This window comes from Elgaria multicarinata, chromosome 9 (genome assembly GCF_023053635.1).
Source record: "Elgaria multicarinata webbii isolate HBS135686 ecotype San Diego chromosome 9, rElgMul1.1.pri, whole genome shotgun sequence".
Taxonomy (NCBI): domain Eukaryota; kingdom Metazoa; phylum Chordata; class Lepidosauria; order Squamata; family Anguidae; genus Elgaria; species Elgaria multicarinata.
In genome coordinates this window covers 47,689,157-47,761,245 of record NC_086179.1, presented here as the reverse complement: position 1 = coordinate 47,761,245, position 72,089 = coordinate 47,689,157, and the positions used below count along the sequence as shown (strand labels likewise).

General features: G+C 41.8%; 1 protein-coding gene and 3 non-coding genes across 4 annotated transcripts; 3 read left to right on the top strand and 1 right to left on the bottom strand.

Annotated features, from left to right (window-relative positions):
• Nucleotides 1-30,929: 30,929 nt before the first annotated feature.
• Nucleotides 30,930-31,001, top strand: TRNAW-CCA (transfer RNA tryptophan (anticodon CCA)). Its single transcript has one exon. It is a non-coding gene; the product is annotated as a tRNA-Trp (tRNA).
• A 705-nt stretch (nucleotides 31,002-31,706) lies between these two features.
• TRNAW-CCA (transfer RNA tryptophan (anticodon CCA)) lies at nucleotides 31,707-31,778 on the top strand. Its single transcript has one exon. It is a non-coding gene; the product is annotated as a tRNA-Trp (tRNA).
• A 3,338-nt stretch (nucleotides 31,779-35,116) lies between these two features.
• Nucleotides 35,117-35,188, top strand: TRNAW-CCA (transfer RNA tryptophan (anticodon CCA)). The gene has a single exon. It is a non-coding gene; the product is annotated as a tRNA-Trp (tRNA).
• Nucleotides 35,189-37,586: 2,398 nt separating this feature from the next.
• Nucleotides 37,587-67,749, bottom strand: SLC6A15 (solute carrier family 6 member 15). Its single transcript, XM_063133824.1, has 11 exons — nucleotides 67,269-67,749; nucleotides 62,083-62,240; nucleotides 59,729-59,855; nucleotides 53,637-53,818; nucleotides 50,254-50,364; nucleotides 44,227-44,468; nucleotides 43,929-44,118; nucleotides 41,477-41,669; nucleotides 41,006-41,165; nucleotides 40,570-40,732; nucleotides 37,587-39,029 (listed from the first exon to the last, which is right to left on the bottom strand). Exons 1-11 carry the CDS (start codon nucleotides 67,555-67,557, stop codon nucleotides 38,658-38,660), a joined length of 2,187 nt encoding a protein of 728 aa, XP_062989894.1. The 5' UTR covers nucleotides 67,558-67,749; the 3' UTR covers nucleotides 37,587-38,657.
• Between the last annotated feature and the right edge of the window lie 4,340 nt (nucleotides 67,750-72,089).

Genomic DNA, 72,089 nt, shown 5'->3' with positions numbered 1-72,089 from the left:
ACATTAGTGTGTGCCTGGGTACACCTGGCACACCCCTTACACACACCTATGATGACCTTTTGAAAACAGTTTGAAAACAGTATATGGAGTGTGTCCTGGGCCCCAACAGTTGTCATTACTGTTATAATCCATACTAAAGCAGTAGTGTAGATCCTGCCTGATTTTAGAATATTGCCACTGTAGTCAATAATACTAATCAAAAACTATTCCGGATTAGTTGTTGTGTTAACCTTTGTAAGCCACCCTTAACCGTTGAAAAAAGCCCAGAGAGCTTCGGCTATGGGGCAGTATATAAATGTAATAAATAAATAAATAAATAAATAAATAAATTGTGTGGCATGCAGTGTAACTAAACAATCACATTTACCAATGCCAGTTGATTGTTGTATTGTCTCATTATTTATCCTTTTTTTTTAAAAAAAAGGTAATAGTTCTTCTATTAATACTCATTTGGCTCAAGCAATATGCTAATTATTTTACCATTAACCTTTATCAGATTTTTTTAAAATCACTATGAAAGTAATGCTATGGTACCTAGACAGTGCCCCAGGACCATATTATTGGGTAAGAAAACACTCTTGAGGCAAACTGCCCCTCAGGGGGATATCCCCAGACATCAGATGCCTCATTTTGGTTCCACAACGTTCAAGCTCCAACCTCCTACTGGGGGGAAATGGGTATTTTGGAGACATTGTGGTGGAAGAAGAGGAAGTGACCAAGGATCTGAGGGAACCTAATTCTTCTCATAGGAATGTAGAAAGCTGCTGTAAACTGAGTCAGACCATTAGTGTATAGCCCAGTATAGTTGACATTGACTGGCAGTAGCTCTGCAGAGTTTTGGGCAGGGATTTTCATGCCCTACCTGCAGATATCAGGGATCAAACCTGGCACCTTCTATATGCAAAACATGTGCTCAACCACAGAGGGACCATAGAGCTATAGCTCCTGATCATGCTTCCATCATCCAGGAAACATTCAGATATACTCAAGAGTATATCTAGTTGTCTTCCCATTGCTGACAATAGGAGGGGATGATTTTTCTTTCATCCATCAGAGAAAGAAAAATACTGTAAATACTCCCGCTTGACTTCCACCCTGTCAGTAGGTAGGCATAGGAAGGCATGGCGTGCTCTCATTGCTCTCTCTATAGCATTGCTTTCTTCATCGCTCTCTACATTTCATTTCTAAAGAATGTATTACCAAGTTAATTTTGTGTGAGCTTTCCTTTTTGATAAAATTAACCATCTAGAGATTTTAATAAACAAGCATACATGACACCCAAAAGGCAGCAAACACCCATATCTAACATTCAAAATAATCGTGCATCCAAACTTCGGTTCACAATGAAGACATTTTGGTTTATTTTGTAAAAGGGGAGGGAGAAGACAAAATACCTCTCTAGAACAGATATTGAGTACAGTGTTTCAAACAATGGCCAGACTTAACAAGAATAACCTCTTTTTGAGGAATTATCAAGGATATGCAATTTTTCTCTGTAAAAGACCCATCAGGAAACTCAATTTCTCCATCTATTCTCTTCCTCTTTATTGCTTTCTCTCCCCCTTCCCCCATCACTCTCTCCAATGTTCAGCTACAAACAGAGACCTCTTGAGAAATCTTTCCCATACAAGGACTTCGCATCAATCCGTGGCATGAAAATAATCAGTTTGTTCAGTCATGCAATTCCATACTACAGAAATGTCTTGGATATGGCACAGAGTGTGCATGAATAATAAATAAAAGATTTATTTATTTTTTAGCCAACATAGCATACTTTCACCAGATCAACAACTGAGTTCTTAAAGAGGAATTTTAAAGGAATTTCCTATAGCTGAGCAAGTATTTTATCACAATAGAAGAGGTTTTAATTCTAAAAAAAAGAACATTTGCTGCTTTTGAAAATTAACTGTTCATAACATTTGGGATTTACTGTAGGGAAGCACATGCATCGTATATCTACACTGCAAACTTATTTTTTAAAAAGAGATTTTTTTGGTTTTCTTAAACTTGGAAACAAATATGAATAGAGATGAGATGGCCCACATAAATCACTCTGCCTACTTTTCCTTGCAATAGACCATATAGAAAGTTGTAGGCTATTTGAAGAAGCAGCCAAATATAATAAGAGATAAAGAAGATAAGACTGGGTATATAAGAACAATAAGACAAGTGGACAAGAGAGAGATGAAGGAAATGTGCAGTGGCAGAAAGATCAGCAGCTTTCTAATCACTTGTTTGCCCTGTGCAGTGGTAGAGATTGTGACAAAGGACAGAAGGCAAGTGGGTGATTGGAGGGGTCTACTGGCAACATTTCCCCTGATGTCCCCACTCCCAAATCCTGGAGCCTGCAATAAACCCAGAGAAGACCATGGGAGAAGTGTGTAACTTCCCAAATTATAGAATGATCCCTTTGTCCACCAAAACAGTTTTTGGAATCAAATCAGCCTCAGGTATAGCAGAGTCCATTATCCATCCCTTTGGGAGGAGTTCAAGGGGTGTCAATACGCTCTATTAACCTCATGGTGGCTGCGCATTGGCGCTACATGGTTTATATTACACAGTCGCCAACTTGCAGCCACATCAGGCTTTTATCCTTGAAAATGCTTTTGTGGGGGTTGTTGTGTCTTTTTACCACAATCATTTTAGTTGCTCTGGGGTGACCAGGTTGTTTCAGTCTGTCAGTGGTGGTCTCAGTTCGGGTTAAGCCAGAGGGTGTTGTGGTGGATGCAAGTCAAGAGTTTATAAGTCGGGGGGAGAGAAAGGATCTGATTCTAAAGGAAGGGAATAAGGAGCACAAGGTGCGGGGGGGGGACAAAGAGAGTATTGTGAGCTGGGCCCGATCTACACCAAGCAGGATATAACACTTTAAAAACGTTATGAAAATGGTGTATGTAATGTGTCCTGGGCCTGAACAGTTGTCATAACCATTATAAACCATTATAAGCAGTAGTGTAGATCCTGTCCTGGTATTTGCTCCTGTTTCATAGTTTAACCTTAGCTGCTACTTCCCTTCCCAGCTCTCCAATCCCATTGGCTCTTTCTTCTGCAGCCCGATCTTGCTACCTTCTTGCATCTCTCTCTCTCTCTCTCTCTCTCTCTCTCTCTCTCTCTCGTTGCCCATGCTCCCTCCTGCCATCTTTATTTATTTATTTATTTATTTATTTATTTATTACATCAGTCGAAGCTCTCTGGGCAGTGCACAATTAAAAAACATAAAACACAAGTATAACTTAAAACATGAAAAAGTTTAAAAGGCAATCTAAAACCAACTACATTAAAGACCAGGGAAAGCCTATGTAAAAAGGTATGTATTCATAAGACATTTAAAAGATATTACATTTTCTGCCTCCCGAACCGCACGAGGGAGGGTCCTCCAGAGGGTGGGTGCTGCTACAGAGAAAGCCCACTGCCAAGGTTCTTCGTGGCGGCATTCTGTTTGCTGCAGAATGGCCTGTAGGGGCCATTTATCATTCTCATTTCGCAGCATTGGCGTATAGACACCCTCCAAGTAGGCTCATAATGGCTCTTTTTCCAGAATGCGAACACTTTGTTTTTGAACACACCCATCATTACAGAAAATGTTCTATATGGGGTGTGGGGGGTGGGGGGGTGTTTGGCTGGGGAGCTGTGGGGGAGGAGGGTATGTAAGTCCAAGCTTTGCAACCTTGTCTCACTGCATGTAGACCAGATATATGGGCAGAGTGTGAATAGGTCCTGTGAATAATGGGTATTGAAAATGAGTCGAGTAATAGGTCTTGCAAAATAGTGCATGAAATGCTAGGACAAACAAGGGAAAAGGAAATATGCTTTCAGACACAGGGAGTGAGGAAAATTAATAGTTAATGGTTTAGTAATAACAGTTGAAGTTTGTGGACTGAAAATTACTTTTGGTAAATAAAATAAACATATGTCTGTATTTTGTAAGCAATTTTGAAACAGGTCATGCATACTTTTTTTCCTGCAACACTACCCAGCAAAACTAAATTTCCATACACTTTTGTTGGAGGAATTTTCATAATATGAGCCTTGATTCATATGAAAGGATGTTGTTGTTTTTTAATTAATGGACACTTTGAAGAAGATTTTTATTATTTAAAAATGAAGAGTATCAGGTTTACAGATGTGCCAGATTGAAGAAACCATTTATAGTAACACTTAAGCATTTTCCCCCATTTCATTCATTTATTTATTTATATTTATTTAAGGATTTTTATGCCGCCATTCAGCCAAAAAAGGCTCTCATGGCGGCTTACAAAAGTATTTCTTGACAGTCCCTGCCCACAGGCTTACAATCTAAAAGACATGACACAAAAGGAAAGGGGATTGGGAGGGAGGAGGAGGGGGAGGGGGAAAGCAAAGCAAATTCAGGCACTACAATCTTAGTTGCAAAGTTCAGCAGTTACAGTTGACAGCAGGAGGGAGGGGGCTCTCAGCTGGAGCTGGACCCAGGTACGGTGGAGAGGTGCCTGGCTGCTGCTTCCTCCCTCACTGGTGGCCTCTGCAGTGACAGTTGGTAGCAGGAGGGAGGGGGCTCTCAGCTGGAGCTGGACCCAGGCATGGTGGAGAGGTGCCTGGCTGCTGCTTCCTCCCTCACTGGTGGCCTCTGCAGAGACAAGAATAACATTAATAACATCAATAACATTTCATTGCATTCATACAGCTTTCTGTTCTCTATGCCCAGATTAATTCAGAATGGCTTATATACAAAAAATTAGAATAGCGTGATGTTTATCCCTAACAATGCAACGGCTTCCAAAAATAGGAATATATTAAATTATAATTGAAAGACAATCAGATTTTGGCAAGATACAGGGATTGGGGAGCTCTAATATTGTATTTTGCTATTACACAGACCTCACTGCATGTCCTAATTATTCACACTGCATACTGGTAATTTGATTATTTGTTTATAAAAATTCTGAATTTCAATGTATGTTTTGTGTAAAATATCTTTTGTAGCTTTAATCTGATTCTAAGGGAGCTACAATAGTTGCCTATTTGCTTCTGGCCCCAATTAAAAGTGCTGGTATTTTCCTATAAATCCCTAAATGGCTTGGGACACCAATACTTGAAGGAACACCTCTCCCTATACCAACCTGCCTGGGTCTTAAAAATCTACAGAGGGGAGGGGCTCTTCTTAAGATGGCTTTTTCTCATCATGGAACAACAAGGGAAGCCTCTTCTTTTTTGTAGAATCCTATTTGTTCCATATCCACCACCACCAGTAGAAGTGGTGATGGCCACCAATTTGGATGGCTTTTAAAAGAGGTTGGATAAATTCATGGAGAAGGTTATTGATAGCTACCAGTCCTGATGGCTAGGTGCTACCTCCAGTATCAGATGCAGTATGCCTGCATACACTAGTTACTGAGGAACATGGGTGGGAGGGTGATGTTGCACCATGTCCTGATTTGTTGGTCCCTGATCGAAAGCTGTTTGGCCACTGTGTGAACAGAGTGCTGGACTAGATGGACTCTTGGTCTGATCCAGCATGGCTCTCCTTATGTTCTTATGTTCACATGCAGGTGCAATTGCCACCATCCTTGAGCTCATTTCACTGCCAGTTCAATGTTTTTCTTTTTGCCCAGATGTTTTAAGCTGGTCAGTCTGTCTTATTGTATTTTTACTGTCTTTTATTTATGTTTTATGATGATATTTTTTGTTCATATATGTTTTATTTATTATTTATTTATATATTTATTACATTTATATCTCACCTTTCCCCCCCCCAAAGGAACCTAAGGCAGCATCCATAATCCTCCTCCTCTCCATGTTGTCCTCACAACAACAACCCTGTGAGGTAGGTTGGGCTGAGAGTCTGCGACTGGCCCAAAGTCACCCATGGCTGAGTGGGGACTAGAACCCGGATCTTCCAATTCCCAGTCCAGCACTCCAGCCACTGGTATTATCTGATGAAGGGTGGTTTATAAATATCCAAATAAAATACACACATACATAAATACATAATGTGTTGGTACTTCAGGGCCTTCAGTCATAAGGCACTGATTTCCCTGCATTTAAAAATAAAAGATTTCTTGATGGACTAGATATGATTAAATGCTGAAAAAAGACAGCCCAGATAATATGATAATACAACCTGGCTATGATTTTGTTTCTTTCTTTCTTAAGATCATTTTCCTTCCTAACATTATGATGAAAGAATGACAGAAAGGTTATTACACATGAAGATGTAAACACCCCTTTCCAGGAGATAGTCTTGGATTATACTGTTCTCTAAGTACTGATTCACCTTGTTAAGTTTTTTGCCAGTACAAGTAACTGTAACCTAATTTATTTACACCTTACAGTGTTTCATTTTGACAGTCACCTCACTGAGAAGCTTAAAATATTTTGGCGTAAGACCTTTAAGATCTCCCCCACCCCTCACCAAACAAGCCTTTACAGTGCTAGAGGAGGAGTAAGTTTGCCCTTCAATTCAATAAGTTGACAAGATGTATAACTTATCTGTCAAAGAAGTATACATTTGAGCTAACATAAGAGAGTTTTAAATGTTGGAAAAGGTTCTGAGGATTGTTTAAATGTTCAAATACTTCATGGAGACAAAGGGGAGCTAAACTTTGTTTTCTGCCTGACAGATAGGGCAATGGAAAATGTTTGGAACAGAACAACATCCAAATGTCAGGCTTCCAGGCTCTTTACATCACTTTTCAGTGAGAAAATATGTGATGAAAGCGTGACTTCTAGTTTCTTTATTTTTCTCCCTATTTGAAGTGTTTTGTCGGAAAGCTGTTCAAGATCCTTCGTAGCTTTTCAAATAAATTGAGCCAAATTGTGTTTAGCTCAGGACAATATCTAAATAGTTTAAAAGCATTCACTGCAGCAATTTAATCCAAGGACAAGCTCATGTGGTATTTTGCTTGTTTGTTTGTTTTGGTAGGGATACATCACCAAGGGCATCTACGCATGTTTACTAGAATAGAATGCAAGCGGAAGCCCGCCCCAGACCTCCCTATTCAACATGGGGAGGTTGGGAATTGAGGGGGCAGGACTGTTGTGTGCAGCCTTGTCACTCACAGAAACAGTAAGAATTGCCATACACTGAGTCAGACCATCAATCAAGCCCAGAATTGTTGATATAACTTCTTCTAGTGTGGGTTCTATGGGGCTTAATTAGAACAAACTTGCAAAGAAAATATATAACTTTAACAAAATTATGCCTTTTGTAAGCATTCAAACACAGAAATATGCAACAACACCTGGATTTCTTGCTTGCAGCTCAATCCTGCGTGGTGCACCGAGTACTCTGGGAGTCCCTTTGTGCAGACTTTTTCAACTTTTATGTCGCAGTGCAATCCCCAAAGAACAACAAAACAGTTCAGAGTATTAGCCCTATAATAATATAATTAGTACAAATATCGATACAAAAAAAAATGATTCCCCACCCCCTTGAAATGCTACTGACACAATTAACATTTCAATTTACCTTATACAAGGTGATAAGGGCTTATAATTAAACAGAATTCTCAAAGATTCAGCTTTCTGCCGAACTGCTTCTCTTTCTTTCTGCTGTTTCTTCTCTAGCCCTCCCTCTGATGGTTTAGCCCCACCCAAGGGACTAAACCATCTGCTCCATAGGGGTTACATTGACTCTGACTGGCAGCATCTCTCTAGGGTTTCAGGCAGGAGTTTTTCCTAACCCAATCCAGAGATGCCAAGAATCAAACCTGGGACCATCTGCATGCAAAGTATATGCTCAACCACTGAGGTATGGCTCCTTCCCACTCATACTGTTCAATGCCTAAAAGGGGCTTGAATCTAATTCCAGGGTGGGCTGATGGTTCTCAGAAGGTTCCAGAGGTTCAGCCTGTATCAGGAAGAAAGAAGCTTCTCCAGGAAGGCTGGGAAGCCCTATAGAGCTTGCTGACTGGCTTATAGGGCTCCTTTTAACCATTTGTAGGACTCAAGTGGGAAAGAAAGAAGGCTTTTAGATTATGATTAGGGATGTCTGGATTTTGTTAAATCAATTCCCTCTGTGTTTTGCAGATTGTCAGGTGTCTTTCATTCTGCTGTCTACCCATTGATGGAATCAGTGTTTTCTTTAAATCAGAATTTCATTCTACTTCTGCTAATTCACATTAGTGCAAGTATGCATCAGTGCTACTATGCATTAGTTAATGCAAATTAGCACAAATTCTGCCACACACACACACACACATGAAAAACTGGCCTGCAATTCCCACAATCTGCTTGACATGGAAAAAGCTGGTCCACTGTGGAATCTGCAGGTCAAATTTGTAAAAATCCAAACTATTTGAATCAGTTGCAGATTTCTCTGGCTTTCCTGATTATGACACCTTGCATTTAGATAGTGATCTGATGAATATCAAGGGAGAGTTCCAGTGTTGGGGCACTCCAAAAATCTTATGCTTTGCCAGCAGACACCCAACAGTGCAGGAGGAGCGATGGAGGTGATTGTTGCCTCTCTATTAGGCATGTGCTCCGCTCCGATTAGAAGCACAGAAGCAGGAGCGAATTGGCCTGCTCCGCCTTGCCCAGAGGCGGAGTAGAAGCAGACCGCGAACCCCTAGAAGCAAGGCAAAGAGAAGTGCCCATTTTCGGAGCGCTCTGGTTTCCGCGGTCCGATCCGATCGCCATCTTGAAACATTTCGCCCATAGGATTGCATTGCGGAAAAGAAAGGGGGATAACTGTGTTGTTTTTGAAGCTATCTTTCTGAAAATTCTTGTGCTTGGAGAGTCATGGATGGGGGTCATTTTGAGACTACTCTCAGCTCTCTGTGAGCTGCGGTTCGTGTGCTATAATTTTTTTAAAAACCAGCGGGAAAATACCTTTTCCGAAGGGCCGAGGGGCAGAGTCAACTCCCGGTCATGATCACATGATCCCAAAGTTGGAGGAGGGGATAGGCAAAATGGGTAACTTGGGATTCTGGGAACTTCTCTTTCTTAGTCTGAACGGACTTTTCCCAGTGTTTTTTTTAAAACAGTAGCCCCACCAAATGCACAAACACAACCTGAAATCATATACTAAGCCAAGAATAAGAGATAGAAACACAGCACTGCTACCCACCCTAACTTTGGGAAACAACTGAAAAGATGTGGTGCAAGGGGATGAGCTCCCCTAGGGCATCCCATGTGGACGTGCCCCCACTCTCTCCTGTACTTGGAGGGCAATCAGAGCCCTCCAAAGAGAGTAACCCGGTGGAGCAATGCCTATCATGAGTAGAAGTGACAGTTCTACTCCTCAGCTCTCGTGGTGAAACAATGATTTTCATGAGTTAAACTGGCAGCTGCTTCCCCCTCCCCTGGGCACGTCCCCCTATTGCTGGTAAAAGACAGATATAGCCTTTTAAAAAAAGTTCTTCTTGTTGTTTATTGAGCAACACTGCTGCTTTTAATTCCACCCCTCCTTTGTTTATTTATTTATTTATTCAATTTTATATGCATTACTGGCTTATCCTTGGCTCACTTCCTTATGCCCCCAGAAATGACTGCTGCCTGCCTGCCTTCCCTCTCTCCTCCTCTGCCCACCTCGCAGGGATGTTGTGTGTGTCTGGCTTTGACTCAGGGGAGAAGTCCTTCCTGAGCTCACTTGGAGTTTTGGAAGTTCCAAATCCATTTTTCAAGTGTGGAAGAAGATTCATATAGGTTTATCTCTACTCCCCAATTCATGGCATGTTGGGATTTCCTTTGAAATGGCCCCATTGAGATGTCTGCAGGTTTAAGCCCCGCCAAAAAACAGGGGATGATGGGACTGCCTTGAGTCTGGGCATGCATCTGTATCCCTGGATAAGCTATCATGGTGGTGAGTTTGAGGTTTTTAACGTGCAAATTGACGGAGCTATCGAAAGGGGTGTGAATGGGGTGTTGGATTTTCATAAATTCCCCCAAAATCAGGGGATGATGGGACTGCTTTGAGTCTGGGCATGCGTGTGTGTCCCTGGATAAGCTATAATGGTGGCGAGTTTGAGGTTTTTAACATGCAAATTGACGGAGCTATCGAAAGGGGTGTGAATGGGGTGTTGGATTTTCATAAATTCCCCAAAAATCAGGGGATGATGGGACTGCCTTGAGTCTGGGCATGCGTGTGTGTCCCTGGATAAGCTATCATGGTGGTGAGTTTGAGGTTTTTAACGTGCAAATTGACGGAAATATCGAAAGGGGTGTGAATGGGGTGCCCGATTTTCATAAATTCCCCAAAATTCAGGGGATGATGGGATTGCCTTGAGTCTTGGCATGCGTGTGTATACCTCCATGAGGTGTCATGGTGCCAAACGTGAGGTTTCTAACTTTCACAGAAAAAAAGTTGTATACTTTTTAAGCTTAATGCAAGCCTATGGGGGGGGAAACGGAGCTCCGATCCGGATCCGGAGCTCCGCAACGGAGCGGAGCGGGCATGGGCGGAGCGGGGGCGGAGCGAAGTGGCCCGATCTGCAAACCGCAGATCTGGAAGTGAAGCGGAGCGGGAGGGTTCGTGCACACCCCTACTCTCTATCCTCCTTTCTGGTGATATACCACTAGATGTGCTTTTGAGTATGTCTCATAGACTCACAGGGATGGTGGTTGGGATGGGAGTGGGAGGCTTTAGGAACTAGTGGGTCCCATGAGAATTTCTCTGAAATTTCTTCTCCTTTGAATTGCTTCTTCTTTTCGAAAGCAATTTCTTTTCTATCAAATTGAATGAGAATGGTCAAAGTTTTCATAGGAGAAATTTTTGTCACAGCACTAGTTTATACATTCCCTCCGGAGCCATGGCCCCTTGAAAATCTCCCCATCACCCCCACCACATTGTGTGCAGCTAGGAACACTAGTTTAAAAATCCCATTGATACCAATATGTACATTCAAGCTTTGAGCTTTTGCTGCACTACATATAGAGAACACACATGTGTGCAGATGGAGGCACAGTGTTAACAAGCTCTATAGTGGCCATGAGAAGAGGAGGACGAGGGGGAGAAGAGGGTGTGAGGGGGACAGTGTTGTATCCAACTTGAGGGAAGAGGTGGAGCTAGTGCTGTGCCAAAACTGGTCTTACAATTTCCTGAACATTTTCTTCTCCTGTGAAAGTGAGTGTCTGTTTTTCTGCCTCATTCTCATGGGTTTTTTAGATTTTATTTTGGTGGTGTTTTTAAGCTTATCTTATCATTCAAAAGTAGCGGGGGGTGGGAGTGCGTTCTCTTTCTATTACATGTTTTGCCAGAGAGATCATTGTACTATGAAAGACAGCGTGCATGCGCACACACACACACACACACTCCTCGGCCACTTCATAACTAAGGTAAGTGCAAGAACCCCACAACCCACCCATAAAAATGTCTCCATTTTTTCTTTTACTTTGATTTTTTTTAAAAAAAAACCTAGTTTCTTTTATATCAAATTGAATGTCAGTGGTTAATGAAAATATGGAAGGGATTTTCAGCACAGTACTATTTTCTATGTTTGAACTGGCTCTGTGACTGCACGGCTGAGCTATAGCAAAGTATGAACTACCTTGTCTCTGTATGTTGTTTTTCTTCTTTGCTTTTATGATGGATGAATGACCTCTAGGCATCTAACTGTTTCATTGGTGGTGGAGATACATTTGAAGCGTGAGCCTATAGCAACAAAATGCTACTAAGCACCCAGACATTTCAATTTTCCTTCCCCTGGAGCTTGTCCTTTTCAGTGTTGCTGTTATCATCTTTGCAAATGTGACACATTAAATGCCCAGATCTTTGAAAAGATCAATTTCAACTAGACAGAAGAAATGAAGTGCAAATAACGCATGAGGCTGAAGCACTAGCCAAGTGTGACACATGCTAACAATTTTAGTAAGGCATTTCATAAAGTTTCTCATTGAATCTTACTCTCTATATTCTCTGAAACCGCGTCAATAGGATCCCTACTCTTAGGCTGGAAGAAAAGGAAAAAGAAGGCTATAATATTGCATTGCAACGTTGGAGGCAGGGGTAGGGGCTAAGAGGTATTTAAACACTCAGCCCTTGTGCCAATAAAGGCCTATTAACTTCAACACATTTCTTAGGGGATACTTGCACCTATCATGTGATAGCTTGGCAATTACATGCATCACAGTTTTCTCCACATGAAAAAAAAGAGAGTCATTCCTAGGAAGAAGAGTGGCATGTGGCAAATGTATCATGTGTTGGTCCTCCTTCAGTGTGGTTGATTCCCCCCCCCCAAAAAAAATTGTTGTTGATGATGATGGGCTAATTAAATATTTTATACAAACTCCTGCTAATATATCAATAAACAAAAGATAACATTTACACTAACCTCAGTATACAATCTTCACTGAAACAAATTAGACATTTAAGAGACAATGAAGCATGCATAGACAATAATTTCTGTTTCTGTAATATGTATTCCATTAATCAATAAAAGGTTTACAGACTTTATTTGAATGTAAGGCAGAGAACTGCTTAATTCCCTATGCTATGTTGCTTATACCACTGGCTGGATTAGACAACATCCTGTAAAGATCCAGCTGCCATCAGTGGTGTAACTACAAATGGAATTGTAGTATTAAGTTTATTGTAAAAGGAAAATTCCCAAAAGAGAGTGCAAGGATTCATAAAGGCTTAGGCATGAGCTAAAGGGCACAAAAGAATTCATAATAAGAGACAGGCAAGTGGTCAGGTGTAAAAGTGTAACTTTAAGAACTAGTGCCTTCCTTTGCTCTTTTCCTTCTTACCTTACAATCCTTCCCCCCCCCCTTTGTATCACTTTTTTTTAGACTTAAAGCCTCCAGGTAGGGCCTGTCTTGCTTGCTGTTGAGCTCTTGTAAGCCACTCTGAGAGGGTTTTTTTTTTTGCTGAAGAGCAGGATAAAAATGCTTTAAATAAATTAATATTTGTTAATAAAGTAACAACAATAATAATATAGGTCACAATTTGAATAGGCACATAATAGGAATAGGCACATTCATAGCTAGAAACATACAGGCCATTTTTACATGACCCAAGTCACCCATTGGCCCAGATTAATGAGAAATAATCATTTTCAGGGTGCCAGGCTCACAGCCTTATCAGTGGCCCGAGGAGGACCCAGAATCTGATGAGCCACTAGCCAGCCCACCTTAGGGAGAACCCACAGCATCCCCATATCTATGGGCATACCCCCCTCAACCTCAGACTCATTCACAGCATCTACAAGAGGCTTCAGAAATAACTATGGCCCCTTTAAGAGCTACAGTGGTGGAGCCCCTGATCTTGGCCTGTCAACCTTCTTAAGGCCTCAGTTGTTTGCAGCCTCTTGCTGAGACAACAGCTCTCTGTGTAAGGTAATACTCTAGTCCGTATGCCATCCAGGGTCTTGACAGTTCCTTTACTTGCTGTGGCTCTGCTCTCCTGGACATGATAATATGTGGCCAGGACCTGATGATTTGACCTTTTTCACTAGGTATAACTGAATGTGATCTCTCTCTGCCTGACACCACAGCATCCATGAGTGCACATACTATAGGCTCCTTCCCCTGTGCATCAAACCAAGCCAGGAAAACACAGCCACACACTCCTTGTTTGCATATCAGTGAAAATGAGAAGCTTCCAATTCTCAACTAACCACAGTTCCTCATGATATCTGAACTTTGGTAACTCTGGGTTATTTAAAGTAAAACTGGGCCAAACTATTAAACTTTTTTTTAAAAAAAAAAACAGCCTCAGGCAGGGTAGAAATTTATCTGAAACATTAAGAGGGGAGATGCCACTTTAATATCCTACTTTTTTTTCTCTTGTGGGGAACCCAAGTGGCTTACATAGTCCTCCTTTTCTCCATTTTATTCTCACAACAACCCTGTGAGGTAGATTAGGCTAAGAGTCAGTGATTGGCATAAATTACCCAGTGAGCTTCAAGGCCAAATGCAGACTAGAATTTGGGAGTAAGAACTGTTCAACCCAATGGGACTTACTTCTGAGTAGTCATGCATAGGATTGCACTATTATTCTGTCATGTCACAAATTAACAATTCCAGAGGAAACAGCTAACAAGGAAGCAACCCATGCATGGTCTATTGACTATGAACTGTTAACATCAGAAACATGTAAGTTGAATTAACAGGTATTTATAATGAACAATTTCCGTAACCAAACAATAATTTCTTTAAGCTATCCCATATTCATGTTAAGAAGCTTACCATTCTTGAAATTATAGAAGCTAAAGGAATCCCACCTTCCAGGTCACTTAAGGGTGGTAGTGATCTTGAAAGATCCAACTTGCTGTAGGATAATTTTTATTTTATTTTTTTACACTTTTATTCCGCTCAATAGCTGAAGCTCTCTGGGCGGTTCACAAAAATTAAAACCATGAAAAGCATAAAAACAACCAACAATTTAAAAACATCAATACAAAATACAGTATAAGAAGCACAACCAGGATTAAAACCACACAGCAAAAATTGATAAAGGTAATTAATTAAGTGTTAAAATGCTGAGAAAATAAAAAGGTCTTCTCATACCCACAGCCGGGGTGCATATGAGAAGAAGCTTATATATGTGAACCAGTGCAAAGAAATCCTGGAATGTAGATGCATTTGAGGTGCCAGGTAAGGGGAACTTTTTGTTTGCTCTGGTAGGCTCCCATCTACTGCTTCAGCATCTCACCTTCACCAGCTGAAATGAAAGGGATTCCATCAAATAAATAAAGGGGAATTGTGTGGATGGAAATGGCGGTATGGTGTGTTGTGTGCAAATATTTCAGTGTATTAATTTGTTACTCCCCCCCCCCCAGAATACAATATGGTATACATGCAAATGTATGTGGAGGTGTGTATGCACATCTGTGGTGTGTATGTATAAAAGGATGTGGAGTTGAGCATATGCAGAGAACTGAAACACTGCTAATATCAGGAGGTGGTTGCAGTCTCAGCTGTGGACACTTTAGCATCTACTATAAAAATGAGTATTCTCAACCCACACATGTCTCCAAAGCAGTAATTTCTTCCTAAAAACATGATAACTTTCCAGTTCCAGAAGCTCTAATTAAATGTGGGAAAGAACTGAAATGGGGGCAGGGCAGGGGGCAAGTGCTTTGCAACCTGCAGCCCACTTCCCTGCCAAGCTACTGGGTAGGCATTAGTCATTCACCACAGCTGAGTTTCGCTGTCATGAATGAAAGGGGAAGGTGGGTTTGCAAAATGCAAAGTGACAGGTCAGGGCAGCAGTAAATTTCAGCTTGTCACGCCTCCCCACTATGCCTTGTCTGATGTATTGACTTCAGATTGCTTCATGTTAAGGTTGACACCAGCTGCATAGACACAATAACTCAGCCTACCCTTCAAAAGAGCAACAGATTCAGGCACCAGCCCAGAGAACAATAGTGAGGGCAGTCTATTGTTGCCAGATTCCTTTTGTCTATGCCTGAAGTGCCACTGGCAACTCCCCAGCCTACAGCTCTGTGATGACTCTGTGTATTTACAGCAAGAGGGGATTGCCCTTTGTTATGGCATATCTTCATTTGGCCAGCAGTGATATAACAGGCTGGAGTGAGTGAGTGAGTGAGTGTATGTAGGATTCCCAGAATGGCTAAACAGACAAGGGGAGAGCACTGAACCAATGTTACGGATCAGGGGAGGAGAAGGGGTGGTGTGTGGCTGGACAAGATGGAGTGGAGCAGGTAGAGTTTGGTGACACAGAGCTCTGGTCCACTAACGGATGACATTGATGCTTTTAGAACATTTCTGTAAAGGCGTTCCAATAAAGAAAAAAAGATCAACTATACACCTTGACTGAAAAATATTCTATACGATAAATTCATGGCTTGCTACTGCCACCATCTGAGGAATAAAATAATACTCATAATGAGTTTTAAAAATCCCAGAATCGTGTCACTAATGTTGAACGCAATGAAATGAGCTAATAGGTACAAGACAATATTTTCTCTATAAAGATAGATTAAGTTAAGAAGTGAGCTACACTGCTCCACAATTGGGGTGGGTGGGGTGGAGACACTTGCATTGCTCCTGGAGCAGCTTCCTAATTCACTAATGATCACAAATAAATAAGAACTCTTTTAGAGTTTTGAGGCACAATTTAGCCTCTGGCACTCATTTGGATATTGTTTTCTGTTTTTATTTCCCCTGACTTCAGGTTATAGATGACAAGTTTTTCTGATATTCCCATTAATTGCAAAGCTTTTCTACAACAACCTAGCATGGCTATCCCTCTGGAAAACATTTTGTTTGCAGAAGGCATTTTTTACAACACTTGTTCTAACCTTCATTCTACTGCCAGCGCATTTTTCAACAAAGCTCATATATTTAGGATCTCCACTGTGAAGAAGTGATGATGGCATCAACTCATGATGATAATTAATTGAAATTTTAAAACCTATAGATTAATGTACACTGAGTTTTGAAAGGGCCTCTCTCTATTTTTTTAGCTCGTTAACTGCAAATATGATTCATTCTGGACTCAAAAGTGATCTTAACATTATTTATGAAAAGACCCTGAGACTTATTATGTCCCACTGAGTTCAGTGGGACTTACTGCCAGGTATGTATAGAACTTCAGGCTTAGAACCAATGTATGGTCCAAAATAATCTGATCTAGGAATCATGGAACCTGGCCTCAGTAAGAGGAGGTTGTAGAACTGCATAATGAGGAAAGATGCTGGATATTCATATGGGAAGCTGGATATAGTATAGTTTTACAATCAGGAATAAAACAAAAAACCATGTGACCACCAGAGGGCTTGAAGAGGATGAACAGTGAAGTAGCAGTGGAGAAGGAGCAAGTGAGCTAGGTGTACAGGGCAGAGATGCTGCTACTTAGGGCTGACTCAAGAATCCTGGATGGGTGCTGATTTCCTCAGTGGTTGCAATTGTGGCCACCAGCTTTATTTTGCCAAAATGCAAAGTACCAGAAATTTGAGTTCCCTTGCAATGTGGATTAAAAGAAGAGGCTACCACTACAAAAACTGCATGGTAGCTACATTATATTTCTAGAAATAGAGATGGTAGCCACAACTGAAGTCCATAACAGCATAAATACACCTCCTCACAACTTTTAAAATAATGTTTCATTTGTGTAGTTTCACAGAGACTATGCATATATTGACCAGAGAATGTACAAGATGCTGTTGAGATATGCACATTCCCCAAGACCTGTTGGACAATATGTATATTGGCCAGGAAACGTGCACAATTCATGAACAGAGCATGTACATTCACATTCACTATGAGGCATGGTGAGCCCAATGGCTTGTTAGGCACATTAACCATTCAACCCACATTGCCCTTAACAGATAGAGATAGAGAGATATTAGGGATGTACACTGAAGGCATGTTAAGCATACTTTCAGAGTATAGAGCAAGTGAAAAGTCATATTTTTACATATGCTTTTTTTATATTGAAGGTAAAGTTTTTCTAAGATTCATCCACCCATTTTTCATTATGGATAGATTACATTATAAGAGCAGAGCCTACTGAAGACTCATGATCCATTTCTATTGGCAGCCCCCTCCCTTAAGTAAAAAATGTGGTTTACCTCTACTAGTATCAATAACCATTTACTAATCAACAATTCTCTGTCTGGATTGAATGCCCTGGAGACTGAGTGACCCACCCAATTTGATGTTTACTTTAGTTCAGTTTTTCAGTTTATATTACATCTTTCTACAAGGGGTTGGACTTGATGGCCTTATAGGCCCCTTTCAACTCTACTATCCTATGATTCTGTGAGTGCACAAGATGGCTTAACAATAATGATAAGAAAAATGCAATAAAAATTCAAACATATATAACAATATGATAAAAAGAGCAGATAAAGCAAATCAAGATTCAAAACAATAAACACTAAACAAAGACCTTTAAAAAACTTGTTAAGACAAGCACTAACTTGTCAAGACTGCAGCTCTGGCTATGTCACTAAATGGCCAATCAACTACTTTTTGTGCTTCTTTAAAAAATATTATCCTTGTGTGCCTCACTGAGATATTGAAATTTTATTGTTGAATCCTTTGTACCTTCCAACTCTACTATTCTATGATTCCATGATTCTTTAATCCCCTTTCAATTCTTTGGCACAGATGACCTTTGTTTCATGGTAGTTACACCTGAGGAAGTTTGAATAGGATATTTTTCTTTCAAAATAATATATATATCTATAAATATAAAAGATTCTGTATATTTATATTACACTTTAAATAAACATTGAAATATATACTTATATAGATGTATTTGTATTGAAATATATTGTGAAGTGGTGACTTTTGTTGTAAGTAACAAATGTTTAGGGTGTAATACTATGCATTTTTAGAAGAAGTCTATTTATTTGTATTACTTATTATTAATATGTACATACAGTCGTATCTATTGAAAGCCCTCAATGCAGTATAAACAATTTAAAATGATAAAACCTGGCAACAATAAGAGCAAAAACCTTAAAAACAATTAAAGCATTAAGGGCACAATCCTATGCGTGCTTAGACAGAAAAAAGTCCTACAATTCCCAGTTTTAGGGTGACCATATGAAAAGGAGGACAGGGCTCCTGTATCTTTAACAGTTGTATTGAAAAGGGAATTTCAGCGGGTGTCATTTGTATATATGGAGAACCTGGTGAAATTTCCTTTTCATTACAACAGTTAAAGCTGCAGGTGCTCTGCTCTCTTTTAAATCTGGTCACTCTAATATAGCTCCTGCACTTTAACTGTTGTAATGACGAGGGAATTTCACCAGGTTCTCCATATAGTAGTAGTAGTAGTAGTAGTAGTAGTAGTAGTAGTATCCTGCCTTTTGCCCAATACCGGGCCTCAAGACGGTCTTACAAAGTTTAAGACATACATTGTAAAACCTAGAAAAAGAAATGTAAAAAAAAAAGGTTTAAAATACACAACAAAATTATAAGTTATTAGCTGTACCCTGCCACGCGTTGCTGTGGCTCAGTCTGGTTAAATTGAAAAGAAAGAAAAGACAAAGCGGATGTTTCTAATATGTTTAATTTCACAATGCTTGTGGATATACAATATTTTTAGTTGTTCCATTGTCTGTGTAGATATAAGATTGTCTGATTTGCCGACTCTAGAACACGCAACATATAATTGTCCATGTGAGAAGCAATCTGTGTCTAGATCTAAACTGCACAATTCTAAAGATTGGCCCTGAGCTTTGTTGATGGTGATTGCAAATGCCAATCGAATTGGGAATTGCAATCTCTTAAATTGAAATGGCATATCTGTTGGAATCATAGGAATGCGAGGAATGAGGACATCTTCACCTTTGAAAGGTCCCGTAAAGATTGTTGCTTCTATAACCTATAAGAGCAAACAGGAGAGAACATGCAAATAGGAGAGGAGGCAGAGGCAGTGGATTGGCCTACTGGTTGGCGATGTCACAATGATCAGCAGGACTGGTTTTGAGGAGGCCTATTTTTTCGATTTTAAGACAAACTTTTGTCCCCATGTAGAACATAGTTACATAACAACGCTCGCGTATTCGAATGCAACGTTGTGTCAAAATTTCAAAGCAATCGGTGAAGAACTTTTGGAGATATAACGTCTGTTTCGAACGAACATTTAAATTTTTATTTATATAGATTAACATAGATGGAGGACCAAATTACTCTCCAAAGGCCTGTTGGAACAAACAAGTTTTAGCCTGCTTCTGAACGTCCATCAAGGAGGGAGCATACAGTATATACAAATGACACCTGCTGAAATTTCCTTTTCTATGCAACTGTTAAAGATACAGGAGCCCTGTCCTCCTTTTCATATGGTCACCCTACCAGTTTTCCCTAGCCGGCCATAAACATACATAAGGTTGCATCCTTAATGACAAATATGTAGGGAAAATGAAGTTGGATCCAGACTTAATCATACTTAGAATAGAGTCATTTAAACCAGTGGGGCTTAAGTTAATCACAACTAATATAAGTCCTTTTTTTTCAATGGGTCTACTCTAAATAGGACTAAGTTTGGATCCAACACGAGGCTCCAAGTTGGAAGCCTCGTGTGGCGCAGAGTGATAAAGCAGCAGTTTCTCCAGCTGAAACTCTCCCCACGGCCTGAGTTCCATCTCAGAGGAAGCTGGTTTTAGGCAGCCGGCTCGAGTTGACTCAGCCTTCCATCCTCCCAAGGTCAGTAAAATGAGCTGGGGGGAAAGGTAATAACGGCCAGGGAAGGCAACGGCAAACCACCCTGCTATAAGGCCTGCCAAGAAAACGTCAGCGAAAGCTGGCATCCTACCAAGAGTCAGTAATGACTCAGTGCTTGCACGAGAGGTTTTCCTGGGATCCAAAGCATTTGGCTTTGTAGATGCATTTCTTAGATGAAGCTAAACGAAGCAAGTAATATCAGACCCTAAACTGTGATGTTGGTTACATTGTTTTCTGCTTGGTAAAGAAGTAATGGGTGAAAAAAACTCAGAAAGTTATTATTTATGGCAGGCATCAAGACATTCAACCAGTTTGACTTTTTTTTTTTTAATAAATAACCATCAACCCTATGGCGCCATTCTAGCCAGTTGTTGTTAGCCAAGGGAAGTCTTTACGACATTTACATTACATAGTCTGAGGTTTACCACATACAGTCATCTCGGTTCCAGTATTTGTGGCTGACCACCTCATGTTTCAGTTACTATATACATCGTGCAATTGAAGGACTTGGTTAAATTATCAACTGTCTATATGTATAAGTTATTTAGGAAGATGCTTTGGGTTTTTTTAGGGATTTGTTTAGCCTTCATTGTTCTGTGAAACTTTTTAACTGTTCATGTCCAGCATATTAATTGTTCACAAAAGCAAATGAAAATGACCTCTTTTATGAGGTCATGTAGCTTTCCCCCCAAACCCTACATTATACATCTGAAATACACGTTTGGAACAAAATAGCAGAGGCTGAATGCAAACAAGAGCAAACAAGTGAGACCTGCAACAAAATATTAGTGCAACAAAATTAGGGGTGCTCTGTTCTCCTGCCATTTCCCAGATTACTCCACTCCCATAACCGCAAAACAGTCAGTCAGCATTTTATGCCCACTGAGTATACTCATTCTTCACCAAGCTGTCCTCCTTCTCTTAGGTTTTTCCCCAAAAAATGTTTTTGCACTTATACGTAGCTTGGAGTTTTCCCAAACCTGTTGATACTTCCCTCTTGTGTAACAATGATGCCATTTTGGCTACTTAACGATTCACACTCAGATAATAAATTCATTTTTAGGGTATACTGTGTGAGTGTGACCAAGCATGTTTGCATGATGTGCATAGGCTGATTGTGTGTGTGTGTGTGTGTGTGTGTGTGTGTGTGTGTGTGAGAGAGAGAGAGAGAGAGACTTTTTACAGCAGGCATTTATTGTGCTCTCATGAGTCCTTGCTCACAGTAGTTTGCAAGTGATTTTTATACTGTATTTTGTATTTGTGTTTTTAACCTGTTGGTTATTTTATTATGGTTTTAATTTTTGTGAACCACCCAGAGAGCTTCAGCTATTGGGCGGTATAAAAATGTAATAAATAAATAAATAAATAAATAAATAAATAAATAAATAAATGTGCTTTACATGATGTCATCCTCCTCCAGGGCCTCTCCAGTGATTTACAACCATTATAGTGGTCTTTATTTTTCTAATGAGCAATGTCTGGCATTTCAGAGAATGGTGGCATGAGACCCTGGTGTATTTGTGCAATTCTGCTATACCACAGTGCCACCTAGTGGTTGTGTAATAGAAAATATAGAAAAGCTGAGAAAGAAAACCCCTGGCGAAAAAAAATGTGTAAAGGAACGGACCGTAATCCCAGAAAGAACCTGGAAGCAGAAGCCTCAGTAAAGTACAGGGTTAAAAGTCTCATGTAGAAAAGCCCACTTTGTGCACATGTCTGTGTATGGTGGTAATCCAAGAGCGAGTTTGTGTGTATGTATGAGTGATGAGCCAGCGTGACAGAGTGTGCATGTTTATGGAGTGGTGGTCTGTGGTGAGAGAGGAAAAGAAATGGTAATGGGGTTGTGTTGGCTGGCTGAGAAGGAGTGGGGGGAGAGAAAGTTTGCCTTAAAAGTTTGAAATAGGTAGTATCTGTAGGCACAGAAAACTCTGGGTTTTAAGAAGTTGTTTTGTGTGCTGGACCTCAGCGCTCTCCCCTGCAGAATACTCAGTTTTGGGGCCAGGTTACTTGTCCTTTGTCATGCCTCCCATGGCAGTCATTTTGTAGTGGTGTCCAGGACATTTCTCAAATTGTGAAATGTGCCCATGGGTCTTCAAAACTGCCTACCCTATATATAGGATGACTAGGGGTGGAGCAACAAGTGACAAAAAACATGTCAAAAATGTCAATACTGAATTCCCTCTAATACATACTCATGGAACAGGAAGTGTACATATGATAACATCGTGCCACGTGTTTCCATTATTACATGTTATAATGGAAAGGAAATCATCATACGATGGATGTTTGGGCCACAGTTCTATATTCACTATCATATCTAGTTCTGCTCTAGGATGAACAAATTACAGGTAGTTAGATTTTTCACTATGGTTTCCAATGCATTCAAACAGGGCTGGTTCATATGGTTAAATTCTTCAACAAAATCGTTTGTTAATTGAGAAGAAGAGTTGATAATTCTGATTCCTGGATCTAATGTCAGAGTCCTCTCTCCCCTTGTCCTCTAGCTCACAACGAGTATGGACAGAACCACACAGGTGACCTTGGAGAGGAGAGAAAGGGGATGGCCAGTGGTCAGGAAAGGAAGGGGACTGGGGAGACCAGCTTACACCATACCCCCAAGCTTCCTTCCCTCCCACACCACAGAGCCCCAGCTAGATGGGCAAAAGAGCCTGTCTAGCCAAAATGCAGAGTCAGAGGAGAGCAAAAGCAAAGATTGCCTATGCTGCTCCTCCCGCTCTGCATAGGATGCCTATAAACCTCTGATTTTGGAGGCTTAGGAACATGGGAAACTGCCTCATACTGAGACAGAGCCTTGGTCCATCTTAGCCCAGTACTGTCAACACTGACTGGCAGCAGCTTCTCAGGATTTCTGGCAGGGTTCTTTCCTAGCCCTACCTGGAGATGCCAGGGGATCAAACCTGGGACCTTCTGCATGCAAAGCAGATGCTCTACCATTGAGCCACAGCCCCTCACACCCCATAAGGAATGCTTACAGCCATCCTAATATGAATGTCTTCTTAATGTGTTTCAAAAACAAAATAAATCTGGGATGCAGCCCCTGAGTATGCATGACAAATTTCATGTGTCTTGGCATCATGGTGACAGACAGACAGACTCTTTTTTATTATAGATTCTCTCATAAACATTTCTTCTACAGTAGAATGCGTTGAACAATGAAGAAGATCCGGAAAGTGTCTTTCAGGGAGAAATGTGCAGCAGCTGGATCAAAACAACTCCTTTGGAGACACATTTTATCATTAGCTTGAACAGAGAGGAGATGCTGGGTGGTAACGAAGCTGAGATTTTGGTAAATATTTAACTTGCAAAGTGCTCTTTGGCAAATCACATTTGGGTCACATGAAACAGATTTACATTTTAAAGCCATTCAGAGGATATTAAAAATGGAGTGAGGGTGAAGCAAGAGTGTTTGTAAAATATTCAACGACAAGAGGTGGGCAATGGCTGGGAGGAAAAAAATGTAACTTCAGTTTTTAAATATTGAATGGTGAGAAGCACTTTGCGCAATAAAGGCAATGTTTTAATAATATTTAGCACTTAAATCCACTTGACATGTGAGAGATGAACAGTTGGTAAAGATGTATAATGTATATAGCTGTGGGATAATGAGTGAAAGGACTCAGTATTCAGCCCACTCAGTGACTAGAAGATAATTTGAAATGTTGTTAGAATGTTAAGAAACTCTGCATGGCAACAGCAGCATGTTGAGGGTAGGATAGCTCATTCATGGTAGTTTGTGAGTCCTTTATATGACGTTGTCATCCTCCAGGGCTTCTCCTGCTCTTGACAACCATTTCCCTGGCTTTTTTTTAGATCAAGGAAACTGTGGTATTATTTTTTAAATGGCAGAATGGGACACTCATGTATTTGTACAATTCTGCTGCACTGTCCAGTGCTTGTGTAATGAAACATTGAAAGGCAGAGAAAGAAAAGCCCCTGAAAACAAAGAATCTGGAAGGAGAAGCCTCAATTAAGGTGCAGGATAAAGTCTACAATTTACACTTTACATTCCAACCAACCACACTTTTCCTGGTTCTTTCAGTCCCAAAGCCAGATTAGGAGAGTGGTGTGCCTGGGACCAGCAAATTAATCTATACTACTTGAAGTTACAATAGGGTGACCATATGGAAAGGAGGACAGGGCTCCTGTATCTTTAACAGTTGTGTAGAAATAGTAGAGTGGCTTAACAACAATTTCTGGCCAAATCATGCACATTGTGATAAAAGTGTGAAATTTGGTATGGTGGCATTTATGCCTATGAGAAAAAGAGGCTACTAGCTCTGGTGCTAAGAAATATCAAAAGAAATTTCTTTATTTTTATCCGAAATATAAAATTTTAAAAATGTTGAAAACAATTTTCAATCAAACTTGTACAACGCTCAACGTTTCGGATCTGGAGATCCTTCATCAGGAGCTGTACAATGAAGTAAATTACTTTTTGAAGTAATTATAAATTTAAAACCTTCTAGATATTTTTTACAAAACCGCAGTGGTGTTCATTCTGTCACCATCAGCAGTCAAATTCCCTCAGCAGATAGAAAAGGCTGGGGAAGAGGCAGGGTGTCTGCAAGACAGGCACGGTGTCATATGAGTACCATGCTGCAAAACTGCACACTAGGCATGGTGAGAGTGCATTAAATCACTGGTGTGATGGAGCCCTACTCTGATCCAGCATGCCAGTCTCTGATGTAACACAGCAGCAATTGAAAACAATAGAAAAGTTTGTTATAGTAAGGTATGATCGCATTAGCAGCAAAGAAGATGTAAACAGTGCCAGTAAAGAACTATTTGCAAAAAAAAGAAGACACATGGAACAGATCTCATCAACTTCAAGTGCTCTGTTACAGCATGTAAAACGTGCTGTCTTCAAGCTGGTCATGTGTGGGGAAGCTCTTTACAGCCAATACCATCATACCCTGATCCCAGCAACTGGGGATGGGAGAAAGACACTGAATCTGGTTGGGTACCTACGTGGACTACACTTCCTCCTGCTTCAAATTCACCACAAAAAGGCAAATCATAAAGAGTTATAGCCATTTTCCCATTGTGGTAGAATGAGCATATATATATGGTTAATAGTTTCAGAACATAAGAAGAGACATGCTGGAGCAGAGTAGGGCTCCATCACACCAGTGATTTAATGCACTCTCGCCATGCCTGGTGTGCAGTTTTGCAGCACGGTACTCACATGATGCCGTGCCTGTCTTGTAGACACCCTGCCTCTTCCCCAGCCTTTTCTGTCTTTTCTTAGAATGGGGTAAGTCTGGTTTATGTTCCCCAAGTGAATTTAATGCACCCTGAAGCCTCCGTGTAGTGCTGTCCTCTTGCTTTTCTCCTTTGTTGGGGGCATGTGCTGTAAGGGAGAGCTTGCTGATGAAAGAGGAGGGTGGGGCAGTTCTCCTCCTCCACGCCTTTCAAACCAAGGAGCTGAGCTGGTGTAACATACTTTTCCTGCTCCAACCCTATCCCCCTCCATGCCCACAGCTCCCTTATTTTTAAAGATAAATTGATGAAACTTGGGACCCTGAGAGCTTTTAAGTAGGGCTTTGGGTATGCCAAGCTTGAATTGTATCGGTTCATCCTTTGATTTTTTAGGATTTTTTAAAAAAAATTCCCTGAAGCCATTGTCCACCAATGCGGAATTCCACCTGTTTGCTTCTGTGGAGGATCGATTTTCCTTTACTTTGATAATATTGAAAAATGTAAAACGTGACCTCTGAAAGTTTCAGGCTTGCAACACAAAGTGCAAGATTGGAATGAGGGTAAGACACTGTTGACTTCTTGTTGACTTCTCAGACAAATGGGTAGGAATAAAACCTTTATGTCTAGATGAGGGTTGCGCCTATGAAAAGATTGTTAATGACTTTTTTGTAGCAAATTTTATGGTCTTTAATTTTGTTCTGAGACATTTTTTCTGTGAGATTACAAATAATAGAGTTATTGTGCAAAAACTTGATTTTGGCTCTAATTTTCCAAGATGGAGGCCATTACGATGATTTCCCAAGATGCCCCTATATCTCATTTTAATCTACATGGTCATAAATGCCACCATTCCAAATTTCACACTTGTTTCACAATGTACACAATTTTTTTGCTAAGCCACTCTACTAAAAGGGGCGTTTCAGTGGGTGTCATTTGTATGCATGCAGCACCTGGTGAAAGTCCCTCTTCATCACAATAGTTAAAGTGGCAGGAGCTATTCTAGAGTGACCAGGTACAAAATAGGGCAGTTCTCCTGTCGCTTTAACTGTTGCGATGAAGATGAAGAAGGAATTTCACCAGGTGCTACATGCATACAAATAACACCTGCTGAAATTCCCTTTTCTATACAACTGTAAAAGATACAGGATCCCAGTCCTTCTTTTCATATGGTCACCCTAAGTTACAAGTCTTATTGAAAATATATTTTAAAACGTAAGGAGGAAAACAATGAATGAACTTGTTAAATGAATGAAAACATGCCACACAAAAAGTCTTAAGGTATGAATGGTTTATAAAGACAAGTAAATGCAAAAGAACATCAGATACAGAGTAACATGTGAAACGTGCAATGATTTAAAAGAAAATACATGTATACACCCTGCAGAACACACTCCTCACTGCTCCCCACACTCCATAACAAGGTCAGCTCCCAATGCCAGCTCAGCCTTGTGACAGCTGAGAAACAGTAACTTTGCTTTTGTAGAAAAGGGGGAAAACCTCTGCCTTGCTTACCTTATCCAGGAATCCATAGCAGCTTTCATGGCCCAGGCCCTGCTGCTTACACCACTACAGCTATAGCCAAAACTAGGACGGCACTGCTCTCTGGTTATTTTGTCAAAGGCAACACTTTGATGATCAGCTGCCTAGGGAAAGAGTGACTCCCGCAAATGGAGTCCCCCAGCCAACCTCTTTCATTTCAAAAGGCGCTAAATCACTGTGAAATAAGCAGGCTGCAGTAAAAAGGAAATGATCCATATCCATGAAATTGAAAGCCATGGCTTCAATAAAATGCACATGGTTCTCCTCACCTGCAGATTTGTCGGGATTTGGCCTGTACCAGATGTCTTGAAGAAAGCCCAAAGGCTTCTGGGTTTTTTCCCATCTTCACTATTCTGGACCTGTTCCAGTGTCCTTTCTCTTTTACTACCTCTTATTGCTTTCAGTTTTATCTTCATCTTTAGTTCACTCAGTTATAAGTTATGGCATAGGGTTTATCTCCTAATTTAAGGCATCTGTTGTCTGTTCACAGGGAAATGCAAAACATAATACTAGTCAGCAAGCATAAATTTTAAGAGGGTAGCAAAGAGCTGTGGTGGATTTTTGTTCATTTGTTAAAGAAAATATCTGCTATGCCTTTATAGCAATGCATTTTTAAACCTATGCAGTTGGTTTATGCCCCAATCTTGCTGTTTTAATGATTATCTCATTCGTTTTCTTGTATTTGGGGAGGGGGGTTAAATTCAGATACTGTCTTAGGGGCCTGTTCAGCTACAAATATCTGAACAATCCTATGCATGTTTAGACAGAAAAAAAGTAAGGCTGTGCACAGCCACCCTGACTCACCTCGGAAGCCGTTTTGGAGACTCTGAAACAGCCCCGATTCAACTCGGGGTACTTCAGGGCTTAGCTGCCTCACTTCGGTACCCTAAAGTGAGGTTTGGACCTCTGAAGCAGATCAGCCTTTGCAGGTTCCTGGGCACCTGCCATGCTCTCACACAGCAGGCATCCAGGAAAGCTGGGTACAAGGCTGACCAGGATTCCATTGGACTCTCCCCTCCCCTCCCTCCCCCCATATCCAGAGCCACCTCTGAGACTTAACTTTGCTATGTGTCCTCCTTCCTCAGAGCCATGATTTAAAGGTAAGATGGGGGGTCTCTCTCTTTTTCATAGCTCTAAGGGAGAAGAAAGCACAGCAAAGGTAAGTCCCAAAGGTGGTGGGGTCGGGGGAGGACCAGAGAGGGAGGGAGGGTGAGAGGTGAGTCTGGTGAGTCCAATGAACACATGGTCAGCCTCACACTGGCTTTCCCACATGGGTGGGAGGGGAGAGCGGCCCACCACTGCCCTGAATCAGTCCGAGGCCTTCGGAACCGATCCACTTTGCTTCTGGGTGCCTCAGGCTGACCCAGTACCACCTCATATTTGGGACGAGGCAGGTGTAATCGGCCTGCCTCTACTCACATTTGGGGCTTCATCCCAAGGTGGTGCACAGCCCTAAAATAATGTCCTACAACTCCCAGCATCCGTAGCCTGGCTGGCTGGGGAATGCTGGGAGTTGTAGGACGTTTTTCTGTCTAAATAAACTTAGGATTTCATCCTAAACCATTTAGGGATTTTAATATATTAAGTGGTATAAACATATTATAAAAATAAATAAATAAATTGGTAAATAGACATTTGCACACATACTTACATATTCCTGCATTACCCTCAACTGCCCCAATTTACCAATGATTTATTGGCAGATTATTGGCCATATTATTGCAAGAAAGGGATATGGAACCTGGTGTACCCTGGATGTTTTGGACCAGAACTCCCGTCATCATTGGCTGTACTGGGCTAGCTGGGGCTGATGGGAGATGTAGTCCAAAAGATCTGAAGGACCACAGATTCCCCACCTCTGCTCTAGGGAATGCCTAACTAACATTAAAGAGACTTGTGGAACCTTAAAGACTAAGCAGGTTTTTTTGTAGCATAACTTTTTGTGGGCTACGTATTACCCAAATTAACTATTTCACCAGATGCATGCTGTAAAGAGTTTCAGGCTTATATATGATGCATCTGGCTGGGTGGTGGTTGATGCAACTTGCCTCTGTCATGAATGCATGTGAACACATATGTAGGGATACCGAAATGCTGTGGAGCATGCAGTCTGCCCTTTCCCATGCTGGTGAGGCTTACTTTGAATGGCTGATAACCAACGTTTCAGCAATTGATTAACAAAGCTTCATGAAGCTTTAGGTTTGAATTTGGTCCCGTTCAGAGGAGCCTGGTGTGATTCAGACATCTCCCAAATTTGTCCTAATTATTCCGATTTGCTGTGGGATTTGTCTGACTCTGAAGCACACCCATTGTATTTGCCTTACATGTTCTGCAGTGAGGGCAGATATAAAGAACTCATTCAGCTTTTCTGCAATCTCTTTATTGTCCTTTAATACTCCTTTAACTCCCTTGGTTTCCCACTTCTGAGATACTTAAATTATTTATTTTCGATTTTGATATTATCAGCAATACACACCTCAAAACAATTTTTGCATCCCTTATTACTTGCTTTTCTTTTGTGCAAGTGTGTGTGTCTGTGTGTTTACACTTGTTCTTGTTTGGGCACAACTTCCATTTTCTGAAGGATGCCTTCTTTCCTCCAATAGGTTGCTTAATACTGATGCTCATTCAACATGTTGGTGACCTTGTGGACTCGGCCTACCTTTCCTGACCTGCAGTATGTATTCTAGCTGAACTTCTATTAACACATTTTGAGTAATCTCGATGTGAAGTATTACGGCACAGGCCTGGAGAACTACGTGACAGAAGACTGCCCGAGGGAAACAGGCCTTTGCCGTTATCTTCCTCCCAGTTAATTGACCATTGTCCAACTCTAAGAATGTCCTGCTAGACTTCCAGGCTAAGCACGGAATCAACAACCAAGGCAGACTAACTCAGCAAACAGAGGGGATTAAAGATGTGGATTCAGGATACAAGCAGGGTGATCAAAGGGGTTTCAGCTGAGAGGGAGGGGTAAGAAAGAGCAGGGATGTGGCTATTTAAACTTTGTGTATGCTCAATAAACTTCACTTGAGTGGCTTCGGTCACTTCAACCCTCAACCCTCAGTGTGTGCGTGAGTATTACTATATCGATGCATTTTGGAGAGATTTGATTCTCTTGACTTTCCCTTTCAACTTCTTTTCTACCAGTTGCCCTTGTTGTTTCCCCCCTTGTTTTCTTTTTTTACAAGTTTTCTCTTTTGAAGCCAACTATAACTGTGGTGGACTTCCTTGGCAGTTTTCCACTTGCATATAAATTAAATTTGATAGCATTGTGATCAGCATTGTGGTCACTATGTCCAATTGTTCAACAACACTTGCGACTCACACCAGATCCTGGCACCACTTAGGATTAAATCCAGGGTCGCCTCTCCTCTTGTCCTTTGCATGACCAACTATTTTCAGGCACAAACATTTGACCACTTTGTTTTGACAGGCATGTACCCTGTCTTCAACTCCCAAGTCAGCCACCACATCCTTTGGCGCACTGGAACACTTGCTGAGAGCCTCAGCTGCCCTCAGCCTCTGGATGCTCTTCCCAGTGAGGTCCATGTGGCCCCAACAGAGTCATCTTTTCATGATCAGGTTAAGACTTTCCTCTATTCTCAGGCATTTGCTGGCATGTGATGGGGCATTTCTGTCAGTTGTTTTCTCAGGCCCCAATAACTTGTTACAAATATTTTTAGCTGTTTTAAAGCATTTTTTAAAATTGCATGTTAAAGATTTCATATTGGGCTTGTTCTGATGACATGCTAACCCTTAAGCCACTAACCCTTTTGCAGCTTTAGCTATTGGGCAGTATAGAAAGGAAATAGAATGAATGAATATCTGAGAGTGAAATGTTTGTACCTAGTTGGACCCTGGAAGGTAATATTGGTATCTATGGTGTCTATTTGCTGGTTTTGGCCTTCTTCGGCCTCAAGCTAAGAAGGAAACAAATGGACATTGGGAGAAGCGAAAGCAAACTTTCTGGTACTTAAAGCCACAACTTTGAAAGCCCTGTACCACTGCCAACAGCCCCAATGCAGTGCCTTTCCTAGCCTGCCACCTAATCATGGCAGAGAGCCCCACAATAGTTTGTGCTGGGGGTACATTTCAAAATAAGTACTGACCTTGTGGCGCAATGGTAGCGCATCTGACTCCAGATCAGAAGGCTGTGTGTTCAAATCACACCAGGGTCAGATGATGATGATGATGATGATTCCTGTGTAATTTTTACTAGCAGGAAAGGGGATGGCCATGTGGCCTTTGCTCAATGCAAAGGACAGCAGCCCAGGACTCCAGCCAGGCATAATTTGAACCTACAGTCTTCCAATCCAAAGTCAGACAAAGCATTCTTTGTACCACACAGCTTCACCTGAGGTGGGAGGACATGTGCTGCCCAACCACTCTTCCCCGCCTTTACCACTACTACTCTCACTGCACTCTCTCCTCTCCCTGCTATCCTCTGTTCTCCCTCTCCCCATGCCCTCAGTTCTTCTGAGCTCTCCTCCTCCTCCCTCCCTTGTTCTTAAGAGATTTTCTTTTGCAGAATGATGCAGAGTGAAGCAATGGGCACATGGCTGCTCCAGAGAACCAAGCCAGCTGCTTACTGGCTGTGGCATTTACCACACCCAGAGATCACACGGGGGGGGGGGGGGGGCTCTGCTGGTGCTTCATTGACTGCCCCTCCTAAGGCGAGGGATTCACTCAGCCTCATGAGAGGGCCAGCCCTGGCCATCACACTGGAAGCTTCAGCCCCTCTGGCCCTGCATATCTGAGAATGACCTGTTGGAGCCTTTCTGGGACCTAGGAGACAGTGGTAACTCTGTAAAATTTATTCTGGTTTTGACCACTTTTGGCTCCTGAAATAACCTCTGTCATGGGTGCAGCTTAAAGCAGGTGTTGACCTTGTGGCGCAACGGTAGCGCATCTGACTCCAGATCAGAAGGCTGTGTGTTCAAATCACACCAGGGTCAGGATTCTGATTATTATTTTTGTCCCTGTACCAGGTGAGATGTAGGCAAGGGAATGGCTCTGCAGGGTTGGCTCAGTGCAAAACACAACAGCCCAGGGCTCATGCCAAGCAGATTCAAATCTTGAGATCCAAAGTCAGATGCATTATCTTTTGTGCCACTGGCCCTCTCACTGGATGCCTCTGCTCTTTGGTTTGACCTCTGCACACAAGAGGTGGGACCTGCATGGTCACACAACTTCAAAAACTGCCTGGGAAACTGAAGTTGGGTACAGGATTTAGCAAGCCTTGCTGCCAGCTTCAAGAGAGAGGAACCTTGGTGGCCATGTGCGTTTGACTCTTTTGAGCTGGAGCTGGCTTGTTTTGAGCCCAGCTGGGCCCAGAGGCATGGAAATAGTGCTACCCAGGAGTGGGGGGAATCTGGTTTTGGCCTGCTCTAGGAATGAAGGAAATGAATAGGATCGGCTACTCTTTCAGAGCAGGAGAAGCAACAGTGGCTCTCGCAGTACCAGCGCTGTAGTGGAGCCAGGACTCACAGCTCAAAGCATCAGGTTGTTTTTGTTTAGCTGGGATTATGATGTCACCTGCCACCCCACTCAGGCTTCCCTGTAGCTCTGAGTGTCCTGTGTTGGCTGCAGCAGAGCTCGAAAAAATTATGGGGCAAGGGTCAATACCGCAGAAGGTCAATCACAAGGCAAGTTCCTGAAAGCAAGGTACAAGGCAAAGAAGCTGACGAATGATGTTGTTTCAACACTGGCTAGATCTACAGTGAAGGCTTTTAACCCCAAAGCCTGCTGAGCCCAACCCAGAGCTCAGCTGCAGTAATTAGAGCTCCCTGTTCAGAGCCCTACTCCTGAAGAATAACTTTCTCCTGAGGAGTCCTTCTGTGCAAGTGAGTACTCCTTCTTACATGGCCCTACTGGCCTGTCGCTTGAGATTTATTTTATTTATTTACAGTATTTATATGCTACTCCCCATAAGATTTCAGAGCAGTGAACAAAAAATAGAATAAAAGGGACAAAAGAAAAGAAAAAGAAAATATCATATTAAAAATATCTTTTTAAAAGAAATAAGTTCTGATAAAACTGCAACTGGTCATTCAGGGGAAGCTTCCTGAAACAAGAACATTTTCAGGCGGTGCTGGAAGTGATACAATGTTGCCACCTGCCTGACCTCCAGAGTCAGGAAATTCGATAGGAAGGGGGTCACCGCACTGAAAGCTTTTTTCTGGTGGCCTCCATTTGGGCCATAGGAACCACCAGGAACATGACCTCAGATGCTCCTGGGGGTCAGGGGGTTGCTCAGCCTCTGCCTCAGAGCAGAATCCTCAACCATCATGGCAGCAGAACTTGATATGAGTTGCCCTGGCTCTCTGGGGTCTCCAGCACCACCTCTGAGGAGGACTGATACTGAGCTTAGGTACAATCCTCACAATAATTGGGGGGGGGGTTAATTTTCCTAGCTACGATATATTGCTGCTAACCCTGTTGTAATGTTAAATATTTGTGGGAGAGGGAGCTTGGTCTTGAATGGCCAATTAATACCCATTCTCTTTACACTTTGTCTTGAATGGCCAATTAATGCCTATTCACTGGTGGAGATGAAAAATGCTAGTGTGTTCAAATGGATCAATATAGCCACTAGATGTTTTGGAGTCTGCTTGGGGATTGGCATGATGAGTGCCTGTACTACACTACTGGGCAGGACTCAAACATACAACCCTTGAATACCTCACTGCTGCCCTATAACATAACAGTCCAACACAGCCTCCCTTGCATCACAGATTTCTCCTGCAAACCAGCCTAATGTTTTTTCTGGCCTGCTGGTCAATGGAAGCAGGATAGCCCATTGCATACTAGGGCTGTGCACAGACCCCCCCCCCCCCGATCCTCTTCGCGGCCTGATCCACAACTTCCGGATCGGGCCGATCCGCCCCACCATGATCTGCCTGTGGCCCGGTCCGCTTCATTACAGAGCTCTGGATCCAAATCACAGCTCCATTTCCCCCCCCACACACACACACACATAGACTTACCTGGCTGTGCCACCATCACCACACAAACTGCAGCGGCAGGGCCAGGTAAGCCCCCCCTCATGCACGCCACTTACCTGGTCCGTCACAGCTCGTCACCAGCTTCACTTCAGCCTGCGGCTCAACCCAGAAGTGTAGGCCCCGCTTGGGGCCTACACTTCCGGGTTGAGCTGTGAGCTCAAGTGAAGCTGGTGACTGGCCGCGACAGACCAGGTAAGCTCCCCTCCCCCTTGCCCCCTTATCTGGCTCTGCCACCGTCGCTGCACGGGCGGTGGCAGCGCCAGGTAAGGCCCCCTTACCTTTTTTTCAAAGCTCCAGATTGAGGCAAAGGATCTGCCTTCATTTCGATCTGCTCCACGACACTCTGCTGCCCCCTGATCCTCTTTGCCTCCGCCTTAAGGGGAGGCAAAGCACCCCGATCCACTTCTGCTTCTCCGACCTGAAGAGAAGCGGAGCACAGCCCTACTGCATACCTTCTGCTAAGGATTCAGTGAACAACCATCATGGCTGCTTGGCACCAATCTTGTGGCACAATGGTAGTGTGCCTGACTCCAGATTAGAAGGCTGTGTGTTCGAATCACACCAAGGTCAGGATGCTGACATTTTTGTTTGTCCCTCTTGCCAAAGATACAGGCAAGAGGCCAGCCATGTTGACTTAGCACAGTGCAAAATGCAGCAGCCCAGGACTTGCACCAAATAGGATTCAAACCTTCAGCCTTCTGATCCAAAGCCATGCACAGCCTCCGTTGTGCCACTGCTCCACTTGCTGAAAGTTGCTACATTCTGCCTCCTGCTATCTGAGAGCGTGTGTGTCTGTGGAAATAAGCCCAGAACTGCTCGACCACTTAGAGACAGGGAAATTATTCAGAATGCCTATCTGCCGGAAACCTTGATTGCAGCATGCATTCAAGCCATTCTGTGAACCTGGAGCTGCCTGGCTTGGGACTGGCTGTGTGAAGGGCTGTGAATATAGTTGTACATCTGACATTTTTGTTCTTTGGTGCTGGGGTGGGTTACATCAAAGAAACCAGGTGGACACGCTACTCTTTTGAGCAGGAGATGTGAAAGCAACTCCGGCAGAACATGAACCCACATTTTCCAATGCCTCTTTGGGGCTTGCCCACCCTCTGAACTGCCTCCTACCAGTCCCACACATTTTCCATTGCACCACAGGGTCATGGTTCCTGTTTGCATAATGCAGTGCCTTCTCTGTCTGCAGGTCAGCCATGGCAGATAGTCACAGACCTCCTGCCACCCGAGTGCCTTTGAATGAGGCTGTATTCTAGAATTGTCAGAGAGCATCAAGGACTGACCTTGTGGCGCAATGGTAGCGCGTCTGACTCCAGATCAGAAGGCTGTGTGTTCGAATCACACCAGGGTCAGGAGTCTGCTTTTTTCTCCCCCTCCCCACCATGCCAATTTGGCTGTAGCATGTGCACACATGTCCATATGGGTCCATATTCAAGCTATTAGTATCACACGTTGTGATGTTTTGAAGAACATATTCATGGGGCAGCTGAGGTTGCACGCTAGGAAGTGAAGTTGACCACCACTTCTCTTAAGAGAACAAATGTTCAGTGGTTCCCTATAAGCCATTAATGATGTTGACAGCAGCAAGGCCTGTTAGCCTTCATATAATCTTACAAAAATGGGGTGGTTTCAGAGCTCATTAACAATTACTCTATTGAGTCTGACCTATAAACAAGCAATAGGACAAACCAGAACATTTTTGTTCTGCTGATGGTGTTAACTGAGATACACCTCTAACCAACCCTCATCTGCTCATGCTTGATTCATATGAAGGATTTCTCAAGTAATAAATTATGACTCTGCTCCAAGGTCGAATGTTGCAGCTGGGTTGATAAGTTTTGCTCTTTCGAATTGCCCTCTCCTTTCGCCCCTGGTTAGCTTAGAAGTTGGGCAGAGATGCAAACTTCCCACGATTCTACTAAATATTATGTTATGCTTACTAAATCTAAAGCTGACTTTTGTCCAGAGTCAGTGAGGTGCATTGAACTCCTATTGTTATTCTAAGACTATGTCTCTGACCATCATTATTTACCTGCTTCTGCACTGTGCCTTCATCTAAGCCGCCTGCCATTAGCTCTCAGTTGATTTGAAACTTCTAAAGTTAAGGGGCATGACCTAGGGGGGATCTACACTACTGCTTTAAAGCGCTTTATAACAATTTTGACAACTGTTGGGGCCCAGGACACACTGCATATACAGTTTTCAAAACGTTTTCAAAGTGCTTTAAAGCGCTTTAAAAGCAGTAGTGTAAATCCCCCCTCTTTTGAATGTGGTTTTGTGTCACCTAATCTGCAGCAATAAAACTGATGTCCCGGAATCTTTCTCTGTCCACCTGTCTTAAGGTGAGGGAGCTAAGCCACCCAGACACCGAGGAGTCTATACGTGTGAATCTTATAACTTGAACTCACCACAGTTCTCAGAATTCCAACTCAAAGCTCATTCTGACTGGAGTCTATATTAGACTGAGTTTTTTTTTTCCTGTTTCCATGGCACCAGGAGGCCTTCACCTTGCTTTGAAGTAATCCCAGCTTCCAGTAAGAAAAGGTGTTATTTTTTTATTAAATTAAAACTGGGATGGGTAGAGCCCCTTAGTGGCCAGTCTACTTTTGACTTAGAGTGACAGGCCTATAGCCTAGCACTCCTCCATCTCACCAACAGCTCATGCCTGGTGCTCTGCCAGCATTGATCCATTGCCTCCATGGATTGAAACTCTTGAGGGAAATGGATGCTGGTCCATTGCTAGACCTAGGTTCAGGGTCTCGGGTTCTACATGATGCTCAGGCCTGGAGTTTCCTCTAGTGGGACCACTGGTTCTTCAGCCTCAAAGGCCATGTCAGGGCTGGACTTCTAGATCATGACATGGATTCTGATTTAGGTGTGTGCAACTGGGCTGGCAGAAATTGACTTCCTGAGCCCTCCTTCCCAACATAGGCATGTGCAAGGGGTGTGCCCAGGCACACCCTAATGTCTCAAGCAATAAGTGCCGAATTGAGGGGGGCATTGAGTAAGGATCCAGAGGGGGAATGGTCCTCTGGCTGCTTTGCTGCCACTGCCCCCAACAGCGTACCATTGTTGCCAGGAGCAGGAGTGAAAAGGAATTGCTCTGCTGGGAGCCATACTTCAAAGAGGCCAGGAGGAGGGGGGCCTTGAAGGCTTATGTCACCTCAAAAGCCCCTCCTTTGGACAGTGTCACCACAATGCCCCACGTGCAGCAGTCCTCCCTGGTCAAGCAAGCAGAACACAGAATAAGGCATCAGTGTCTACAGTGCTTAAAAAATAAATGAATAAAAATGTCCTTTATGATTGAGACCGTCTTTCCAGCCCTCTGAAAAAGAAAATGCCACACAGAGGGTTGGGGGAACTGGTGTATGGACTTTGCTGTGGGATGGAGTGGGAGGCTTCCTGAAAATGAGGCAGGGGCACCATGTTTGGAGGACTGGAGGAGTTGGTACCATTAAAACAGCAAGAGGAAAGAAGATTCTGCTTGGTCCACACTGAAGAACGTGTGCATTTCTTTATCAAGTTGCAAGTGTTTCTTCCTGCTCTCCCCATTTCTACTTCATTTGACAGAAATGGAATATTGTTTAAATAAAAAATCTATACATTTATAAACTATGTGCTCTCATTGGCTGTTGGTTTTATTTTTGGAGTGCTGTGTCATGTACCTCGCATCACCTACATATTGGTTCATTTGAGAGAGATAAATGTTGCAAAATTCCAAAAAAATACAATGCACACACCTTTCCACTCTCTTTATTCCTAGATTAAATGTAATGGCATACAGTTCTTAATTATCACTGATGGGAAAAAAGAAGATTTCCTCTCTGCATAAAACAGAAGCAAAACTGAAACTTTTTTAAAGCCATCTTGCTTCAAGGTTTGAAGCTGTTACATACAATATTACTATACATATGTACATTACATGTATATTATATATAAATATAATATATGTAATCCTGTAATCACAATAAATATCAGGAAGGGTCTTTTATTTTATTTTTTTAGGCACACAGCTTAGAAAAATGCAGAATCTGCACAATCTTTAAGAGTCTTGGAGCGACTCACTCTGACATAATTTTCACACTGAAAAACCAAATATAGTATGTAAAATACAGCCACATCCTATGCAGTTCCCCAGAGCCTGAGGAATTTTGTGTTTCCAGCATAATCGTACTTGGTTTTCTAATACTATTGCTCTATACAGCTATTACACGTAAGAAAATAATCTGCAGGGTTTTAAATGTGTTGGTTTGCTTTTTTTACCAATTTTTTTTTAATTTACTCAGCTAGTAGCCTAAGGAACTGTGAATGCTTAAAAAAAGTACAGGATATCTACAAAACGTATGTACAAATAAGTGCAGTCAATACAGGCTTAGTGAATTCTTTGGAACAAATTTTTCCAAGACGGGGCAGGGGGGGTTAACTTGCAGGAACAAAGAAAGGATTTCCAGTTGACAGCAGTAGAGAAATATGAATTCACTTAAAAAATTGCTACAAACTGAGGTAACACCTGTACTTTAAAGATAGAAAACTTTCAAATTAAATGCAAAAATAATTTTTAAAAAATTGGCAATCCTGACAAAGCTAGGTCATCACTGATTGATATTTATGTGCATTCCCTTCAGTACAAATGGTAACCAGAGAATCGAGCCAAAGGGACTATTCAAGCTATTAGTACCACACATCATGATGTTCTGAAGGACATATTCATGGGGCACCTGAGATTGCACTCTAGGAAGTGAAGCTGACCACCACTTCTCTTAAGAGAACAAATGTTCAGTGGTTCCCTAAAAGTACAGAGACGTCAACACTGCTTTGCAGCTACAAATCGGATTCAGGCATATCGGACATGTTTGCCATTATGTAACCAATACCATAGCGACCATTGGGGGCAGTATCCACCGTTGGGGAGCCAGTCTGTTTTCGGTATATGTTTTTGCCAAAGGTTGGCGATGGCACCTCACTCGGACTCTTCCCATGAATCAGACTGGTATCGTCTCCCTCAAGATTCACAGGCTCCTTTATAATGCGACCCCTTTTGTAGGAAACAGCTGCCAAGCTACCGGAGCTATCATCAATAAGGTTGCAGCGGCGAATCACATAGACTACTGGAACAGGGAGCATTGCCAAAACAATCAGAGACACACAGACAATCAGCCCCCACGTTGGGTAGTTCTGGAATTCCTCCACTGCCTGTACAATCCAAGAGAAATGTCAGAAATATCATTAGCACTTCTTCATGTCCTAAAGCCAACTCCATTGCGTTCCCAGGCACAACACCCCATTGGTTATATGTAGTCATTCCATCCAAGTTCTAAGCACTAGTAATAGGCATTTCCCCCAAAATTCTCGTCAATCCCAATTTCTTCCTGGACTTTGGAATTCCTCAAATGGCTTGGAACAACTGTTACATTAAGAATTTAATTCTCTATTATTTCCCATTTCCAAAGTTTTGTACACAGCATTGCTATGCATGAGCAGCAGCCTTCAGTTGCCTTTATTTATGCATGCAGTTTGCCCACCCACACTATTACCATTGCCAAAATGCTGGCAAAAATCAATCTTGATGTGATTGTAGAGTGACTGGAGCCCCGTGCAGACATTATATCCTCCACACCAGGGGTGGGCAGCTTATGCCTCCTTGAGGCCCAGCATTGCGCAAAAGGCAGGATACAAATAAAGATGATGATGATGATGATGATGATGATGATGATGGTCCCCCAGATGTTTTGGCCTACAACTCCCATCAGCCCTATCCAAAATAGCCAATCATAAGGGATGCTAGGAGTTGCACTCCAACAAAATGTGGAGGGCCACAAATTGCCCACCCCTGCTCCACACAATCATATGGTGAGAGAGTGAGGCTGTGCAAACTAGCCCCATCCCTGCATCCCATGCTGGCACCATGCATTCCCACATTGGGCACACACTGGGGTGGGGGAGGTCTGAAGTGGGGAAGCCTGGTGAATATGTGTAGGCCATCCCCATGAGCTAGAACCATGACAGTGCAGGGCTCCTGCTCACGGGGACACCCTATGCATATTTGTCCTGCTTCCCCCCTTCAGGCCTTCCCCCAATGTATGAATGCTTGGACTGATGCTGGCATGGGGCACAATGAAAGGGGCAGGGCTAGCTCATACTCTCCCCACACACTGCAAAATGTGTGGAGAAGATAACAACAGTGTAGGGCTTGGATCAAGATTCTTTTTGTGTTGTGTTCCTCCAAATACACACATGGACATGTGTGCATTGATAAAATGCAGCACAAAAAGGATACTGATCTGATCATTTGTATGATTGTGTGAAAACTCTTATTTATTTATTTTTGGACTTTGTTTTGTCAATGTTCAGATACACATTCATAATGATGAGAAAGTGGGGTGAGAGTTTAAAATGACCTGAAGGAATCAAATACTGCACCAAACAGTGAGTGATTCTCTTATGAATCAACTAGGGCAGGATCTACACTACTGCTTATAATGGTTTATAATGTTTATGACAACTGTTCAGGCCCAGGACACATTACAAATACCATTTTCATACCGTTTTTAAAGTGTTATATCCTCCTTGGTGTAGATCGGCCCTAGGATTCAGGAGTGGAATGTAGGGACGCTTATACATAAACTGTAGATTTAAATTGCTTCTTATATTACTATATTATCTATATAGCTATAGCTGCACTCTTAAATTATTGGTGTTGCACATTACTATTTTAAAAATAAATGTCACTCACCTTCTCTTCAATCCATGCATTGTAACCTGGAGGGCTCAATACCATTTGGACAATGCTAGCTACCAGCAAGGATAATAAAACAATAGGGGAAATATATTTCCATGTGTAGTAATAGTATTGGTTTGGAGAAAAGCCAAGCATATCTTTCAGGTCTTCCATAAACCTGGAAAAAAGAGAACATTATTAGTTCATATCCTGTGTTGCTAAAGTTTGGGGTAGGACAGAACACTTCAGCTAATCTAAAAGAATTCGTATATTGACAAAAAATAAAAGAGATAATCTACTCTTTAGTGTATCATATGACTTAATATTGAATAATAGCAATAAAGAACATTAGCAGTCCCCCCCCTTTGTAAAAAGACGGTGTCAATAGCACAGTCATGATCACAACTGTGAACAGTATTGGGTATTTAAACAACTCAAGATAAGCACTTACTTGTCAATCCCATAAATATAAGACATGGCAATGTTCTCCAAAATGACGACAATAAGCAGAGGCAATGTAGCTGAGTAGTCATCAAACATAGTTACAAAGTAATTACCAGACCGCTGTACAAATATTAGGCCAATGCAAAATGCGAGAAGACAGCAAATAACTGCAATAAAGCACAGCAACAGGAAGAGGGGGCAGAGTTACCACAGATCGATAAATATATTTGGGATTCTGGATTGATATTACACCTTCCCCCCTCCCCTTGTATGGAACTGAGTTTTCCATATTTAGCACGTATTGTAAGAAAGGCCTGGGGACCATTTCACTGATTCTTCCCTGCCCTTCACTGCTATGTGGTCGTAGATGCATGGACTGCAACCATCAAGCTGCAAGTCTTAAACTTCAAAACAAAATATATCTTTGTCAAGGCCCTTTTTTCCTTGAATTTAAGGAAAGAGATGTGTATCAACTCACCAGTCAAAATTTCTTTTCTCACTTTGAAGGTATCAACTATAGGTGTCGTAATCCCTTCAATGGTTCCAAACATGCTGCCAAGACCCAAATTGACCAGCATAAGGAAGAACATCACGGACCAAAAGGGAGAAGCAGGGAAGTGTGTCATGGCTTCTGTAAAGGCGATGAAAGCTAAACCGGTTCCTTGAACAGCCTGTCAAGAAAAAATCCAAATGATTCAAGTGTGGTAGGAAGGCAGAGCATAATGAAAGCAGAATAAATATTGTATGATGGGCAAACTCACTGAAGGAAGAAACGGCAGAACCATAGGCTGCATCTTTGAGTTCCATACCTTAGAATGCTTCCAGTGAAGCTACTTCAGAATAAAAATGTGGTTTTTTTGCCAGTATGAATTGTACCTAGTACACCATAGAAAATTATCTCCAGCTTTGTTAATATGAATGCTGTCTAGTTTCTCTCTGCTTCCATTCTTCTACCTTCCAAGGAACCTGTGTGTTTCGCTAAAGGATGGTTGCAATTCTAAATACATGAATTTTAGTTTTTCAAACATGGTTGTTCAACCATTGTTTATTTGATTGATTTTTTTTCTTTCCAGTAGCCCCAGGGGCAGTTCTATGTGAAATGGCAAACCCTTACATCTGCTAGAACTGCCTTGAGAGCCATTTTTGATGGAAAGGCAGGCTATAAATAAAATAAATAAATAATAATTTAAATGTCTGAAACACTCTAAGAAGTTAAGAACACAAGAAGAGCCATACTGGATCAGACCAAAGTTCCATGTCATCCAGCATTCTGTTTACACAGTGGCCAACCAGGTGCCTGCGGAAAACCCACAAGCAGCACATGAGTGCAACAGCACCTTCTTGCCCCTGTTCCCCAGCAACTGGCGTACATAGGCATACTGCCTCTATTACTGGAGGTAGCATATACTAAAAGTAGCCATCTGACCTAGTAGCCATTGATAGCCTTATCCTCCATGAATTTGTCCAACCCCCTTTTAAAGCCATCTCTTCCACCATACATCTGAAGATGCTGGCCATGCAAACTTCATGATGTTACCATCAAGTCAGCCTTTTCCCCCCTCTCATCCCCACTTCTTCCAATCCAATTTTTGTAACATCTTGCCTGATTAAGAGATCTGGAGATCTTGAACGCTTACATGTTTTTGGTACCTTTGAGTTGGCCTAATGTGGCATAATTAACTATCCTAATTAGTTACCCTAATATGTATTTGGAATTTGCCTTATGGCCAACACAGCTACCTTTGTTTTTTGGGCATTGTCAGGGACCGATAATACTTCTCAGAAAGCACAACCCCCCACCAGACATTCTTTGGGCATTCAGTTAACACATGTTGCGTGGTGTGGCATTACAGCGGCAAGCTCTGCCCCAAAACCTGTGTGAGAGAGGCCCCATGCATAAAACTGTACATCAGGAACCTTGGAAAAATATAATTGCTGATCACAGTATGCATGGGGACTCTCTACAGATGTTCTAATAATCATGCATAAGCTGGGGGTAGAGCCTGCCACTGCAAAGCTCAATTTTCTACGCAAATTCATTGAATGCACAAATCATGTCTGTAAGGACTACAGAGGACGCTACTTCCTGGTGCTGTAGTAATAGTGCCATATTGCATATTGACATGAGCCAACTGTGTGTGTCAGTGTGTGTTATGGATGTGGCTGGAGCTGGGGAAAGTGGGGCCTGTTTGATGTCCTTCCTACATCAAAGTCAGTTTCTGCCTTTTCAGTTTGTTCCATGGTATGTACAAGTGGTATAGATCTGAGGGTTTTTTTTAAAAAAAGAGTTAGGTGTGGTAAGCATATGTATAAATCCACCCTTAGTTTTTTGAGGATATATGTCACACCATTTGTTCTGCAAGTCATGAATACAAGAATTCAAGATGAGTCCTGCTGAATCAGACCAAAGGCATTTTACCTTCCCCCCCCACCCCCACCCATGCCAATCGTGGCCTTAATGTCCCTCTTAACCCAAGGGCGGTGTTGGGAAGGAAGGCAAAGTGTGCTTTCTGGAGCCTCCAGAAAGTGTGCAGTTTCTGGAGGCCTTGGAAAGTGTGCATCGCCAAGCGCTCGGTCAGGGTGACTCTTCATTCCCTACAACCTGCACAACCGCAGGAGTTGTTCCATCCCATCTCTAAACTTTATTTACTGGTGCAGTCAGTAGCTCTTAGGAGGAGGATACTAGTTTAATCTGTACATCATCAACACAAAATACGATCTTCAGATATGGGGTGAATGAGATTTGGATGAAGCTGAATGGAAGACAAGTGTGAGAAAATATTTTAGGCAGCTGATTCAGTGTACTCAGTGGAGTCAGAAGAGGATCCCTTTGAAAGTGAATAGCAATATTGTTCTGCAACAATGGAAGGTTTATTCAAACAGTCACTCGTTCGTAATCTCTGCATAAAAGATTGAAGTATCACTCTAACCTTGTTAAGTTCATCTTCAATCTGGCAGGGTTTTAGACCAAGAGGAAACTCTTCTTCTTTCACTTTCTGGATGATATAATAAACTATATTATAATCATCTGCTGTGATGCTTGATAAATTAATATGATGAGGTATTATTGCCTTGCTAAGATTGCCGACATTTAGAAGGTTGATAATCCTTTCGGAATTTCTGCAAAACACAAAGCAATACAAATCCCACGGTCAATCCGAAGAACAATTGTGGGAATTCCTAAGTGAAATATACTATAAAAATGGATAAAGAAATGAATATTCATACTGGGTAATGCATTTCTCATTTATGATATTTGCTTTGAAGCCCAGAACGGCAAACACCACCAAAGTTGCCAGCACAGAAGTGAAAAAATTGATGAAGGACACCAGAACAGCATCGAAATGGCAGTTGTTGTCTCTCTTGTTGTAGCTTGAAAAGGCAATGACTCCACCAAATCCAAGCCCTAAGGCAAAGAACACCTGAGTAGCAGCTTCTCTCCAGACTTTGGGCTCCAGCATTATTTCAAGCTGTTTGAAATTAGACATAATATATGTCAGCTACAAAATATAGCATTTCTCCTAAATGGAGAGGCAACAAATAATCCAGGAAGATAACCCACATCATCCTCAATTCTAAACGTATATGTCAACACACAATTCAATCCAAAGCTCAATCAAAATCTTCCATTGGGGCATTTATAGCACATTGTCTCTTTTATCTGTATTACATGTTAGTAAACATATCACAAATCTAAAAGCAATATTTTTGCTGATAATCCCACCCCCTATAAAAATAATAATCTCTCATCAATGTTGTCAATGGGTTTTTGAGTATAGCTGTGATCATAAGCAGCAAAAATTATTTCATAAATTAAGTACTAAGTCATATGATTAAATCCACATTGTGAATTGTTTCACATGCGCAGTAAAAGCATGAGAACTATCAATCCAGTAACATTTTATTAAAAGCGCTTTCAGTAAAGAATCTGGAAAAAAATCTTACACAAAATGGGAAACATTTGAACTTTGTATGCAAGTAAATAACTTTTGGAATGCCAAATTATTTTAGGAGTATCTTTCTTTTTGGTCTAGTTCTGTCTTCAGTAGTGTCCCATAATAGGAAACGGGGCAGCTAATTTTGAACTGGAAATGTGAGATTTATTCTATGAATGATAATGAAAGTGAACTATTTGTTAGCCTATTTGTTAGCAATTCTATGCCTGTGTACTCTATGGCTGAGCTCAATTGAACTTACTCTCATGTAAGTGTCTACAGGATTGCAGCTTGTGGAATTTTCATTATATTTTAGATGTCAGAAGTGCTATTCTTTTGGCAAACACAGACAACTGAAACAGTCAGTCAATCATTTCATAAGTTCCATTTCAACTAGCATTTCCCAGCATTTTAACTCTCGATAAATAAATTTTAACTTAGTGTTTTAAATTTGTAATTTTGCATTGCTGCTGTTTTTATCTGGTTGAGCTTTTATATTGTATTTTATATTATGGTTTTATACTGTTGCTTTATACTTTGAATGTTTTTAATTTTTGTGAACCGCCCAGAGAGCCCCGGCTATTGGGCGGTATAGAAATGTAATAAATAAATAAATAAATAAACTAAGCATCATTGCTGTCTATTAAAAGTAAACATTTTAGTTTTACTATAACGTTCTAAATCTCATAGATTTGTCTAGAGCTAAAAAAACATTGTTGTGTAAAAATGTGCAGACCTATAATTAGACTCATTTAGACAGAAAGATTTCTGTATCAACTCCATGCCACATATAAAAATCCTCACATACAGTCATAGCACTGTTTTTTCACTAGATGGCACTAACTATTCATGCTTTCTGAATTTTCACCTAGGGTTGTACAATAATTTCATTTCTGCTCGCAAAACATGTAGGCCTGTCCTGTTCTCGTCCGCGAACATGAATGTGTCCATCAAAAATGTTTGCAAATTACCAAATATGTGCTCGTGTTTGATTTGCGTAACTTCTCCCAGTTGATTTCCACAAATGACCAATTTTGCACAAATTTCTTAATCAGCCCCGTTTTAGTCTGTGGGGCAAAAGTGTGTGACTGTGCAAATCTGGGAATTTCCCCACAACTTTTACGTTCGATCACTGTTTGTTTTATGCAAACGCAAATGGAGTGGGTGGTAAGCAGTGAGATGATGTTCAAAGAATCTTGGTGAACTCAAACATTGCTCGTTTGTTATCTACCAGAGCCACTGTTCTGTTCTAGGCTATGCTATGCTATTCAATGTCCATGGCATTGAAGCAATTATTCATGTCCTGGAAAAGTTCTTTACAACAATTTTGTCCTAAATGCATGTACAGAATTACCACTGACTTCAGTGGAACTGATTTCTCGCAGGTAACCACACCTGTGATCTGATTACATACAAATACCTAGATTTAAGGGTGCAATCACATCTATCATTCCTTGCAAGTATATCCCACTGAACTATATGGGAATCACCTCTGAGTCAATATGCATATGATGTGTGGGAGAAGGAAGGGCTATGTAGTGTGATAATTATAGGAGACCGTGATTACTATAGGAGACAGTTTATTGCTAGAGGAAAATCTCCAGACATCTTCTAACAACCCCTTGAAAAAGGCCTGTGAAAGGGCACAGGCTGAAATGCATCGGTCTTTGCACAAATAAATCTTTTTGCATCCTAAGGACTTGTTCCTCTCTTTTTTGGATCTGAATTGGATGCTTTACTCCTTTGGTTTTTAATTTTTCTGTAGTCAGTGTAGGCCAGCCTTCCCTGGTCTGGTGCCCTCCAAATGTGTTGGAAAATAACTCCCATCATCCTCAGCACCAGACTTTGTTCCAGTTCTCACTATAGCGCCCAACCCAGTTTGTGGATTTCCCAAGCATTTTTCACATTTGGGGAGAGGTTCTGCAATCTGAGCAAATTTCTAACTAATTGGCATAAATTATGGCTGAATTTGTGCAAATCATGCAAATTGCATACAAATTTGCATAAATTATGCAAATTGCATATTTGCATAATTTGTGCAAATTCGACTATATTTTGCACACACTGTAGAACTTCCCCTTCCCCCTCCCAAATGCACAAAAATGTTCCCATTTCTCCAGGAAAAGCCCACAACTCAGCTCACAGATGCAAATCGAGTCATGCATGCTATGGAACTCCGTTGAGTCAGAAAACAAACAGATTTCCCAGAGATGGACATCCCTATTTTTATGTTAAACCCAAAGTTATTATGATAATCATATTCTTATAAAACACCCAGAAACAAGTGTTTATTTTTAAATTGCACAAGGAGTGTATATTCTGTTTATATGGTCTTTTTTACATTGTATCACAGCAGTTGCCTTGCTTATAATTCCCTTTAGTACAGAGATGGATAATCTGTGGTATCCCAGTTGTCATCAGACTGCAACTCCCATCAGCTCCAGCCAGCATAGATAATGGTCAGAAATAACGGGCAATTCAGTCCATCAGCATCTGTACGACCACAGGGTGCCCACCCCACTTTAGGACGTGGCCTCATGTATGGTATTATCCATGGGTATTGACGAAGTGGAAAAAATAATAATTTGGGTCTTGTTTATACATTCAAATCTACACTGAGCTCATTTCAAGAAACCCAACATTACAGACTATTCTAGGAAGCCCTTCTGAGAAGATGTCTCAGCCTAAAACAATTGAGAAAGATTCAGTCCCAGGACCAGATCTCCTACTCTTGATACTGAGCTAGAGGATTAGTTCCATTTTTATCCCTTCTCGTTCCAGCAATACCAAAGTTGAGAAGCAAATGGGTGGTGGAGCATGAAAGAGGGGAGTGAATAGCTGGGCAGGGTGCATTGATGGCAGAAGACCCCGTAGCATTTTGTCAAGGAAATATTTTACCAAAGGGTGGATATTTGATCTCAGCTCTGTCTCCAAAAAGAAACAAAACTGCTTATCTAAGACAAATTACATGCACAACTAATGCAAAGGAACCTGAGATTTGCAGGGAGTGTTGGAAATATTCTTATTTACTATCATGGGTGCCCCTACACAGAGGGATTAGCAAGATCTAAGTTCAGTCCAACTGCTGCTTGAGACTTCCCGTGTGACTTTTCCTAAATCTCTTAATCGTTCTCTGGCTTAGTTTTTCATCATTAAGATGTGACTAATACTTCCAGTCTTCTAAACGTATTTGTCTTCAAGCAAGGGAGTGTCTTTCTACCAAAGATTTGTAACTACCTTGTACATACAATCTTTCATATGAGACTTGTGAATTTTCCCCCAATTAAAAATTAGAATATAGTAACATACACCAACCATTTGAACATGCTAGCACTTTGTCGAACACTCCGATAATACTAGGGGCACTATCGAACACTGCTGCTGTACTATCACAAATGACTGCAAATACAACAGGAAGCTAGCACTTGCTAGTGCAACCAGAAACTAGCTGAAATGATCACAATGGGACAAGTGAGTGGAGCTTGCAGAAGGAAGTGCCACTGACTTGTCATGTTGCGGAAGTGGCAGTTTCAGCTAGTTCCTTGTTGTGCACAAATGGCCAAAATGGATACTGCCCCGCAATTTATTCACATTCTCCAGGTTCTTGTCATCATTCTAACATGGACTCCTCTTCGATCTGATGCTTTCACATGAATCAAATTTCCTTGTAATGGGATATAAAACATCTAAGCTTTTACATATAGTGTGCATGCACCTGTACACACTCATGAAACTGGATTGTAAGCCACATGTGTCTTCTAGAAACTTGAGCTAAAGGATCCTGAGGTGCTCAAGGAAGCTGGTATATTAAAGAAAGTATTTCTAGAATGTATGCCCTGTAGGGGTGCAACAGAAGCATGGCCTTCCTACCCCTTTGCTATAGTCCATGAGATGATTTGTTGAGTGGATTTTGGCATGCTGAGCCAGTTTCATAAATGCTCCAGCAGACCTCCATGTTCTCAAACATGAATCAGTCAGATGAGGATTGGGAGAGTTCATGTTCCCCAGGAGCCATGACACTCAGTGGGTGACCTTGGGCCAGTTGCTATCTCTCAGCCTACCTCATAGGATTGTTGTGAGGATAAAATGGGACATGGAAGTGATCCATGACTTAAGAACATAAGAAGAACCATGCTGGATCAGACCAAGGGTCTGTCTAGTTCAGCATCCTATGCACACAGTGGCCAACCAACTGTTGAAAGGAAACCCACAAGTAGGACATAAGTGCAACAGCACCTTCTTGCCCATGTTCCCCAGCAACTGGAGTACATAGGCTTTCTGCTCTGATACTGGAGGTAGCATAGAGGCATCAGGACTAGAAGATTATCAATGGCTACTGGTCCTGACGTCTCTATGCCATCTCCAGTATCAGAAGCAGAAAGCCTATGTACAGCAGTTGCTGGGGATGTGCCACCTGGAGCTTCTTGGGTGAAGAATAGGATATAAAATATCAGAAATAAAACACCATCTCTTTGTCTAGCCCAATTTTAAAGTATTTTTTCTTCCTTCCAGGATGTAACTAGGATCACAATGAGGGCTGGGACAGAGGGGGAAGCAAAATAGTAACCACAACAGAGCGGAGGCCGTTGAGGAGAGAGAGGAGTGGTGGAAAATACAGTAGATGAAGGTAGTGGCTTTGTGTCTTATGGCTCTTGTCAAGTGTCGCCATTGATATGCACCTCTTAAAAATCTGTATACATAGCAGTAGCACCAGAGGTACATGGTTGTGTCCGGCATAAGCCACTAACTGAAGAATCATATTTTGGGATTTACTTAATATAGATGAGTTCCATGACACCTTAAGCTATCCTGCTGCACTCATAATCCAATTGACTAGACCAAGGTTGGACAACTTGTGGCCCTCCAGATGTTTTAGCCTAAACCTCCTGTCACCCCTCACCACTGGCTATGCCGGCTAGGGCTGGTGGAAGCTGTACACCAAAACATCTGGAGCTAGATATGTTTTTGGGTGAAGTGTTGATTCTAATCACACACACACACACACACACACACACACACAGGATAGGACTGCAGTGTGATCCCACACCAGTAGGAATGAATGTGAAGCAAGCAGCTATGTGAACAGTGCCAATTGGGTGGAGAAATCACTAGTCTATATGGCTGGAGGTGTAGTTTTAAAGGTGTAAAAGGATGAATTAATGGAGCTAGAATTATATTTCACAGCAGATACACAATTATTCAGTGGACTTCTTGATTACAAAATAAACTGTTCTCAAAACAAAAGTTGGTTCAAATGACACAGGCATAAAACAAATGCCCCAAGGCAAGCAAGCATAATAAACAGAAACCAAGTACATACCTTAGGGGTAAACATATGACGAATTCCATCCAGTGAACCATTTAAGAGCAGCGCTCTAATTAGAAAGCATATAAGTACCACATAAGGGAAAAGGGAGCTGAAATACATTATCTGAAAAAATATGGAGAGAAACACAAAGAAAAGGCATTAGTAGCTCTTATCTCCTACGGTCTGGTCACATCTATAATCTGCTGAGAAACCTAAGATCATCTTACAAGGCATTCCCAATCAACCAATTCTGTGTTTGCTTAGATCTGTAAAGGCCATGGGTTGAATGCAAACCCTTGTATGAGGGGAAGTCCACTCACACGATGGGACTTCCCCATCAACTCCTCCCCACTGCAACCCTCTGGGCAAACCCAAATCTACTCCAAAAGTTCCCGCAACCTTCCAGAGCAGGTCTGAGAGAGGACTGCAGAGGGGAGGAAAAGTCGGTCCACCTAGCAGTTTCCTCCTCCAAGCAACTCCAAGAAATATGGATTCATTCATTTTAATTTTGAAATAAGAAAAGATTTATTTTGGGGGGGAAACAATGACATTAAAACATGCAGTGTTACCAAGAACTCAGCTATGCTGCTATTAAGAAATGAACTACCATGTCACAGGTATGAGAGCCCGTGCAGACTGAAGGATGGGGCTGTCCAAGTGCCTGAACACAGAAGCACTGCTGTTAAACAATTGTGATGTCTTTTCAGTTTTAAAAGACATCACCATTGTCTAGCTAGAAGTTTTTTGGAGTTCAGGCACTTGGAGGGTTTCCTCCTTCAGTCAATGGTGTTTTGATGCCTTCCTACCTCATTTGTTAGGTATGAGAGCCCATCATCATAATGAAACAGCCATGTCTCCATGAAATGTGTCAACTGAAAATAGTAGATATATCAAAAGCCTTTGTCAGTTTGGGAATTTAACTCAAGGCTACAATTCTGCTAGATCACTGGGTGAGAAAGAGGAGTTCTCTGTGTTGTGTTCCATTAGCGCATCAGTGTACCTGTAAATCATAATTTGCAAACTGGGAGCCATCATCAGGAATGTGTTCCTTGCCATCGCTCCTTACCTACTTTCTCTCCCAGAGTTAACCATGATTTCACACTACATCAATGCAAACCAGGGCTAACACAAACCTAGCTCTTTCAGGCATCGAAATTATGTTTTGGTTTGCAAACTGTGGCTGTAAAGGATCAAGATGTGTATATTACTGTGGTTTAGAAAGCTAATGTAAAGTGTAACTACAATTATCACAAGGAAGGGAACAGAAACTGTTGAGATGGAGGGTGGGGAGATTATATCCAGAAACAGATTCTGGGTTGCAACTAATGATTTACTTCCTCCAATGGAAGGAGACTTGTCCTGACAAAAGGATGCTTTCCATCAGGCAAAGAGAACCTTTGGGTCCAGCCTTCTCTATCTAATGACAGGAAGTCATTCTGTGCTGAAGTCCATAACTCTTACAAGCCGGGAATGAGAAAGTCTGGGGTCCTTACAACTCTGTGAAAAGCGATATTTCATGATATTAGTATAAACTCCTGCTTGTAAGATGACAAAGAGTACTGATATTCTGCCTTTTGATTCTTATCTTTGCTTAGAAACCCTCAGGTAAACCAATTCTGTACCAGCATAAGCTATATTTTAATCATTCTATTGCTCAAATAACATTTTAATAATTGTGTCACCATGATCCCATATGCAAGTTAAACGTCTGGGAAGATTAAAGCCAGAAACAACTTCTTCTGAGAGTGTGATTTTTATATAGCTTTGCAGGGCCTTTTCAGTGGTGGTCCCACATCTGTGGAATTCACTCTCACAGGCAATACATGTGACCAGACTTTAGAATCTTTTAAAAGTATTAAGATGTTTTATTGCAGTCCACTTTTTTATTAATTGCTGTGACTAATTTAATTGCTACTGCTCCTTTTAAGTGGATGTAATGATGTTTTAATTTGATAGGTATGTAATTATTGTTATGTTGTCATACAAGTTTGTATGCTGCCTTGAGAAGGCAACTGTGCCTTGGAGGTCAGGCTATAAATTATTTAAAAGATAAATAAATACATGGTAGTAAGTTCCATGAAAGTAAGAGGGCCTTACTTGTGAGTAAACATTTTTAGGATTGTACAGAATAGCCACCAATCTTGGAAATCAAGATGACACATATCCCACAGAAATGAAGTTTGTGAAAGAAGATCCCAGTGGATTCTGATTAACTGCTGCATCATGTGGGGGGGGGGGGAGACTCTCCATCTTTGTCACTGGTCTTATTAAACCACATTTCAGCATGAGTCAGTCCTCTTGCCACAAGGGAAGGAGCTTGTGCTAAGAGTTCCCATGTGAGTATCTGTACTCAGCTTCAGTGCATGATTCTGTGAACATATCACCCATTTGATTGACAAGCCAGGACCACTTGCAGGAGAGGAACAAGAACAGGAATCAGGGAAGAGTGTATGCAATTTCAGCTGCAAACATCTATTGTGCAATCTGGGATATGTCACAGCAAAGATCCATCAAAGGAAGTGCAGTATCTGCACATTCCATAAAGAACATCCCCGCCACCTCCTCCCACTGCAGTAGAAATCAAAATGCAAACTCTAGGCTTCAGGAATAGTGTTAAATAGGACCCAGCCTAGCACAAGTGCATTAGCAACTGAATCTTACTGCCAGTAACTAAGCCGTAGGAAAGGTATTATCAACCTTTAAGCATTTTGGGGTGGGTGGGGGTGGGGTTGAGAGACACACACAAAAGCCAGGAAGCCATCAAATGATTAGCCAATCAGAAAATGGGTTTGGCTGTCTGAGTAACCTGAGGGTCAGATTGGGACCCCAAACTGGCTGCATTTGACCCACAGGCCTGAGGTTCAACACCCCAATGTACACTTTCCCACTCGCAGACCACCTGAAGGATTGCAAGCCAGCATGTGTGCCCTTGTCTTGCTTTGGGGTGTCTCCTTTGGCAGTGCCATCCTGAACACCTCACTTGGGTATTCAGTCTGGCAACTTGATGGTTTCATGGGCCCGGTCTGGATCCAGAAAGAGAAGGCCCAGATCCAGAAAGAGACAACCCCAGTGTGTGTGTGTTTTCTGTTTTTAATTATGTGTTGAGATGTAATTATAAACATTATCTACAGCAAGTGAAAACAAAAAAGAGTTCTCATACCACAATGCTCCCTCCCTCCCTTTTTATCCAGGGATGGCTTCTGTATTTAATAGGCCACCGTTTTAAAGTTGATGTACCAACATTACTCAATGTGAGATTACAAAAAAAGAGGTGAGTCATGGCTTCCAGCCTGCCCATGCAGACTTTATGGAAGGATAGGCAAAGGGGTGTGGTGGATTAGAATTGAGGAGGCAAGTGTGAAGAAGACCTAATAGAGTAAAAAGGAAATACTCACTTTGCCTGAAGACTGGATACCTTTAATCATTGCTAGGCACACCATAACCCAAGCAGCCAGCAAGCAGATCGTCATTTTCCAGTTTAGACCTCCACTCTCTGAGATAGAGCTCGAAATATTGAGCGCTTCTCTGTACCAGTAATAGGTTGTAGCAGAGCTTTTTTCACATTCTGGCTCCACAACTGACCCAAAAGAAAAGAAAAGAAGGAAAAAGAGGTGATCCAGGGGGAATCCGCACGTCGTACCGAGACCGCTTCTAAGCGACCCCAGTGCGACATGAAAGCGATCGTGTAACTAGCCTTTGGAAGAGCCGAGGAAGAGGCGTCCTTGCCACCGCCGCCACCGCCACCCACAGACCTCCTCGCCGGCCGGCGAGGAGAGCTCGGCTGAAGAAGGCGGGGTGGAGAGCGGAAGAAGCTGTCCACCTCGCCTTCTTCCCCCGAGCTCTCCGTCCCAGCCGGCGAGGAGGTCTGTGGGTGGCGGCGGTGGCAGCGGCAGTGGCAAGGACGCCTCTTCCTCGGCTCTTCCAAAGGCTAGTTACACGATCGCTTTCACGTCGCACTGGGGTCGCTTAGAAGCGGTCTCGGTACGACGTGCGGATTCCCCCCCAGAGTATTCATCAGATACTAAATACAGTAGGAAACAGCACATCAATTGTTCTCCAAAGCATTTGAAGGAGTCTTAAACCAGTTCTTACTGCTTGTTATCAACTTAGGGTTTATCCTGACATGCACAATTAAGAACCCAGGAATCTGTAGATTGGGCTGTTGTTCTAAATCAGTAGAGCACCACAACTTCAATTAGTCCTGTAACACTTATAGATGGCTCTTTTAAAGAGGCTCTTTAAAGATGTTCCTGTAGTGAAGTGAACAGGGCTCCTGTACCCTGTGCGGGTATAAGCATCCAGTATCTCTGGGCAGTTGCCAGGGCCCACTGGCAATGCCAAGTTCATCAATCTAACCACCATTTCCCCCCACAATGCATCTGATGTAGTATTGCTCTTGGGCATTGTGGGGGGAAATCAAAAGGGTGGTCAGACCCAACTGTTCAGCACTGCTCACTGATAGGGTCCACTGACAGAGGAAAGGACACTTTGTCCGGAGCCCCTTCAGATTTTGAGCCAGCTCTTTAATATATATTTCCCTAGAAGAAGGGATTTCAGCTTGTAATGTAGGGATGAGGAAAAGCTGCACCCAACAAAATTCACATTTCTGGTACAGGAGCCCTATTTTCCTATGCATCTGATCTCCCTACTAGGGACACTGTGATCATGACAAAACAGTAATAACATCATTTTTCCATTCTTGGATTATAATTACAGTCCAAACGCAACATATCTTTTAGAATTTGTCTGAATGGGAGTGATATATTTGTTCAGGGGCAGGAACTCACAAATACAAACTCACAAATTCAATTTGGCCATCTGACAATGCTTTGGTAATAAAGGTCACTTCTCAAAATCTGACTTTATGTGACAGAAATGCTCCTGAAAGTCTATTGGGCAACTTAAATCAGAACTTGGGAGGGGTTTCAACCTCTGTCTGCTTGTTGGACACTGATGTGCTGAGTAACTGAGGGATGCAATAGACCTTGCTTTTAAGTATTAGTAGTAGTGGTGGTAGTAGTAGTTTTCAATTAAACATACCTATTTTTGGAACATAGTGAAAATTGATGATAGTTATCTAATGCTGCTGCTTCTTGATTATTATATTTGTTGTTGATTTGTGATTTCTTTTGCTGTTTTTAAGATTGCTTTCAATGTTGCCTTTTTATTGGAATTGTTAGCCTCACTGGGCTCTCAAGAGAGGAAGGGTGAGGTGTAAGAATGATAAAATAAATAAGAAAATCACAAAGGATGCCAATGGAGACAGGGAAAGCAGAGCAAGAGCATATCCAAGTAGACGTACGGAAGGTTTGTTTAGACAGCTAGGAAGCGAACTGAGGACAGAATCATAGAGACATAGGTCAAGGTGGGAGTGAAGCAGGATTGAGGTCAAAGAAAATACAGGCCGAGTAGAAATTTGGCAGTAACAAAATCATGGTGCGGCCAATGAGGGTGGTTTCAGTGGAATGCTGTGGGTATCTAGCAGTATCCAGGAGTCTGGAGATAAAATGTGGAAGGGAAACAATGCAGGAAGTTGAGTGGAAGAATAGGTCAAACAATGTGGGTTTTTGTCAATAGAGGAAACAGTGGCATGTTTAAATGCAGTAGTAAAGGAACCAGAAGAGAGAGAGAGAGGGTTGATAACGTGCTGGAGATGAAAAACAATGGTGGGGGATGTGGCAATATGAAATGAAAATGGGATAGGGTTAGGGTATTTTGACTGGAAAGGAGGAGAAGTTGACTTTATAGTGGGCAAAAACAGCTAATACTTTTGTACTTCTCCAGAGGTGCTCAGTCTTATGAGGACATGTCTGGGGATACTGAGTGGAAAGAGGGAGTATGTGTCAATTTAGACTAAGGTTTATCTGGGGATCGTCCTGGGGTCATCCCTGTTCATGACACACAGAGGATCCCGGGAGAAGGCAGGGATGACCCCGGGATAAACCTTAGGTCTAGCTAAGGCCTAAGTTATGGAGCTGTAAATACTCTGCAATAAACTTTTTCTCAAGCTTTCTATGAAAACCTAACCCTAAATAAATCAAAAATAAATCCCACTGAGTTCAATGGGGCCTACTCTCAAGTAAGTGTTTAAAAGGACTGCAGCCTTAAATTACTTTGAAGTTGCATAATAGAACTTCTGTAATGAATATGAGATAGCCACTATTTCTTTTAAAAAAAGTTTTGTTAAGATGTTAATATCCTGTATGTATGTAAATTGCATGAAACTTGATATGGCATTTAGGTAAAAACATTTTCTGACAAAGCCGGGTTTTTGTTTTGTTTTTTAATTTTCAAGCAATCCTATGGCCCCTAGACAGTGTCTGGAGCACCATAGGATGCTATGAATCCCTTATTCCAAAACACTAGGCAGAACTCTGGACTTGGAGGAGGAGGAGGAGCTCCAATCAAGGATCTCTCCTGTCCCTCCCTAGATCCTCCCACCTGCCACAGAAAGCTCTGCAGCAGCTCCTCACCCAAGACCAGGGGGAGGGGCTAGGGTGACCATATGAAAAGGAGGACAGGGCTCCTGTATCTTTAACTGTAATGTAGAAAAGGGAATTTCAGCAGGTGTCAATTGAAGTGGGTGAAATTCTTTCTTCATCAACACAGTTAAAGCTGCAGAAGCCCTGCCCTCTTTTGTATCTGGCCACTCTACTATAGCTAGTGTAGCTTTAACTGTTGTGGTGAAGAGGGAATTTCACCCACTTCAATTGACACCTGTTGCAATTCCCTTTTCTAGATTACTGTTAAAGATACAGGAGCCCTGTCCTCCTTTTCATATGGTCACCCTAGGAGGGGCCATGCCAGTGGGTGAGTGAGGAAGGGCCGAGGATCTGCCAGATTCAAAGGACAATCAGGCCAGGCTCCACCCCAGCAACACATGGCAGCAGGATGGGCTCAGAGGTCCATCTCGCAGATTTTTTCCCCAAGGAGGACGGTGAGGCTGGAAAAAACTTTGCCATTCCTCCTTCCTCCTTCCCATCCAATTGAATGGGAAATTGTTTAGATTGCATTCTTAGACTGGGTTCACACAACCTGCTAACCCATGAATGTTTATTTTCCAGAACAACCTATGATGGGTAAGCATGTTGTCTATGGAATGTTCCCCCTCCCCACAGTGGGTTATTTCTCCCAAATAATCCACTCTGAGAAGCCACAGTCTGCCGTAAGGGTTATTTTACCTATGTGGTTTAGCGCGTTGTCTGTCATACAGCATTGTTATGGAGATTGCCTACAGAGCTGTTCAGCAAGAGAAGCCAAAAATGTTGCTGCTACTCTGCCCTTTTGAAGTGATCACTATTCCTTCCACAAAGGAAGCTGGGATACCTGACCAGCTGGGCGGGAGGACTACAGGAGGAGGAGGAGGAGGAGGAGGAGGAGTGGTGAAATAAACTACTCTGGCTGAGTTCGGACGACACACTAATCAAGTTTGTTTCCCATTCTGTTCCTATTACACACACACACACACACCGGTTGATTAGCGTGTCGTCCGAACTCAGCCTCTGTGTAACTTGTTTGCCTGATCGTCTGATAGGAGCATAGTAGGTTGTTTGCACAACCACCTTTTGCTTCCCACCTACCATGGTCTAACCCAGCTGTATTCTTTTAGAACCCAGGGCTTTAGCCCTATTCCTTCAGGGAGTTCCCATTCCATGAGACTTCAATAGAAATACTCTGGAATAATTAGCTTGAGGATTATAGCCAAAGGCTGTGATCCTGCTATAGTCAAGTAAATGTGAGCTTTGCCACTGAATTAAGCAGAAGGCAAATTTCTGCCATATATTTTATCTCAAATATTTTATACAAGAAAAGTCAGTTATTTTACAATAACAGTAATCTGCATGTGCTTGGATAATTTGACTACTGAGAAGCAATAATAAAACTAGCAAGTATCGCATGAGGAAAGTTTCTGTAACATTTCAAAATTGCTTATATACCTGCTTCAGGCAAAGGGAAAAAAAGTATTATTAGAAATCCAATTAAGATTTGTTTCTCTTATTATTTGGAGATCAAAGCATGTGGTCACCAAGAGATAATTAAAGCCTAGAGATAGATTGCATTTTATAGTGCTTCATGATATGCCAGAATGAGATTATTTCATTATGGCTATGAATGATTGCCTAATTCCTGTTGATATAAAAAGCAGACATAATATAGTCTGATTATTCACAGGTATGTCATTTATCCCCTTGGGTTTTCTGTTGCTTAATATTTAGGAAAACAGCAAGATTGTAACAAGGAAATCATTAGTGTAAAATTAAATTTGAATCTTACTTACAAACAACTCTGTTTTAGTGCAAATGTTGATAGAGCAGCATGACATGTTTGGCATATAATATTGAAAGGTTTCTGAACTTGCATCATCTTGTTTCAGACAAAGTGACCCTAATGCTACTATTAAAATGAGCTAAGAAAATTTAGAATTTAATTTTTAATTTTGCCTTTGGACACATTTTAAATAAAAACAATTATTCAATTCATCTGTTTCACTTTTAGCATTTTGGACTTGTGAAGATGTTGAGATTATGTTTCTTTACAGACTCACATTTGTAGTGGAGTAATGGATAGAGCAATCCTATGAGAGCACCCAGGCACCACAGGATATAGCAGATATCCCCTCCTGAGGCCTTTAGCACAACTATGACCTTGGGAGGGAAAATCCAAATGCGGATTTCCCTCCTCCTCCCAGCCACCCCAGGAAACACTGCAGCACCTTCTCTTCTGAAGATGCAACAGCATCCTCCGAAAAGGTCAGGGGAAGAGGGGGATGGAGAGATCCGCAAGAACCACAAGTCTCCCTGTCTCCCAGCCTTGCCCCCAGGTGACTGAATGATCTGGACATGCTCAGAGGCCTATCTGGCTTTAAGTAGCAAAACGGAGGAACAGAAGGCTGTAAAAGGATCTGCCACTGCTTCCACTCTACCTGGCTCTGCCAGCCAGAGCATCAATTCCTTAAAATCACACTTTTAGAGACTTCCCTGAATAGACACAATTCAGCCCCTCACCTGTACTACACTGCAAGTTTAACAACAACAACAACAACAACAACAACATAGTGTAAAATACATTTTGTTGTAGCAGATGATTGGGAAGAGAGGAATTATGTTTGCGCAAGTAATTTAAAAGTCTTGTTTCAAGTATACTTCGCCTGACATGAATGTCTTTATTGGAGCCATAACATCATTCCCTTATACTAGATATCAAGCATTATTGGTAAGAATATTATTGTAAAAGTAATGTGAGGTGTGGGGATGAGGGGGAGAGATCAGCAACTTTAACAATACTAATAATTTCAGTTCAACATGGTTTTATACTAAAAGTAACTACTAAACTATTGATTTCTGATATCTTAACCCAAATCACAATAAATCATCCATAGGTTTTGGAACTTTCCTTGTTGTTGAATCCTGTAACACTTATAAAATGTTAATAAAAATATATATTTAAAAATAGAGGAGGAAAAGGCATTAATATATCTAACACTTACAGGTATGTGAAGAATTTTTCACCAAAGGACATTGGTCCCATGGCAATGGATGCTGAAAGGACTGAGAAAAGTAAAATAAACTCCATCCAATGATGACGTTGTAGTAGAGGGCCACAAAAAAGCACACCTGCAGAAAAAACAATGCATTTTTAAAGCATTTCTCTCTTTAGGAACTGCATAGAAGAGGGATACAGAACCTTTTCAGTCCAAGGGCTCCATCAGATGTCTGTTGGGGTGATAAGGGCCAAGCACACACCCTTCACTCTCACTTGTACACATGTACACCCTTCTCTCACACATTCACCCAAGCTGCAACAGATCTTGCTCTTGTAGCAACAGCATCAAGGTGATCACAACAGAGAGAGGCCATAGCTAGATGGGGCGATATCCCAGGGATCACCCCGGGATCGTCCCTGTGCGTCCACATGATGCACAAGGGATCCTGGGAGCAGGAAGGGATACTCCTTCCCTTTCCCCGGGATATCACCCTACCCTTTAGTCATGTTTTTTCCAGGATCTTGGGATGATCCCAAGACGCGGAAAGTGTGGCCCACCGTCATGGTTTGTCCCAGCTCCTCGTGGTTACTCGTGAGGAGCTGGGAACCGCGCATGGGGTGCAGAGCTCCTCGGGAGCACTGCGCCCATCGGGAGTGGGGTGGGGGGGAGTGGGTGTTTTCTTTTAAAAAAAACACACACAACACCCTACCTTTCAGTACACAAGTACTCATGCTCTCCTTCTGTTTGTTTTTAAAAACAAAATGGCGGGCACGATGCCCTGTTTTTCCAAGGTAGTCGCGCACCGCGTGTAAACAGAGGGGGAGATCTCGTGATAACAATATTGCGAGATCCTCACCCCTCCATCGCGCTAGACCTGTAGGTCTAGCTGAGGCCAGAGAGAGAGAGAGAGAGAGAGAGAGAGAGAGAGAGAGAGAGAAAGGAAGAACCATTCTAAGAACAGGGTCCATGGTTCCTGTCATAGAGAAGTTATCTCATTCCTAGAGCATCCCAGGAACTAGGTAGGAACCTTTAACCACTGCTTCCTGGGATGCTCTAGGAATGTCTCTTGGCTAAGCCCTATGATTTGATGTAGGAAGAAATACTGAGTTACAGTGGTGTATGTTGATGCCTTGGTGTAGCTTTCTGACACAAATTCTTGTCCTTATCTATCCCCAGTCATAGTGCTGCCCTAAGTAGTTCCCTTCACCCTGCTACACGACAGAGCCAGCCTTGTATTCTGATATTACGATCCACGGAACTACCCCAGCAGCTTATAACATTCACACAAGTAAGAACTCCAGTTCCAATGCAAGGGAAAACAGTGGCTTTGCACAGGCACTGGGCCTGAGAACTTCCACAACCACCATTATTAATGTTGTTGCCCTAGTGCCAAACAGCCACAGAAATCAAAATACTTGCTCAGGAACAAACACGATGAGGCAGGACCAACCCTATGAAGCAGACTGACATCCCCATCAGGTGGTGGAGCGGGAAGAGTGGTGAATTGTGCCACTTCCTCCCACTCTTGCCAGGCCCCCTGCCACCATCACTGGCCTGCAGCCTCCAACGGCTGCTCTCAAGTGCTCTGGCAATTGCTACAGTAAGGGAACAGCTGGCAGGGCAGGTTGGAGTAGACACCAATCCTGTTTCCCTTGCATCATACCCCCCTTCCCCTTAACTATACTGCCGCCATGGCCTGAAGAAGCAGCCACAGGCCTCCAGCCAACTGAGCTCTCGTGAGAGACCCAGACCAGGAAGGGGTGCGAGATGGCAGCAGCAATGTGTGTCCTTGCCTCAGGCGGCAATATACCTTGGTCTGGAGCTGTGATGGGGGAAGGGCAAAGGGTGCGCCCTGCTATGACACATCATATGGTATGACAAAGGCAGTTTGTCCAACTCCAGGTATGCAACTCCCCATACACTCTACATATATAGGTTCTTCTAGGGATATTTAACAGCAGATAAGGCAGAGGTTGGTATATTTACCTGTTAACAAGATGGCCGTTAGCTGCCATAGGTTGGACCACAACAGCTAAAAAAAGGTTTTAAATCCATATAAGTGCAGAATGGGTAGTATTTTCTAAATGTTTTCTTTGCATCTGGTTGTTGCACTGTTTAAAAATTTTGTTCTTAGTGCTTTAACCTGTAGTTGATATAACTAGCATTTATCACAGTCACATGGGTGTTTGCACAGATTTTGCACCAACACAAAGATTTGTCCTTTCTATTGGGGCGTAAATCTTAGGTACTCTGCAAACTACAAAACTGATCTTATTGTCAATTAAACTTTTTAAAGAAAAGTGAACACTTCCATTATGCATTAAGGTCTGGGAAACATGAAATATGCAGTTACTTACTATACAGCTTGCAAATCCAATTCCACCAAGTTTGGGGCTGATATAATTCCATACTCCAATGCTTCCACGGCGGATTCTCTGACCCACTGAAAGCTCCAGGAAGAAAAGTGGTATCCCTATGACCAGCAGCAAAATTAAATATGGCACAAGATATGCACCTGTCAAACCAAGGAGATGTTGAGAAACCATTAGAATAATCCATCTTTAGAAAAGAATGCATAGCAATTTGCAGAAATAGCTATCATGGTGGGATCTGAGCACGACCATAAAGGCAGAGTTGCATAAAACAGAACACATGCTGCACAAACCAATGAGTGAATGCAGCAAACCTTCTCCATAGCAAGGACTGAAAAACAGGAATCACTCTGGGAGCCCGTGAAGCCCAGAGATGTTGGGTAGAACACAATATGGTGGTGGACTGAGCACAGAAAGAAAACAGAATACAAAAGTGTGAAATAGTTGGACAAAATACTGGTGAACATTGCTAGTTTAAGAAAAGAAAAGAATATAGTCAGTATAAAAATCTTGTACTCCTCAAAGCCAGGACTGGGTAACTTGTGTCCTTTCCGATGTCTTATCCTATAACTCCCATCATTCCCCACCATTAACTATATTGGCTAGGGCTGATGGGAGTTGTAGTCCTAAACATCAAAGTAGATAATCCAGTGTCTTCTCAGTATCAGAAGAGTAAGAATCAAAAAAAGTTTGTGGGGGGTGGGGTGGCTAGCACTCCAAGAGGTGTTCCTGGATTAGGGTATTAATTCCTAGACATTTTGATCCTCAGAAAGAACTACTGCTCTAGCTCTTTAAAACAAGAAGATGCTACCTAAAAGCGCATAGCTAAAGCAAAGTTTTAATCTATGCCAGTGGTAGGCAACCTGGTTTTCTCTACATGTTTTGTACTATAACTCCATAAGCCTCAGCCACCATGGCCAGTGGTGAAGTATTATGGGACATGTAGTCCAAAAACATCTGGAGGACACCAGGTTGGCTACCCCTGATCTATGCCTTTCTCTTTCAAGTTTGTCTTTCCAACCATATACTCTACATTCATGTCTTAACATCCACACAGTTTTGTAATATTGGGAAATTACACCATAAATGCACTCTGTTTTCTGCAAATGTGACCTTGCTCCAAATCTTGCCAAAGACTGCCTAAATGTGCTACAGTATATTCTGTGTGCATATTCAGGATAAAGGGAAGTAATGACTTGATCAGGTGTCTAACTTTTGTTATCCTCTTCTGAGATCTTGCTCCAGGTCCCCTGGCCATCTAAATAGGTTAAGCATAAAGGGCAGGGAATTTTCTGTGACAGCATTGAGATTGTGGAATGCCCTGCCAAGAACAAACGCACCTGGCCCCCTTCACTTTTAGACATTTCCTTTTAAACAGAATTCTGAATGCTGCTGTTTGATCCAATCTTCATTTTTACAAAGTTGGAATTTGATGATTTTGTATATTGCTTTAATTCTCATATGCTCTTTTTGTGTGGATATTTTTTATGGAAAGGTAAGATAGAAATGTGGAAGTAAATACACAAATATGTACATTTGGCTTTAGTGCTCTTCTGTGCTCCTTTTGACAGGCCAAAGGTGTGCAACATTAAAGTCCTGTGCTGTTCCTTCACAAGCGACCCATAACATGTGCAAAAAAAACAATAAAACCCAGCAGAGGTAGTTACTGCAGTAAGCAGGGCTAAACACAATAGAGCTTGCCTTTCTTTCTCCTGCTAAAATGGGTTGGTACAGACTGATATGAGATGGGGATGATCAAAAACTTCTGGGATCAACTCTATAATAAACATACAATATTTCCCATGGAAGAATTGTAGTGATTATATTCCAAAATTTTGAACAGAACAATATGCTTCCTTATTACACAATTTGCAGGTATTGATATCCAGCTAGGATTTTTCTGAAATTTACATTGCTTGCCAAGCAACAGGCTCTGTAAACATCCCTGTTTGCAGACATGGCAGGGCATTTCAGTAATTACGAGAAATCCAATAACTGAATGGCAACAGGAAGCTATAGAACGTCTGTTTTGAAACTGCAGGAAAAATAATTGCCAGTAATTTGCAGTTCAAGAGGACATTCACATTTCCATTGTATTGGAGAAACGCCAAATAAATTATAAGGGTTTGACAATGCACTTGAAAGAAAAAATATTTTGGAAATATATTTTGCAAAAAATCCTAATGTTTGCACATTCTCTCTTTTCCTCTCCTTCTCTAATTCTGGGAATTGATTCAGGGCTAGGAATCATCCCAATCTCCTCCTCCTCTGCCCCACACAGGTGTAAACAATGTGCAGATTTAACATCACGTGCAGCACATCCAAGGCAGCAAGCTGAGCTCTGCCCCTAAAAATAAAGCTGGAATCCTAAACAGACTTGAAAGCAATGAATCTTGCAGCTGAGACCATTCCTACACCAGCCTGAAAATCTGGGCTGGTCACGGCCAAGTCCCTGTGTGTGCAAATGACGCACAGGGACTCCCAGGGGCAAGGGGGGACAAGTGCAGGTTTTCCCAGGGATAAATAATCCCTGAGAAAATCTGATTCTTCCCATGGTCTCGGGATCGTCCTGAGACTGCGGGAGGTGTGGCCACCTGTCCTGGCTTTTTCCCTCCTCTCCGCAAGTAGTGGGGAGCAGTAGATGAAGGAGCCGGGCCAAGAGGAAGCGGGGGTGGGGGGGAGAGGGGCTTTTTAAAATAATAATTGAAAAACGTCCTTGTTCGTTGGAGCACACGTGCACTCAATTACTTTTTAAAAAATGGCAGGCGCAACACCCTCCTTCCTTTTGGGTTGTCATGGATTGTCATGCCATTTAGGGTGGATTCCTGCATTGAGCAGGGGGTTGGACTCGATGGCCTTGTAGGCCCCTTCCAACTCTGCTATTCTATGATTCTATGCCCGCATGTGGACTAAGGGGAGGATCTCGCGATCAGGATACTGCGAGATCCTCCCCCCAGGGCCAGCACTACCATTAGGCCAAATAGGCAACCGCCTAGGGCACAGACCTCAGAGGGGCGCAGTACTGACCTTTAAGGGTCACAGTTTTATACAAATTAGCTGTTTTAAGAAAAAACATAATAAAAGGAAAATATTTTTTCTACAAAACATGTGTCCTTAAAAATGGAAGTTGGCATTTTTTTTTTTGAGGGGTGCAAGTAGCTTGCCTTGCCTAGAGCGCAAAATAGTCTAGCACTGCCCCTGCCTCCCCACTCCCTCCTTCTACACTGGGCTGGTGTAGGAATGGCCTAGGTAAGTAATCTTGCACCTGAGTACTTTCTGTCTTTTACTTCCACTGCTCATCGGTAGTTCATTGTGACTTAGGGACCAATGACATGTTCTGTTAATCATAAGCATAATGGAGCCTGATATTTTTCTTTACTCCAATGTAACTGTGTGCGGTCCTGACTCGGATCAGGACCAGTGCATTCCGGGATGGAAAAATTAATTCTCCGCCCCCCCCCCCCCCCATGGGAGGCAGAGTTTTAAAAAATAAGGAAGTCTCCACTGGAGTACATTAAAGCCCTGCACAAGCAGAACATATAGATGGGCCCTTAGTTCTTTCATCAATATCCCACATGGTAGTGGGATATATTCATGTTCTAAATGATAGATTGGTGAGCTCCAGTACAAAAACCACTTAATTCAAGTAACTTGTGGGTAGAGTGGCCAGATGAAATATTTATGTAGAATAGTTATATAGAAAAGGGAATTTCAGAAAGAATTCCCTCTTCTATTACTCAACTATTAAAGATGCAGTAGCCTTGCCCTCTTTTGCATCTGGACACCAGACTTGTGAAAAGGATTCAACTTGTGATTCATCACTTGGCTTTAACTAATGAATTAATTAATTTAATAAATTTTAACAAACACATGTTAATAATATCCTTTTGTAGGGAATGAAGGAAAGTATTGTTCATCTTCACAGTGTAAATCTATGGAGGTCTAGGAATAATTATCAGATCACTTATTTATTGAGGATTAATTAAACAAGAAACAACAAAAATTGTTTTTCATTGAAAGAATTGTAATCTAAGCCTTGGGGCCAAACTAGATTAAATGTTAAATATGTTTCCATATTTAGCATGGATTTTTAAAACATGCAAGAAACAGCTATGGGAGTAGGTGGATAAGTATTGGTATTACAGCAGGCAAGGAGGGAGAATTTAACTCCTTCATTCCCTGTTGTGGACTTGAGGAAATTAACTCTTTTGAAGCTGCTATTTGCATTGAGAAGAAAGTTCCCACAGGTGCCAAAGGGGTATTTCCTCTCAGTGCAAAAAGCAACTTCAAAGGAGAGATTTTCATCAGAATTGCAGCAGGGGAGGAAAAAGGGTTAAACTCCCTCTACTCACTTGCTGGGGTCCCAATAATTTGCAGCCCATCCGTCCAGCAGCTGTTATTTTTATTTATTTATTTATTTATTTATTTATTTTTTAACCGTGTATGTTCAAAGCAGACTTGTTTAATGGCCTTAGGAGACTAAACTGATTACCACAGCAAAAAGAATGGGGTAAGACAGCCTTCTTTATGGGAGCTACAACTCCCATAATGCCTGATCACTAGCCATGTTGTTTGGGGCTGATGGGAGTTTTAATCCAAAACAGCTGAGGGACAGCATCTCTTATCCCAGCATGGAAGCCTGGGATAAGAGAAAAACAGGGAACAATAGTTGCAACCCACATAATCAAAGTTAATGATGGAACGCCTCTCCCGACATGAGTCTACCTGTACACTGTGCTCTACATCTAAGGTCCTCCTCCGAGGGCCTACCCCAAGGGAACCTCAGAGAATGGCAACAAGGGAGAGGGCCTTTTCAGTGGTGCCCCCCCCCCAATTATGGAATGATCTCCCCAATGAAGCTCGCCTAGTGCCAACACTGTTATCTTTTTGGTGCCACGTCAAGACTTTTCTCTTCTCCCAGGCATTTAACAGCATTTAACAACGCTAAGTTTGTTTGTTTTTTAATAGAACTCAGAACTGTTGTTTTAAAATGGATACCGTTGTTTTTATACCATTGTTTTTACATTTTTGATCGTTTTAAATTTTTGTATACTTTTTTAACGCTCACTGTTTTTAACTGTTGTAAACCACCCAGAGAGCTTTGGCTATGGGGCAGTATATAAATGAAATAAATAAATAAATAAATAAAATGAGTAAATACAGTGCCTTACCTCCACCATTTTTTTGGCATAGGTATGGAAATCGCCACACATTCCCCAAGCCTACAGAAAACCCAACTTGTGCTAGAATATACTGAACTTTGCTGTTCCAGGCTGGTCTCTCTTCTTCTACATCAGATCCCTCTTCCACATCTACATCTTTCTCTTCCGAATCATTAACCGACAGCTCACTTTTCTTGAAAGCATCTTCGACAGAGTCTTCATTTGATAGGAGATCTTTAACTGACTCAATGACATCATCGTCTATTTCTCTTTTTACCACCTTGCTGTTCTTAGGCATTTGAAACAGAGAAATGATAGTCAAGTTCACTTCAGATTCAGTTCACTTCTGATGGACTATCCAGCCTCAATCAGTATCTGTTTTTTGCGAAATCAAGAGAATGTGAAGAAAAAGTCAACAATGTCCGTTTGTGAAATATGATCAAGATGTATGTAATCGCTGGCTGTATGTAATTTCTTGCTGTTAACATAAATACCTGTAAAATAAATGAATAAGTTTATATGACACTAGAAAAGGTTGCTTCATTGATTATCTGTACATTATTTATTTCATTCTATGACAAAAATGCATAGTTCTTGTTTCCAGCACTTTTCTTTTCACAAATAAAGTTTAAAAGGCCAATTGCTAATATTTCAAAATTCTCCTACTTCTCAGATGCATTACTCCATCTAAATCTTTTAGTGGCTAAATATTTGCTTAAAATAAACCAAGGGCTGAGATTTAAGAAGTAAGGGAGCCAACTCTATGGCGTGATCACACTACTTTTTATATATGTGTCCAAGACAATTATGGAATAGGTCTAAGATCTGATAACCAGTGTACATAAATGGAGCATGCTTAGCAAAATAGTTTTTTTAAAAATAAAATAAAATAAAATGTATTGCTTTCAACATCTAAAAATGCAATTCCTGTATATTTTATTTGTTAAACATCTCTGACAGCTGTTACCCAGAGGACCTTTTCTTCTGCCACCCCCAGACTGTGGAATGGCCTGCCGGAAGAGATTCGTCAACTTAATACTCTCTCCAAATTTAAGACAGCCATAAAGACTAGTCTCTTCTGGTAGATGAACCCAGATGAATTTTAAATCTAAGTATTTTAAGATGTCATTATTGTTATTTTAGTATTGTATCAGTTTTATATGCTCTTTTAATCAGTTTTACATATTTGATTTATATTGTATTGTTGTGTTTAATGTTGTTCCCCGCCTCAATCCAGAGGGAGAGGTGGCTAATTATTATTATTATTATTATATTATTATTATTATTATTAATTATCTCATAAAATAGATTTCTCTAGGTGTCATACAGTTTATTTTAAAGCGTAATAAAATACAACAAACCCACAATGAAATCCAGCACAGCATAAGACTAATGGACATGTACCAACCTAGCATAAAACATAATACAGACTCAAAACCTCAAATCAACATCAGGTATATGAGTTAAAGCCACACCACAGGGACTAAAATAGACCTTAAATATGTAAAATACTAAAATATGTTAAATTCCTTAAAGAACAGACAATTCTTAGCCTAGCACCAAAAAAAAAATTGTAATGTAGGTATCAGGCAAGCTTCCCTAGGGAGAGTATTCCAGAGTCAGGGGCCACCACCAAAACACCCTTTAATTCCTATGTGACTGTAGTCCAGGTGTTCTAAAAACTGTTAAAACAACATGCAAGTGGGGATGGGACTGCACCAAGAAGCTCTGCCCCCAGTGTTGTGTGACCATTTAGCTCCTCCCCCGGGCATCTGTTCGTACAGAGAAAACATCTTTTGAGGGGATCTTTGTGCATACCTTTGTGCCTAGTCTGGAAACTTCAATTAATTCAAAATATGGCACCCAGGACCACCTTACACCAGTTTTAAAATCTCTTCACTGGCTGCCAATTAGTTTCTGGGCAAAGTACAAAGTGTGGTTATTACCTTTAAAGCCCTACATGGTTTGGGTCCAGTCTACCTGTAGGATCAGCTTCTCCCCTACAATCCGCCCCCACACACATGTAAATTGTGTCTCTGGGAAGAATTTACTTCAGTCAGTCAAAATTAGGCTGACAAGTGTTACCCAGAGGACCTTCTCTTCTACTGCTCCCAGACTATGGAATGGCCTGCCGGAGGAGACTCGTCAACTTAAAAGTCTTTTAGCATTTAAGAAAGCTATTAAGACAGATCTCTTCCGGCAGGCCTACCCAGTGGAATCTTAGGATGTTTTTAGGATGTTTTAATAATATGTACTATGTTTTTAATCACTTTTGTGTATTTATACTTACTGTTGTTCCCCACCTCAATCCAAATGGAGAGGCGGGTAAGAATTATTATTATTATTATTATTATTATTATTATTATTATTATTATTGTCTTTCATGTTAGCTGTATCCCTATCAGTATTGCCATAACAATGTTTAGAATGTATACATAATGCTTATTTGTTACATAAAATGTCCACACACACACCAACTAAGTCCATTTCTATGTGTGCCTTTAAGAATCTCTCCAGCTATTTGTACCATGTGTGAAGGTTTTTAATATGGGAATAGAGTGGAAAATAATACTTTTTAATCACATGTGTGATCATGCTAGTTTAGATTTTCCATTCCTATTACAGAATAGGAAAGGAATAAAGTATTTTAGTGTCATGCTTGGAACTGTCTCTTGACTTGCAAAATATGGGCATCTCAGTCAGGAGGTGCTAAGTGTAATGCATTTGTAGGGAAATGATGGCTAATTGAACCATGTATTATTACTGTAAGCATATTACTATGGTCATAGAAGAATTCAAGTCCAGTGTAGCAATGGTTTATGATAGCTTTATCAACTGATGTGAATAAATATAAGAGTGTACCTTGTACTGTGTACATTGCACTGTGAAAAATGATACTGCACAAAATCAAATTGGCAATGTGTATACAGGTTGAGTGGATTCATGCTGAGTTTGGCAAACAGTGGTATATTCATAGAATTGCTTCACCCTGTGCAATACAGAGATGTCCAGTCCAAATATATCATGCTGCCTGATGCCCACACCAAATCTACGCAAACTGTAACCAATAGCCCAACATGACATAAATGAAATAACACCACCAGTGTACAGTGGTGCAGAGAGGACAGGACTGTGGACCCAAATTCCAGGGCTCCTCAGCCTTGGGGAACCCCAAATGGGAGGGGGCATGACTCAGTGGTAGAGGCATATGCTTTATGTGCAGAAGGGCCCAAATTCAATCCCTGGAATCTCCAGGTAGGGCTAGGAAAGAATCCTGCCTGAAAACCTGGAGAGATGCTCTCACTCAATGTTGACATTACTGGGTTAAATGGACCCATGGTCTGACTCAATATAAGTCAAGTATAGATAAGGACCTATGACATATAGTTCAAATTCCTAAAATATTTAGAACGCAAATATCTCACAAGTTAATTTGTGTTCTAAATATTTTAGGAATTTGAACTATGCGCCATAGGTTCTTATCTATACTTGACTATTGTGAGGGCCACTCCCTTCTTTTTTTCTTCTTTTCTGACTCAGGGCCTTGCTAGACCTACTTGATAATCCAGTGTGGAGTAGGAGTGAGGCCACGCTGCAGCTAGTGTGGGCCGTCGCCCCTAGCTAAACGTAACACGCAATGGGGTAAGGGAAAGCCCCGTCGCATCGGCCATTTTTTTTATCTTAAAGGGGCCATGTGTGCAGGAGCACACCAACGAAACGGTAAGTCTTTTTTTAAAAAAAGTAAAAGGTTCCCCGCTCCCCCTGCCCCCAATTTCCTCCCCAATGTCTGATGCCCCCCACCCACTCGCCCATCTGCCCCCCGCTCGCCATGTCCACCCCCGCTCGCTCGCCCGCCCGTCCCCCACTCACTCGCCCATCCACCCCCTGCCGTTCTTCCCCCCATCCCCCATGTCTGATGCCCCCTGCCCAATCACCCGCCCAATCGCCATGGCCGCCTGATCACCCGCCAGCCATGTCTGATGCCCCCTCCACCCCCCAGTCCGTGATCTTCCCACCCTAGCTCCGCTTTTTCCCTCATCTCTCCTGCCAGGTCCGCTCTCCACCCCCCTGCCCCCATCTCTCCCCCCCCCGTGATTTTACCACCACCCCGGCACAGCACTGGTGAATGTACATGGTGCTGTACAGAGTAAAACAGTAAATAGCAAGACCCTGCTGCATAGGCTTACATTCTAATAAAATCATAATAAAACAATAAGGAGGGGAAGAGAATGCAAACAGGCACAGGGTAGGGTAAACAGGCACTGGGTAAGGTAAAACTAACAGTATAAAGTCAGAACAAAATCAAGTTTTAAAAGCTTTAGGAAAAAGAAAAGTTTTTAGCTGAGCTTTAAAAGCTGCGGTTGAACTTGTAGTTCTCAAATGTTCTGGAAGAGCGTTCCAGGAGTAAGGGGCAGCAGAAGAAAATGGATGAAGCTGGGCAAGGGAAGTAGAGACCCTTGGGCAGGCGAGAAACATGGCATCAGAGGAGCGAAGAGCACGAGCGGGGCAACAGTGTGAGATGAGAGAGGAGAGATTGGAAGGAGCTAGACAGTGAAAAGCTTTGTAGGTCAACAGGAGAAGTTTATATTGGATTCTGAAGTGAATTGGAAGCCAATGAAGAGATTTCAGCAGTGGAGTAACATGGTCAGAGCGGCGAGCCAAGAAGATGATCTTAGCAGCAGAGTGGTGAACAGAAACCAACGGACTGATGTGAGAAGAAGGAAGGCCAGTGAGAAGAAGGTTGCAGTAGTCCAACCGAGAAATAACCAATGCATGAACAAGAGTCTTGGCAGAAGAGACAGACAAAAATGATCGAATCCTGGCAATATT

Bases quoted from the DNA above. Each gene is read 5' to 3' on its own strand.
- SLC6A15 (XM_063133824.1), bottom strand. From the start codon at position 67,557: ATGCCTAAGAACAGCAAGGTGGTAAAAAGAGAAATAGACGATGATGTC. The intron at 40,733-41,005 runs GTAAGTGCTTAT...TCTTTTTTCCAG, and splicing joins TATATTTATGGGATTGACAA to GTTTATGGAAGACCTGAAAG. The intron at 39,030-40,569 runs GTGAGTGACATT...TGGATTGTACAG, and splicing joins ATGCATGGATTGAAGAGAAG to GCAGTGGAGGAATTCCAGAA.